The sequence below is a fragment of the Phycodurus eques genome, chromosome 2 (genome assembly GCF_024500275.1).
Source record: "Phycodurus eques isolate BA_2022a chromosome 2, UOR_Pequ_1.1, whole genome shotgun sequence".
NCBI classification, from domain to species: domain Eukaryota; kingdom Metazoa; phylum Chordata; class Actinopteri; order Syngnathiformes; family Syngnathidae; genus Phycodurus; species Phycodurus eques.
Window position 1 is genome coordinate 35,674,808 of NC_084526.1, and position 60,948 is coordinate 35,735,755.

Sequence of the window (60,948 nt, forward strand, 5' to 3'; positions counted from 1 at the left end):
AGTTCTGAGGACCTGGGTTCAATCCCCGGCCCCGTCTGTGTGGAGTTTGCATGTTCTCCCCGTGCCTGCGTGGGTTTTCTCCGGGCACTCCGGTTTCCTCCCGCATCCCAAAAACATGCATTAATTGGAAACTCTAAATTGCCCGTAGGCATGATTGTGAGTGCAAATGGTTGTTTGTTTCTATGTGCCCTGCGATTGGCTGCCAACCAGTTCAGGGTGTACCCCGCCTCCTGCCTGATGACAGCTGGGATAGGCTCCAGCACGCCCGCGAACCTATGTGAGGAGAAGCGGCTCAGAAAATGGATGGATGGATAACTATTGTTCTGCTGTGGTTCGCAGCCCTGTTCCCCTTGTCCACTCTGTCCCTCTGTCTGTGCCCTAAAACCCTTTTCTGCCTGGCTGCATTTTCAATGAACATCAGAGTAATTAAAAAAAAAAACAAATAAGCAGAGGGAGTATTTCAAACTTCCCTGTATTTCAAACTGTTCCAGCACAAAAGGCATACAGATCTACCATTCTGCATGGCCATGCAGCTGAACAGAACAGGTAAATAACAAAGTTTATAAAAAAAAAAAAAAAACACTACTTGCATTCTTGGGCAAACGTAATATTCCTATTATATCTCAAATGAGAAACCTTCCTCTTCACTTGTGCTCAGTTTCATGGAAACTGGTTGTAATTCTGAAGACGAAGTAACAAACCAATTCCAATGGCAGAGCATAAGGGAAAAAGAGAATGACATGATGTTTTAGGATGCATGGCGGAAGTCAGTATTCTTAGGCCCCCAAAGGGGTTACCAGGGACTCAAAGCAATAATTCAGTCCACTTTTAGCGAAGGCTGGCATAGCTTCAGTCTGGGACTGCTAACACAGAACACGAAAGAAAGAATGAGAGAGAGAGAGAGAGTTCTAATAGCTGTCAAACGCCTTAATTGCTGTCATGTTTTGACTGATAAAATCCTTTGAACACTTTCAAAGATGCCCCTGTCATCTTCATAGTTGTGTTGCTCGTGTTTAATTTTAAGGTTTTATTTCAGTGCAGGAGATGTCTGTTTCCTCAGTGTCAATGGTTACTGGAACATACAGTATCCCTCTCACATACTGTAAATCCTCTTTCATCCTGTATCGTAATGTTAATGGTTTGTCAGACTCATGGGATGACACACAGACAGAATCCCATGCAGTCTCACACTGCCGTCCTACCATGCCTCCTCCACAAATATGGCCCTTATGGAAAATTCATATATACAGTACACTGTGTGCAGAATTATGTCAAATGTTTTAGGATAATTTTTTTATTAATCACCAACGATAATCCAAAATGTTAATATACCTCATACAAGACTGTTTAAGAAAGTAAAAGTGAGGTGTAGGCTTTCTTAGGAGAATATCAATACGTGGACAACTGTAGAAAGGATGATGATTGGCTGAGTTAGAGTCAAATTTCATTCTCAGCCAATCAGATTTACTATTGGTGTGCAGAATTATTACGCAACTAAATAAATTCCCAAACCTTTATTGAACGTTGTTAAAAGAAAAGGAGATGCAACAGAGTGGTAAACATGACCCTGTCCCATCTTTTTTGGAAGGTGTTGCAGCCATAAAATTCTAAGTTAATGATTATTTGCTAAAAACAAGAAAGTTTATCAGTTTGAACATTAAGTATCTTGTCTTTGTAGTGTATTCAATTAAATATAGGTTGAACATGATTTGCAAATCATTGTATTCTGTTTTTATTGATTGGTTGTAATGTAACAAAATGGGTAAAAAGCCAACAAGGGTGAATACTTTTGCAAAGTACTGTAGGTGCCACAACACCTCTAATATTTACTGTGCAAATGATCACATCTCACCTGGACTGCTAAAAACAAGAGTAAAAGTTACACAAATGAATAAATCCCACCCTCAATAACAATATACATCCATCCATTTTCTTGTACCGCTTCTCCTCACGAGGGTCGCGGGCATTTTGGAGCATATCCCAGCTATCTTCTGGCGAGAGGCGGGCTACACCCTGAACTAGTCGCCAGCCAATCGCAGGGCACATAGAAACAGACAACCATTCAGAATCAGAATCGTCTTTATTTGCCAAGTATGTCCAAAAGGCACACAAGGACTTTCCATCCATCCATTTTCTGAGCCGCTTATCCTCACTAGCGTCGCGGGCGTGCTGGAGCCTATCCCAGCTGTCATCGGTCAGGAGGCGGGGTACACCCTGAACTGGTTGCCAGCCAATCGCAGGGCACATACAAACAGACAACCATTCGCACGCACAGACTAATATTACAATAGACCGGTGCAATGACCATTGTGCAAAGGGCGCCGAGACTTCAAGCGAGTAGTTCGATAGTCTGGGACAATGTTGATTGTGCAAATGTTGCAGATAATCCTCAATCAGTGTGCAAATGGAGCAGATGCTACTGGCATGAGTGGCCAGTATTGGTCAACAACAGATATGCAAATAGCCACACATGTTTTTGGGATGTGGGAGGTAAATGGAGAAAACCCACTCAGGCACGGAGAGAACATGTAAACTCCACACAGGCCGATTTGAACCCGGGTCCTCAGAACTGTGAGGCAGAAATGCTAACCAGTCGGCCACGGTGCCGCTCACAATTACTAAAATCAAATTTAACACAGAGGCTTTCACTAGAGGTGTTCAATAATATGGACACGCTCATAATGGCTCTTTTATTGGCTTTTGTTAAGCAGCACAAATGAGCTCCGCTCACTTTATTTTTTATTCTATTTTTCTCCTTGACTAACTCTGCAAGCAGCTTGGTGTTGAAGGGAGAGATTTTTTGGGGGAACTAGAGGCATTCAAAGCTGTTCCAGCAGTTTCTATTCTTTTTTTTAATTGACTGAGCACTCTGCAGTCACTTATCATAAACCAGGGAATTGTGGTTTGCACACAGTTACAGTATATCAGCCGTATTTTACAGTATAATGAATTGACTGTATCACAGCCAACAAGGCTAGCTTCTTGCTGCTCTCCCAGTGGATGTGTGTGTCATCATTACTGTGTCCTATCCAGCAAAATATTAAGGCCATCTATCCAGCCAGCCACCCATCCACAATTATGCATACTGCTTATTCCGTGCAGGTTTGCAGGTAGCTGTGGTGCTGTCCCAGCTGACACTTGTACTGCTGGCTTTTTAAAACATGCCTTGAGTGAATTAATAAAAAAATGACTTTTCCATCCGATCCAAAAGAAAATAAATCTTGTGTCCATGTCCACAATGCAAACAGTCGACCATCCATCCATCCGCTAGCGACAACCCTTTTCCTCATTAGGTCATGGGTAACTCTTCGGATCGCTATTGATTTATTTTAGATCCACACTGCTTATATGGCACAATTTGTCAAAATAAAACCATATTTTACTGTCATGTACTTTATTAACTTACAATAACTGAATTCCAGCTTGGCCAGTCAAGCAAACCGGTCTGTTTACTCATTGCTGTCAACACTAATTTTATAATAATATTCAATGCTTAAAGTTTGTGGTAATTGATTGTCTATTCAGGGTGAGCAGGAGGACATGATTTGAGGGTTATGTGTGTACCAGAGCAATCGAGCATCTCCAAGATACTCACATTGCAGTATGGTTGTGTGTAAGTGCTTCCAACGATCTACAGGAAGTTAAAATTAACCACTCACTCGACAAATTAGCAATCCTCTCGCGAGCCGAGTAGAGCAATGTGAAGCTGTTCATTCCCATTTGTATACAAGAGTCTGATATGGGCTGCAGGATATGACAGATTATTTTACATGCAAAACTATGCATGCATGGGTTCTCACCAGTCAAAAACATACGTTCAGTGAATACTGTAGTCCCTTCCACAAGACTGTATTTAGTTGCCTTTTCATAGCTTGCTGTTTGAACACCGAATGGGGGGATGTCGTCCTAGCAATATTCTGCCCAGCAGAGATAGGACAACTCCTGTGTAAATGGAGAATGGTGGGATGGGGTCTAAAGTTTCACACTCGACTCTCACTTGCCCGACCTTACTTTATTGACTGTAACGTCGCTGTTCCCACGTCATGCATCGAATTATCTGATTGTGGGTTCGCTGTACAATTACACACTGTCCACGTTTTATAGAGTCTATGTCCAAAGCAAAGGCAGTTGATATTTGTTTTAACTTTAAGTTGTTAATGTATTAACGTGTTAAGTTAAATAAAGAATATAATTAATTGAAATGAAACATGGATATCTGCTTAGAGCCTCTTTAAAGTTGCTACCGATGCCTTGTCACTGCCCCCTTTTCCATTTACCCAAGCGGGAAGGAAGTGCTTTTATTCGTTTTGCTAAATCTGGAAATAGATTGCATATACTGAGCTTGATCAGAGATCAGATGAGACCAATTGTTTTGGCAGAATTCGAGAATGCTTCCTTTGAGCTACAATCAGATCAATCCTGCCTCCGAACCACACGTGACAATTAGTGTTTTCATAATAATTTAAGGGTTGACTCATAATCCTCTGATTATCGTCTTCTCATTTCCAGTGTCCAATATGATGCATGATTATGGGTAAATATAGAAACATCCTCTTTTTCTTGGAAATGTTCTCGTCTGGTGACCTGAAAACTGTTTCCAGCAGGGATTATAACTTGTTTGTGATGTCATTACCTCATTCGTCCTCATTCTTCCAATGTGGCTTGTGATTTTCTTTAGGTCATACAATATTTTATTTAAATATTTTTATTAGATATTTGGCACTGGATGCATGCTATTCATTATGATGTTCCAGATCTATTTAGTGGTTCCCTGCTCCCTAGTCTCCTAATCTTTTATATTTGCGCATTTAATGTAAACTTTTTTTATACTACATATACCATAGTTTTATTTAGCTTCTTTATACTGATGTTTATCTCCCTTAGAGATATAGTGAAAAACTCGGTCATCCGGGAGGATCTCAGAGTAGAGCCGCTGCTCCTCCGCATTGAGAGGAGCCAGATGAGGTGGCTGGGGCATCTGATTCGGATGTCTCCCGGACACCTCCCTGGTGAGGTGTTCCGGGCACGTCCCACCGGGAGGAGACCCCGGGGACGACCCAGGACACGCTGGAGAGACTACGTCTCGCGGCTGGCCTGGGAACGCCTCGGGATCCCCCTGGAAGAGCTGGATGAAGTGGCTGGGGAGAGGGAAGTCTGGGCATCCCTGCTAAAGCTCCTGCCTCCGCGACCCGACCTCGGAAAAGCGGTAGAAAATGGAAATGGAAAATACTGATGTTTATTATTTATACCGTCTTTTGTCACACCGTGGGCCCTTGAGTACCATAATTTCAATCCTCTATGTGCTATGCATATTGTAGAATTCGGATAAGCGGTAGGAAATGGATGGATGGATGGACAAGGAAAGTACCTTGTTCCCTGCTCCATACTGTAATTGGCCAGTGTACAAGTCATTCATCTCTTCTAAGACTTAAGGCAGTGGGTGTCCATCATGATAAATTTGCAGCTATCTGCACTGACATTTTTTTATTTTTCATTATTGTTGTGCTTTGGGTGTTGTTAACATTGTTTTTGTGTCAGAGTTATGTTTGTAGCTGTCGTATGAGATTGGTTTTACATCCTATATCTAATAATAGAGCTCATTTATTCCATTGCCTAAAGTGTTAAAGTTGCTGAAATCAATAAATGTGTTGTCACTTGAAAAAAATTTATTGTGCCGAAAGATTGCCTCTCAGTGAACATGTACTTGTCCTGATTAGCAGGCAAGTTAAAAAAACAATTTTACTGTCAGTTTCAGTGCAGTTCAAGTGACAGAGGTTTTCTGACAGCATCATTTATGTCTGTAATCAGTGTGTCACATTGGCTGGATGCTCAAATGCCTTTTAATCAGTTCATTGCTGGGTCTTTTGTTAGACATACTGTATATACTTCAAAGAATTTACCAGGATCACCTACAGACACAAAATGGATGAGGATGTAGTCGCAAGAAAGCCACTTTCACTTTTTGTTAACAGTCCAGCCTTGGTGGAGTTCTGTGCTGTGTTTACTGGTGTTCCAATTAAATATGATCATTACAACATTGCTAAAACAACAACTCTAATAGTGGCCTTAGATTTCTGCACAGTAATGTATGCAGTCTTCATTCAAATTTGATTTAAGTTGTGATGTTTGATAATGAATCACAATGGATTTTGTGTTTTCTTTGTGAAATCTAAAAAGACACAGTAAGATAAAGTTTTTTTTTTTTTAGATTTTTGGCATTAAAAGGCTTCTAGGCTTCACACTTTTTCTGTCCCCTAGCTGCCAGACTGAAGAAAGACCATGCTATAAGTGAGAGTATTTGGTTGCGGGGTCTGTTCTTTTTCACAGTTTGCCTGGTACCTCTGGTTAGTTTGTATCAGCACTGACTCTTCTCACTTCCCCATTTCTTCTTCATACAGTGTCTCTGCCAATAGACTATCAAATCAAAATAAGACTGTTATGGAAAGAAAAGGTATGATGAGGTTCTTTGTGGTGGTACATTCCACCAAGGGGAACAATGTTCAGTAGTCGTAAACCTCTGGATTATAAGCAAAGTTTCTCTGAATTCTGAGCTTCTGGTGATTTTGGGTCTCTGTTGTATTGTAAACTTTAGGAATGTAGTGTATTTGATGTCTATATCCACTCCCTAAGAAGAAAGTCTCTTCTCTCTGCGGGAGTAGGTGAGCTTGTACCTAGTCCGTGGCATTCATTAAGATGAGACAAGTTGCTTCATCAGTTTTGGAGCTTTAGAGATGTCTTCGTTGGCATACCATCTTTTGTTTGGTTTTAAGCATGCTCATCAGGTCCAGGTCCATAATCAGCCCTTGTGGGCAGTAGAGATGAAATGGTATGAAATTTCATCACGACCAAAGTGATCATAATGATCAGTATTGTCACACTACTGTATGACTTGAAACAACAAATGATAAACAAACAAAAAGTAATAATCACAGAAAGAGACCGAGACCAGTCCCGTGTTTACAACCCTGTTACTTATGCCACAATAGTACTGTTACAAATTTTTAAAAAACATTTCTTTTTGTTTCTTTTAAAGAGGCTCGACCCAACTGAAGTTACTTTTATCATGGTATTTATAGCTTGCTACATGTTCCAAGTAGCTTGCTCAACACTGGGCTAACGAACGTACGTACTGTAGCACAGTAAAACTACCCAGCATCTGTCACATGCACACACACACACACACACACACACACACCTAAAAGCAATTTCTTCGTCTTTGTTAGCCGTTTGTGAAATTTTGTGCTCGATCCCCCGTCAATAAAACTTAGTGAGATCCCTGCAACGAACCCGCGCTTCCTGCACAAAAGTCAGGCGATTGTACCACGACACCATCATTGACCAGACTGGTGAAAATTTAGTGCAATCATAGGAATGTGATTTCAGGCTTCATTTTGAGCTGACCATATTCACAAGGTTGTACCTCATGAATTTAAATGAGCTATTTTCATGATTTGAAGGACATTTGTTAACTCAAGCACTTTCAGTCTCCAGTATCACACCTCCTCCATCAACCTTGTAATGAACGAGCTATGTCCACCTTGCATTATGAATTATTACCCATCTAATTGATAGTTGCAAAAATAGTATTGCTGAATTCCGAATCAGAATCCCCTTTATTTGCCAAGTATGTCAAAAACACACAAGGAATTTGTCTCCAGTAGTTGGAGCTGCTCTAGTACGACAATAGACAGCCATTTTGACAAAAAAAATACTTTTGAGACAAAAAAAAAACATACTACGGAGAGTCACTTAGCAATAAAAGGTTACCGGTAATGTGGTAATGCTGATACAATTACAGTTGTGCAAATGATGCAGAGTCCTCTAGCAATTGAATTGCAAGAAGGAAGGATTTTTCATGCTCTTGTCTTAGTTCTGGTCGTGTGTAAGTCACCAAGGGTGGGTATTCGTTATTCCACTTGTATGAACACTATCCACTGAAAAAGTAAATGCATTGCTTTAATATTGCAACATATTTGGAAGCATTCCATTTTACCTTGCTATACTTCGTTAACAACAATGGAACATAAACCATGTATAAATACTGGTTTGTCAGGGAACAGTCGGTCTATTAATACACCGGTTTCCTAATTGCAGTCTTAGTTGGATTTAATGATACGCTTGACACTTCCACTTTGTGCTTGAATTCAAAGATTGAGGCAAAGCTTTAGCACATTTTGTAGAGACGGGACTTTTTCTAATGTAATATTAATAATGGATAACTAAGTTCAAGCAAAAAATACATTTATAATGAGCCAATTTCATTGTTTTAATCACAATGATAGAATATAGTTTAATACTATCTCATCATGGCTAGCCATATACAGAAAATCACAAACATTTTTTCCAAGTGTGCTCTTATCAAATGATAACAGTGAAAGGATGCTAATGTGAAAATGATGTAAGAACTCTTCCCCATGTATGATAAGTAAACGCCATATTGAACAGTGTCATTGTCTGCCCCTTTGATTCTCACACATGAATGATCAGCAGTGATTCCTTATTGCTATCCTCCACCTACCTGTATTAAATTCCAAATGACAGGTACAGAATTGGACAAAGGCAAGAGAGGTGTTTCTGTGAAAGCCAGGGCAGAGTGACAGAGCAAGGCTGAGTGAATGCGAACCTTTTGGCTCAAGATAATGCCTCATGAAGGATGTCTTCCCCTGAGGCAGAAGAAGCAGGAAATGTGGCCCCATATTAATTAGAATATGAATTAGCTAGACCTCCTTATCTGATAGCTCCAAAAAGCAAGAGCTCGGCAGCACCAGCGAAGATGTCATAGCAAATAACTGTTACATTATATTTCCTTAAACCCTGGAAAAAGCCAGAGAATAAAGAACTAGTTTGAAACCCTTCTTATGCTTGTTCATTAGTTTTGAATTTAAATTTTTTAAATTATTATTATTATTTTTTTTTTTGTCCTGTTCGGCTGTTAGGTTAAGCAGAATGGAAAATCTGTATCCCTTTTATGCCGAAACAGTTTTACTGTGTCACAGTGGAGTTTTTAAGCTTCCGTTGTGGTATTATAATTGAGGGTTATTGAGAATCAGACTTGATCAGTCGAACAGAACAAAGTTTCTAGAAGAGAGAAAGAAACAAAGACAAAAGATAAAGCATTAATTGTAACCAGGATGAGAGAAGTAAATCATTACATTATCTACAACAATGAAATGTTTAATATTAGTGTTGCATGGGGATGTAGTGCTACACCCTGTGAGGGAAGGACAGGGCAAGGACAGGAGAAGAAGCATGCAGGACCAGGGTCGTGGACCCGGCTGTACAACTGAAGTGTGGTGGCATTAATTATATAAATTATAAAAGTGTGCAGGACGAGAGTATAAGTGAGGGGATACACAAGCGATTTGCATATTCATGAGTTATTTGTTGCAGTAAGGGGTGTGTGCCTGCGGATACATGCAAGTGAATTGATACTGTTTTATATGCACAAAGACTGACAGAAGTGTCCTGTAATTGCTGTGGACCCCACCCAATCAATCGAGGGGCGGGGTCAGCCCCAGGGGTCCACCCTAGAGCAGCCCGGCGGACGGGACACGTCCCGCACCGAGGCTGGGAAAAGAACCCCACAGCAGGCCCCACAGCCCCCAGGGGACCGCCCGGCTCCCCCACGGGAAGAGGAAGAGGCTATCGCAGCGGGACGCAAGGAACGAAGAGAAGAGGAGGAAGCAGACCCGAGGAGCGACAGTGGGGCATAAGTTTTGAATTTGAATGTTGATTTTAAATGCATTATATACAATTGTACCTACATACTGAAAAACTGCAGAAAAGAGGCTTGGCCCCACTCTGCAGCAAGAGGTTGCACTCTTTTTGTGTCTGTGGGACTCTTTGTCTGGTTGAAGATTAGAACAAAAACAGCATTCAGTGTGGCCATGAACTGGTATACAGTGGGTACGGAAAGTATTCAGACCCCTTGAAAATGTTCACTCTTTTTTTTTTATGTTGCAGCCATTTGCTAAAATCATTTAATTTCATTTTTTTTGCACATTAATGTACACACAGCACCCCGTATTGACAGAAAAAAAACTGAATTGTTGAAATTTTTGCAGATTTATTAAAAAAAGAAAAACTGAAATATCACACAGCTGGAAGTATTCAGACCCTTTGCTCAGTATTTAGTAGAAGCACCCTTTTGAGCTAATACAGCCATGAGTCTTTTGGGGGCCTGGTTTTCTCCACACATGCCACTTAGAATTAAGGCCAACAATTTGTATTTTGGTCTCATCAGACCAGAGCATCTTATTTCTCACCATCTTGGAGTCCTTCAGGTGTTTTTTTTTTAGCAAACTCCATGCAGGCTTTCATGTGTCTTGGACTGAGGGGAGGCTTCCGTCGGGCCACTCTGCCATAAAGCCCCGACTGGTGGAGGGCTCCACTGATGGTTGACTTTCTAGAGCTTTCTCCCATCTCCCGACTGCATCTCTGGAGCTCAGCCACAGCGATTTTTGTGTTCTTCTTTACATCTCTCAACTAGGCTCTTCTCCCCCAATTGCTCAGTTTGGACGGACGGCCAGCTCTAGGAAGGGTTCTGGTCATACCAAACGTCTTCCATTTAAGGATTCTGGAGGCCACTGTGCTCTTAGGAACCTTAAGCTCAACAGAATTTTTTTTTCTCGTAACTTTGGCCAGATCTGTGCCTTGCCACAATTCTGTCTCTGAGCTCTTCAGGCAGTTCCTCTGACCTCATGATTCTCATTTGCTCTGACATGAACTGTGAGCTGTAAGGTCTTACATAGACAGGTGTGTGGCTTTCCTAATCAAGTCCTATCAGTATAATCAAACAAAGCTGGACTCCAATGAAGGTTTAGAACCATTTTAAGAATGATCAGAAGAAATGGACAGCACCGTGTTAAATGAATGAGTGTCACAGCAAAGGGTCTGAATACTTATGGATGTGTGATATTTCAGTTTTTCTTTTTTAATAAATCAGCAAAAATGTCAACAATTAATTTTTTTTCTGTCAGTATTGGGTGCCGTGTGCACATTAATGAGGGGGGAAATGAACATAAATGATTTTAACAAATGGCTGAAATATAACAAAGAGTGAAACATTTAACAGGGGCTTTCATTACCCACTGTATGTGGACTGGACAGAGTAACACTGGCTGGAAATTACAAGGACCAGGAGGTTTAAGTATTCTTTCATAGTAGAATGTTATGAATACTATAAATCAGGTGTTACCAAGCTTTTTGCAATTGAAAACCACTTGGGTACAGAGTAATGCAAAAAGCTATCAGTTTTTTCCAGGGGGACAAAGTGAACTTTTGGTCTTGTTTGTATCGATTGGCCTCATCAGTGGTGAGAACTCGAGAGCTACCTTTGTCTCAGAAGGGAGAAGGAGTGGAAGCTGAGTGCCACTGGCACAGAAATGATCGATGGGAAAGCATGCAAAGACAATTTGGTGTGAAAAGGTACAAGCAATGGCTCTATCACTGAACAGCACTTAAACTTGACTTAGAGGGGTCAGATAAATAAGACTCATCAAATGCTGGGATTCCAGTCAGATGAGAAGGACGGAATCATTTAGTGGCCACGTTTAGTCTATGCACACATTTTGAATCCAGTCACCATAGGCTTGTGGAGTCTTATATCCAACAGCTCTAATTCACTCGGTTTCTCTGAATGGAATTAAAGTAACAGTTAAACATCATTTGCTAAGGAAATGATGTGAAATGCAATCATATTTACATTAATATCATCGTTAAATCACAGAGGCGGATTTGTTTTTCATGTTCAAGTTTTTCAAAGCTCTGCCACTTTGCTGTGGTGTGAAGTCAGCGAGGACGAGGGTCCTTTGAACAGCCTGTGTCGTTACAGCATCCTCCCTCCGACAATCTCCTTGTTTGACCTCTTTAGAGGTCAGCGGCCGATTAAAATGTTGAGAAGTCGAGGTTAATCAACTGCTGACCCTCAGGGTGATACTTTCTTTCACGGTCTGTTCTGATCGATACACATGAGGCACAGAGGTGAACACAACAAGCTCCCTTACGCACTAAGTACTTCATTTCTGGTAGGGTTCTATTTTGCTTTTATTTTAAGATTTCATCAAATTAAAAATATTGGTACTCATTTAAGCAGGCCACATTGATCATTTCCCAAAATAAAGGGTGGACTGTGTCTTGAACCACAGGAACTAATCCACCATACTGTGTGGAGATGCACTTCTGACAAGCTGTCAACATAACTACACATCAAAGCATATCCTCTCAATCCAAAATGTTTCCTATTTCCCTCTCTCTTTCTGTCATTCAACAGCAAAAACAACAACAAATCAAACCAAATTTGGTGTTTCTATCTCAATTGAACAAACAATTAAATGTAACTATAGCTAAATCAGAAACCTCATCAGCACTGATCCAATTCTGTTATCTTGTTGATAGCATCACATTGTATGTCATGACCAACACGAGAAGGTATCTGAAGCCAGCATCCTCATTATTATTATTACCGTAGGTGTTAATGTGAGTGCGACTGGTTGTTTGTTTGTATGTGCCCTGCGATTGGCTGGCGACCAGTTCAGGACGTACCCCGCAAAAACAGCTGAACAAAAATCTCAGGATTTCAATTGTCCTGAGCTCCTGAGGATTAGAGAGTCTGTGGAGGTTGTTATGTCTTGGTCGGGGAGCGGTCCCTTGGGTTAGCCCACTGGGAGTATGAATCAACATCGACTCTTGTTTATTTGAGCCTTCGGGTCACTTGACTCCGATCACCAGTATTCCTGGTGATCATGTCTGAACACACACAGTCACGCTCCCAGATGCATAAATATACACCAGGGTTCTTGGCAGGGGGAGGGAATAAGGCAGAAGGTTACCAGTGATCAGTAGAAGGATGACAACCACCTGTTGCAGCCCTGGATTTGTGTTTGTCAAGGCAGACATTGAGCCACCAGAAGCGACACATTGTTTTCTTTACTGATCGTTTCTTAACCTTCAGGTTGTCTATTTGTCCAGTGTTCACATTTATTTTTGTTATTTTTAAGCTTTTTAGAGTATGTACTTAATTTGTGTTCAAATATCATGAGCTGTCCTTTGAGTATCTAGGTAACAGATGTTTTGTAGCTGAGGAAAAAAAAACATACACACATAGAGCGAGAGAGAGAGTATATATATATATATTTAAAGAACATTAATGTGATGTGTCTTGTCGCAGTGCTGCTGCAGACTAAATGCTGATTGATTTGTTGAAACGTATGAGGACACTGACGTGCTCTTGCTCTTGTTTGAAAATGTAAAATCAGAATTTGGCACACCTTGCCTGAGTTAAACCTCTATTTAACTTGAAAAATATAACATATGAGAGTCTGGAAATGTAAGTCTCGCATGTTCCAGTCTGTATGCATCTTTTGTAAACACTAATTAGATTCTTTGTTAGGGTGTCTCATGTAGCTAAATTAATCAAAATATTAAAAACGCCTGTGTGATGCATTGCAGTTCTATACCACTGCAAACTACCACATTAATAAACTCATTGATAAATCTCTCACAGTGTCAATAACAATGGGCATTATTATTTCTTAAAGTGTGGAAAATGTATTGCATGGTCAATAAATGTTCACAGGAAATGTACGCTCTTCACATTCATTTAGTTTCATAGATATTCGTTGGAAGTGAATGGAAGCCTTTTACTTTTTTATTTCAGATTATGCATTGAGATTCACATTTTATCGCTGGCTTTTTCTTTTTCTAAACAAACAGCAGTGATGCATGAGCTCACGTCGCAGACAAATGGGCTTTCAGCAAGGAAAACAAAGACATGTTATTGCAGTAATACAATTGTCTATTTTTGTTGCAGACCTGAGAGAGTCTATTTGTTGACTTGAGCCATAAATGTTTGTTTAGCATTAGTCTGGCTTTCTGAAATGACGTTGTTCGTTTAAATTCCACTCCGCCGCACATAATAACTCATTCAAGTTTGTGCACCATAATTGCGTATTTAAATACATCTAGATCCAAAACATCTTTTTCATCTTGTAAACTAGATAGATCTACTGCCAGATAAAGGATTGGAACAGGCAAAGCTAAATTAGCTTATCCTGTGACAGATATGGAGAATCATAATGACACACCTGAACCTTGGGTCTTCCGCTGTAATGTATGAGTGGGTGACATGTAGATTAATGGTGATTGTATTGTGGTGTGTTGTCCTCTGCCGTGAGTGTTAAATGGTGTGAAGATGACATGCAGTGTAAATCTACCATGCGCTCCTCTTGAAGGTTTTCCTATTTGGCATGCAGCACGCAGCTCAGCAGAAATTAATGACAAGTGGCTAAATGGTGTGATGTGATCTTACATTGTAATGAGAAGGCATTGGTGTGCAGCCACGCTTGACAATCAGCTCAGCACAGAAAGTCCAGAGGATATGTAGACAGCCCTCAGGTCATGCTGGCCAGGAGAAGACCGGTCATTTGCACAGCTTAATGATTTTTTTTGTGGATTGTTTTTACCCATTGTTGTATACAAAGGTTGTAATGATGACTTATTAATTAACTGTCCAAACATGCAGTATTGTAACAAGCTCAGCCAATGTGCCAAAGATTCCAGGTTTTTAAGATTTTTTTTTTTTTTTTATAAAGCTCTGCTTTATAAGCTCTGCTTTATAAGCACTGCTTAGCTTGGCCTCATAGATGGTAACAAGCTCTGTACTTACTGAAAGGAAACTTATAGGTGGGATAAGTCAAGACTGAAGATAAGACTTTATTTCAGTGCAGGAAAAGTAGACAATGGAATTTATATGTGATCAAAAACTGAAAATCATACAATAAACATGATAGAATATTCTGTTAGCGGGTTTTACAACCTTATGTCTCGAGGGAGCCGTGACTCTAAATAATGTTTGAGAAACCTGCATGGTTTTGTGATTGGAAATTATAAATAGTCCTTGTAAGATGTGACAAATATTTTTTTGCCTCAAGTTAAGTATTTAATTTTGGTTTGGAAGGCGCAAGGCTGAGTCAGCATGGCGTATAGTGTTGAATATCTGAAAAGGTGAATAGGTGATCCAGTTTACAAATGAACTTCAAACTACTAAACTGACATTGGTGTAAATGCATCCAGTCATGTTCTATATTAGGGGTGTCAAACTCATTTTTGTCGCGGGCCACATTGTAGTTACGGTTTCCCTCAGAGGGCCGTTCTGACTGTGAAATGCTTTGCAATATCTCAATGTTATTTACGAAATATGACAATTTGAAATCTTGGTACAGATTTGAACAAAAATCATGGAAGTTGGCACATATGATTTGCCTTCGCGGGCCACATAAAATCATGTGGCGGGCCGGATCTGGCCCCCGGGCCTTGAGTTTGAGTGTTCTATGTAGTCCATCCCCATTAGGGCCAACTGTAACTGAAGTCTAGCCGAGCTGACTTTGGGAAGCGGTTGGAGTACACCCTGCACTAGTCAGGTGAAAATGAATGTTAAATATAATTAATGACGTATCAAGTTATAAACGTGGAATTTTAAGTGAGTTTCACTCAATGTTGAAATAAATGAAAATGAAATGTATTTAAAAGATTTTATTCCACTGGCACAACTGCTCCTGCAGGCTTTTTGACCCATGCTTCTTATATCAGCCATCTGGGGAGAATCAATATGTTTTATGACTTTTATTCCTCATAGTATCCATCTCTTGATACAGTTTATGTACAAAGTATGTGTGTGTAGACATACTTCTATGTTATGTCCCCACAAATGTCTGAATTGAAATATGCAACAATATAAAAAATAGATGGGTGTGGGTGGAGCTTTTCCCCTAGATGCCCACAGTGCCCTTTTGTTATTTTTTTTTGTTAGTTTTTTTGCATGTGTGTGAGTGTGTGTCAGCCTCTCTGGGGCCTTTCATCAATAACATTTAATGTGCTGGGGGAAAAAACGGTTGTGGCAAGGGTTTCTCCCCGTGCCAGCATGAGCTGTTCAACGAGTGATACTCACTTTTATCAGACATAAAAGTTATAAAAGTTTGATCAGAATCAGAGGCCCCGAACCAGGGCAGGAGAACCCCACCCCTCAGTCAGACACACAAACACAATTAAAAGCCATTACAACTATTCAATTCCTTTTTAACATAACAATTACACCATTTTTTTTTAGATACTGTTGAATGCATCATAAGTCATGGCACACACACAATCAATCAGACTGACAGCGAAACTGATCAAATGTTGAACAAACAAGCCATGTAAGTTGAGTCACAATTTGACATGTTAATTTAAACAATGCAAGTCAAATTAATAGGTCATGTTAAAGTTAAGGGATAGCGTGGAGTGAGTCAGTGATTGTGAAAAGTTGACCGACAAAGAGAAGTCTATGACGCAGTGGTCCAGCCCTTCCAAATCAAGTGAGCGTTTTGATACACTTTTTGTCGTAAAGTCATTTCAGAGCCCTTTTACCTACAGAATATTCGCCATTTTAATGCAGTAAACAAAGCCATTTACGGCTTTACACATATTTATGGAACATTTTCATGAATATTTTTGATCCTAGCCTTACATGTTGATCGTAGTTTTGATTTAAGGTTTTGGTCGGCTTCAGGATTTCAAATTGGGCTCCGGACTGGCACTCTTTGGAAATTATTGGGTTAGTGTTTGATTCAAAACGTCAGAAAATTGGCAACATTTTTTAACAGTTTTTCTTGTTTGCCTTGATGGAGGACTAAGGAAATCAGAAAGTAGACCTATTTTACTGAAAATCTGAGGATTTGGACTTTTAGATAAGATTTTAAAATGGTTTAATTCCTTTTCATCTTGTGTCATCATTGGACATTTAATTATCTGGCCAGTTGTGATTTAACGTCATTGTAGTCTAACTCAGTGGATGTGCAATTTTCATTAATGCATTTTCCTTTTATGGTAATAGTTTGGTTAATTACTGTAAGGTGAGATCAGGAGTGTTATGAATGTATTGTATGTATTATATACTGTCCTGCAGAAGGTGCTTACGGTACTTTACCCTGTAAAAGAAAAAAGAAAAAAAAAAAGCTTCAAAGTAATTGAGGGCAGAGAAGCAATGCTATGCCGTGGATGGAGAATGTTAGATGGACCACCTTCTAACATCAGTTTCTCAATTGTGTGTTTCATTGAAAATAAAAATAGTCCTTGTGAATAAATCCACCAAAATCTACAAAGCGCCAGACAGGAATTTTTTTGTGGCCACAATAAAGTTGTGGCATGCACACAAAATGCTAATTTGTGACCACAAAATAGGTGTAATTTGCACACAAAGTACACATTTGTAGGGTTATTATTATTCCCATTAACAACTAAGCAAATGGGTGCCTGGTGTCCTTAAGGGAAGAGTATTTTCTTTTTCTGTTTTTATCAATAAAAATTGTATCAAATAAAAATAAATATATAAGTTTTTTTAGTATGTCTTTGTTTTTGTTAGTATCTATTTATTTTTATCCCCAGGAAAAAGGAAATTCAATCTTACTCCTGTTTTTGTGTCTGATCTCTTTTGATCTCTTTCTTCTAGGGAAGGCGCTCTCAATTTGCTTTCCCAAAGGAGCCACAACTATTTTGTGGCTACAAAGTTGTGTTTTGTGCTCACGTGTTACCTAGTCCAATGTCACAAATTAGTATTTTGTGACTACAAATGAGCATTTTGTGCACATTACATCAAAGTTACGGCCACAAATCATTAAAAAAAAATACAAATTAAAAACAATTACAGATTTCATGTCTGGGCCTTCATAAGCATCATCTCCTATACTGTGTAAGAAGCCAGAGCACACAGAACAGGAAAACATTAGTCACACACACACATACATCATTTCAGATACATACAAAGTACAGTGTGCAAGTAAATGTTGTATCGTAAAGTATGTTACTGTAAGGTTTTTCAAACTCTTCCATGTGACCCCCTTTTAACTTTGAGCATATGCTCCTCCAAAGGTCTCTGGATGCCCCTGTTTAGCACATCTGTCTCAGAGCCAAGAGGTTTGAATCTTGGCTCCGACCTCCCTGTGTGGTGTTGGAATTTTCTCTCTGTCCAAGGGTGGCTTTTCTCTGGGCACTGCGGCATCCTCCAACATTCACAAAACATGCATATTAGGTTTCTTGAAGACTATATCAGGGGTACTAAAATACAAATCCTTAAGGCCGCAAATACATTTTTCAATAAGTCAACGGTCCATTTATCGAGGTCAGTCAGGTCACATGCGATGTTACTGTAATATTCAAAACAAAATGTCATTATCATTTAAAACATAACGAACTGAAATAAAATGTCATTTTGACAAAAGATAAAATATAGTTGAATGACCCCTGTCATTAATCCAAAACAAATATATCAGCAGAGGGTTAAAAACATTTTTAAAATTTAAATATAAACACAAAAAAACAATAAAGAAGGAAATATTTATTGGGGCTTCACACTTCAAGTGTGAGGAAGAATCACCAAATACAGATGAGTAAGTGAACCCAAACATGGGAAAAATAATAATGACCAAATAAGCACACAAATGATATCAAGAAGGCTGTCAAGATAACAATTGCAATGTTAACATACTGCTTCCTGTGTTACGCTCTTATTTTGAAAAACAAAGTGTACTACTTCCGGTAATGCAAGCTACACGTATCAAGCTACTTCCGAACGGACCCTGCGATGTGTCTATTGCGCACACATACAACGCGATGACGATGTTCAAGCAATATATCATGCAGCCCGACCTGTCATTGCAAGATCTTTGATCAACTGGTCAGGGAGACTGCTTCATACAACTAAGAGCATTTGTGTTTTTGTCTTTGTTTTATAGGTCTTTTTTTGTTAGTTTTTTGTTTTTTTTTGTAACAGTGGCCTCTTGGAAAAGTAATTTCACCCCGATATATGTTTCACATATATTGAAGACTGAATAAATGCAACCATACCAGGTTTTTCAATGAAGGCACGCCTGGCATGCAGTTGCGTGCCTCATATGCGCAAGCCACTTGTACAATAGGGATGTCCTACTCCAACATTTTCACTTCCGATCCGATAGCGATATTGCAGCCTTGAGTTTTGGCCGATACCAGCAATAATCCTATATACTTTACAAATTGTGTAGTATGTAATGTTAGAAAAGGCTTAATCATGTGATATTACTCAGAGAACAATAATCAGCAAATGTAGGTATGAGAAAAACTGACCCATTTATTATTAAACAACGGCTTACATGAGGTAACTTTAAAAATATTGTTCTGCAATTGAATAAAATAAATGAAAATTACAGTCCCCTCCAAAAGTATTGGAATGGCAAAGTCAGTTTCTTTGTTTTTGTTGTATACTGAAGACATTTGGGTTTCGGAACTAAAGAGGCATATTAGACAAAGGTTCAGAATTCCAGCTTTTATTTTATGGTATTTACATCTAGATGTGTTAAACAACTTAGGACAGAGCACCTTTTGTTTGAGCCCACCCACTTTTCAAGTGAGCAAAAATATTGGAACATGTGACTGATGGGTGTTTCTAGTTGCTCAGGTGTTGCCTTTTAGATTGATTGCTTCGGATTTCACCTGTGAAAACTGCATTTACTGTTAAGCAAACTTGAAGAACAGAGAGCTGAGAAAAGCAAACCATTTTGAAGTTGAGAGAAGAGGGTAAATCGATCAGAGCTATTGCACAAACTTTACAATACAACAAACAGGTCGGCCCAGGGTATCGATCACAGAAACACTGTGAGAGCTGTGAAGAAACACCCAAAGACAACAGCCAGTGAAATCACTGCCAACATCCACAGGGCAGGGGTGAAAGTGTCACAATCCAATGTTCGAAGAAGACTTTGAGAGAAGAAATATACACACCATACCACAAGATGCAAACCACTCATCAGCAAAAATAATCAGAAGGACAGATTGGATTTTGCAAAGAAGTACAGAGATGAGCCACAAAAGTTTTGGAACAAAGTTTTATGGACTGATGAGACCAAGACTAACCTCTACCAAAGTGATGGAAAGGCCAAATTCTGGAGAAAGAAAGGATCCGCTTATGATCCAAAATACACAAGCGCATCTGTGAAGCATGGTGGAGGTAATGTCATGGCTTGGGCTTACATGGGTGCTTCTGGAACCCACTAGTCTTTATTGATGATGATGTAACTCATGATGATAGCAGAAGAATGAATTCTGAAGCCTACAAAACCATTTTGTCTGGCAATTTACAGAAGAATGCATCCAAACTAAAGGCTTCTTTATACTCGTGCGGGCGGCGACGTCACTATGGCTATCCCGTGCGCAGTTTGTCTTTATACTCGAACTCAAACCACGCACGCTGTTTTGAAAATGTGCTGCAGTTCTCCTCCAAGTCGGGGGTGTCGCTACGGCTGGTATTGGCTAGGACACCACAGGGTTTCCTCTGCATTTTATGGCCAATTCCGGTAGTCGTTTTTATTTGCCGTAACAAGGATCAAAACACCAACAATGGCGACTGTGGAAAAGTGCCTGCTAGAACAAATGGACCTAGATGACCAGATGATGCATTTAATCCATCCATCCATCCATACATACATTTTCTACTGCTTATCCGAGGTCGGGTCGCGCGGGAAGTAGCTTTAGCAGGGACGCCAGGACTTCCCTCTCCCCAGCCACTTCATCCACCACGGTAAGATGACGACTTCCAGGAGGGGCATGCATTTAATGATATTGCAAAATCGATCAAGAAGACGGCGGCGTAGGTCATATGTGCGGCTGAGTAGCTGAGTATGTCATCACAACATGTCACTAAAACGGACCAATCACAAGAGATGATCTCCACGGCATTCTGTGTGCAGGGACAATTCGTGCCATGTGCGCATAGGGTCAATGTGGCTCAATGTGTCGGTCATGTGATGCGATGCGGGCACGGGAGTATAAAGACAGCTTTAATCGGGAGAAGCTTCATCATGCAACAAGTAGACTTTACACAGATCTGATCGGCTTGATCGGTGTCGGCCGATAATTAGCATTTTATGCTAATCGGCTTTAATGTCATATTTCGCGCCGCAAAAGACATTTACTCCGCGTCGGCATCGTGTACAGTATATTTGAATCGAAAAGCTTGTTTTTTTTTTTACTTTTCACGTGTCTTTTGCCGTAGTCAAGGAGCCACATGCAGACCCTGCGTGTGCGCCAATGTGTATGATCTGGCTCTTTGCAAGAACACAGTAAAGATTGTGGCTCATAGCATCTGACTGGTTGGCCACTCCTTCACCATCAGTGACCACCTCAATAAATAATAGATACAATTTATACTTTAAAAGTGCAAAATAACAAAGTTCAAGTCAGTTGTTTTTTATAGTCAGTTAATGGTTGGAACAGCATTTGCTTTCTCCAATACATTTCCGAACTTCTTGATGCAACTGGGCTTTAGTTTTACTGACAATGTCGTGGTGGATAGGAATCATGTGGTTAGGCTCTGAGGTGCTTAGCTGTCTTTCTGTGTGCCTTGTTGGGATTGCTGTTCCTGCTGTGCAGATCTTGACCTCTGAGGGGATGTGTGATACACACTCGTAGTAACAAAGAAAGTAGAAGAAGTCACAATCGAATATTGTTAATATAAGTTGTTTTTCACAGAGTTTGAAGAGTATATGCCAGAGAGTATGGTTATATTGCTTGTTTGTATGTGTTTATACATAATTTGTGTACCAATGTTAATTATTTTGAGAGATATGTGGCACCAGTTCAATGCTAATTTCCTTAGCATGTCAATGGGGCTTTTCATTCATTGTGTTAGCTTTGAGCTAGTAATTTTTGCGAATCAAAAACAAAGACAGAAACAAAGTCTGTGATGTATTTGAACATTCAATCAGTGTAACTCTTGTTTTGTGAGTTTAGTTTAACAGTGAACTTCATCTGGCATTTCAATAAATTACTTTAAGCAAGCAACATTCACTCTTACTCCTTGCTCGTGTGTTAGCACCTTTGCAACCTGTTGTTGTGGTCGCTTGGGCGTCCGGGCACTGCTGGATAGAAGTGCTGGAGCGGCGCATGGAGTGGACTGCTTGTAGAAGAGTGATAAAATCTGAGATTTTAGATCGAGTCCGATCCAATGCTCAGTTTTTTTGCTGACATTGGACCGATTTCAAAGATCGGATCGGGACACCCTTAATATACAGGACACCATGAATGGGTTGGTGATCTGCGCAGTGAGCCGTGTGAATAGAAGTGTACCTTATGGCCATACTGCAATGTGAGCACCTGCTTTCATCTAATCCTTCACAGTACGGGGGGCACAAATCGGCGGCTGGCAGGCCAGATATGGCCCAAGGCCCGCCTATGGAGTACCCCTGCTAACTTTTAGTTGTCTCCACTTCAGCATGTGTTTGCCATTTCAAGTATTGGAGAGGTTCCTTTCTTCCATCCATCCCTTTTCTGTACCACTTATCCTCACAGATGAGATGGAGCCAACCCACCTGACTGAGTTTCGTAGGCTACACATCGACAAACAACCATCTACACTCACATTCACACCTATGGGCAATTTAGAGTCTTCAATTAACCAAAGAAACATTTTTACCGAACGTGGGAAGCAGTGACGTGCGGTCAGGGTAGACAAGCGAGGCAGAGCCTCACTGCTCCATGGTGGTCTTTCCTTTCCACTGCATGTGAATCGTAAATAAAACCTAATAATTACATTAAATTGTTCCATTTTAGGCGGCACGGTGGACGACTGGTTAGAGGATCAGCCTCACAGTTCTGAGGACCCGGGTTCAATCCCCGGCCCCGCCTGTGTGGAGTTTGCATGTTCTCCCCGTGCCTGCGTGGGTTTTCTCCGGGCCCTCCGGTTTTCTCCCACATCCCAAAAACACGCATGAATTGGAGACTCTAAATTGCCCGTAGGCATGACTGTGAGTGCGAATGGTTGTTTGTTTCTATGTGCCCTGCGATTGGCTGGCAACCACTTCAGGGTGTACCACGCCTCCTGCCCGATGACAGCTGGGATAGGCTCCAGCACGCCCGCGACCCTTGTGAGGAGAAGCGGCTCAGAAAATGGATGGATGGATGGATGTTCCATTTTAGTTCTATGGTTCGTGCTTTATATCGATTTTCTTTTACAATCCAATCATTTAAATTATTTCATCATTAAAATAGCAGAACTTTCATATTTCCTGTTCAAATGCATAGGAAGCCCAGCTATGAGTCACGTTGAGTCACCGCTCACATGAATCAGAATCATCTTTATTTTACCAAGTATGTCCAAAAAACACACATGGAATTTGTCTCCGGTAGTTGGAGCCTCTCTAGTACGACAGCAGACAGTCAATTGACAGAGAACACTTTTGAGACATAAAGACATTGAGAAAAACCATCTGCTTGTTGCTGCTTCAATGCGTCAAGAGACCACACACACATCCATTCAGGCAGGCTGTGATTGGTCCCTGTTTCACAGAGACATTGGTGTTTCCTCATTACATCGCCAATAATATACATTTGATCACACATGTACTGCACTTACTGACGTTTAACAGACTGTGTCATATATTTAATGAAAGTGTGTGACATTTAGTCTTTCTTATCGACCAGAAAAGCCACTAAAAGTGCACAGTGGAGTCTGGTATGTACGGTGCCACAACCAGCATGTGGCAGTGTTGAGTTGAGCTTCACAGAGCTCCAGACGTCACGTGACTTCACCAATCATGAACCTCACCGCACGTCACTGGTGGGAAGAAGTTGGAGTACCCTGAGAAAGCCCACTCAAGCACGAGGAAAATATGCAAACTCCACACAGTCCAGAGTCTGGATTCGAACCCCCAACCTCAGAACTGTGAGATTGATGTGCTAACCACATGTCTACTGCCTGTCCGTTTCTTCATCTGCGCTCCCTTTTTTCCCTGAAACAAATGAGTGTTCGTCACGTTCACTAAACATCCTGTCTTTCAATTATGTCATTGTGAAAAAAGACTTCTCTTGTATCCCTCATTTGTCCACTTCATGGTTAATCGACTTCCTTTCCTCCTCTGCCTGCGTGCTCTCGCTCCTCTTCTCCTTCTGTGCTTGTGTGACTCAGTAACCTTTATAACCACTGACTCTCCCTTCTAGTTTTGAGTTTGTCACATTCTGATTCCGCCTGTTTCTTTGATTATGTAAACTTAACTTCACTTAAATTGATCAGCTATGTGAGCAGGTAAAACAGGCTGCTGCAGTCTTACCGGTTCTTTCACAGTAGCAGAAAGCAAGTCATCTTCCTATACGCTCCTACCCAGAGGTGGGTAGTAATGCGCTACATTAACTCCATTACATTTACTCAAGTAAAATTTTACATAAACTGTACTTATCAGAGTACTTGAAATGCACCGTACTTTTTACAATTACTTGAGTATTTATGTGAAGAAGGATCGATACTTTTACTCCATTACAATGATCCACATGCCGTTCAATACTTGTATTTATTCATTCTTGCGCGTGCGCGTCTATTTTTAGACTCTGTCTTCGACTTCCGCATAGGGTGCCCGTTGCGCCAATCAAGCGGGATCACTAATGTCATTTGACTCCAATTCACCAATAAGACGACACAAGACAGTCACATGACCGCATACATAGCCTACGCGAGCCAATCAAAATGAGTCATGAGTCACAGCCGTCCGACTGTGTTTATTTTACAGAGTCCAAAAAACAACAGCTTTGTCATGCAGCTCTTAAATTGTGACTCCCCAAACTTGGATATTTCAGCCCACTTTTCTAACTTGAGAAAATACCTTGCGGTAAGTTGCAGATGTTTCTATTGTTTTGACAGTGGATATGGCAACGTTAGCACGAGCCCTACGGTGTCGCACACACAATCACTAAGTATTTTCAGCAAACAGCTTCTTCGTGAAGTCATTTCAGCGAATAAAGCAAATAATGTTTCTGTAGGGCCCAATGTATGTGTTGTTGTTTTTTTTTTTTTGTTTGTTTTTTTTATTTATTTATTTTTTTTTTTATATTTTCTTATTTTATTTGATGTTCATCCTCTGATTTTGACAAATAATAATAATAATAATATCCATCCATCCATTTTCTGAGCTGCTTCTCCTCACTCGGGTCGCGGGCGTGCTGGAGCCTATCCCAGCTATCATCGGGCAGGAGGCCCGAGGAGGTACACCCTGAACTGGTTGCCAACCAATCGCAGGGCACATACTTACAAACAACCATTCGCACTCACAGTCACACCTACGGGCAATTTAGTCTCCAATTAATGCATGTTTTTGGGATGTGGGAGGAAACAGGAGTGCCCGGAGAAAACCCACGCAGGCACGGGGAGAACATGCAAACTCCACACAGGCGGGGCCGGGTATTGAACCCTGGTCCTCAGAACTGTGAGGCTGACGCTCTAACCAGTCGGGCCACCGTGCCACCATAATAATAATAATAAATTATAAAAAATCTGAAATTACAAATTACTCTTTACTTGAGTAGTTTTTTCATGGAGTACTTTCTTACTCTTACTCAAGAAAATATTTGGATGACTGCTTTTTCCTTGAGTCATTATTCTAATGCAACAGTACTCTTGAGTACAATATTTAGCTACTCTACCCACCTCTGCTCCTACCCGAGTTGACCTTTAATTTTAATTACCTGAATTACAGCTGTATTTCTATCAATAGAATTTGTATCCACAGGGCTGTCAGCATGGAAATAATAATTTTAAAAAAAGCCTTTTGCCCTTTGGGAAGAGAGGCCAACTGAAGCGATCGTAATGAAAGTCAACAAGACTGCACCAGACAGCTCGACAGTCAGCTCTATCAGTGTGTGTTAAGAAATACTATCTGTGTGCACGTGTGTGTGTGTGTGTGTGTGTGTGTGTGTGCATGCACGCTTGATACAGGCTGATGCTTCTCTTCAATGACAAATACAAAAAATAAGTTTGGGTCACAAATCTACATTTGTCAAAACACTGTTTACTAAGCAATTGGTGGGGGGGGGGGGATGGAGAAATTATTTATCTGAGTCAAAGAGTGCTTAATGGAGAACTGTAACCGAATGAACAACAATATATTAATAATAATCTACATGCAACTCTCAGGGGCTTTGAACAGGGTTGGTTCGGGAATATACTGCAAATGTTCAGGCTTCAAAATTGTACATTTTCTTCTTTAATCAAGTTTGAATCTGTTGAGCAATGGCGCTTCTATTGGATTCACATGAGTACAATTAAAAATATTATTGATTTCATTAAACATCAGTGCAAATTTCCTCTGTGGTGATCAGTTTAAAGTGTGGAAGGATTCAATGCCAGGTGCAGGAGATAGTCTCAGTGTCTCGTCTGACCAATAGCAGATGACATGATCTTTCCTTTCTCTGTTTTTCCCTCTTTCCTCCTTCTGTCTGTTGCAGATCACATTCTTCATGTTGTTGTCAGCAGTTTGTGTGATGCTCAACCTGGCAGGCTCTATCCTCTCCTGCCAGAATGCTCAGCTAGTCAACTCACTGGAAGAATGTCAGCTGGTAAGACCATATGAGCCACTCCAGAGCTAGCTCTTCAACTTCCATCCATCCATCCATCTTCTAGATGACTTATTCTGTTCAGTGTCACTCGGAAACTGGAGCCCTTCCAAACTGACTTAGGGTGAGAGGTGGTGTACTCTCGACTGCTTACCACTCAATCAGACATCTTGACAAAACAGACACACAGACATAGAACAGATGAAGAAAAAAGACATATGGAGACAACCAACCATTCCAAGTAAAATTCACATCTCCCGAAAATGATGACTCTTCAACCTTACATTTTGGAGTACCAGGAGAGATTCTAATGAAACACAACACACAGTTGAAAAACTCTACACAGAAGTGTCTTGAGTACCAAGAAATTATATAAATGTGATGTATTATTGTTATCAAAAGGACCATGATCCGAGATCTGAATCTTGCAATAAGGCATGTCATTTAATGTGACAATTATTGGCCCCTCCTCTATCGTATCACAGTAGCAAAGATTACACCAGTGCTATCGAGAGAGCTACTTTTCTTGTTGTAGTATTTTAACAGGATGAATGGTTTCCATTAGTAAGTTGTGAAATTCATGTGGGAACCCATTTTGGTCCTACCTGTTGTCAGTCTTCTGTACCAGACACATAATGTGTGTACTTTTACCTTTGCTTCTTGACAAGATAGACTGGATGATAATTTCACTCAAAACAAGGTACATTTTAAAATACAAATGTAATAGAGTGTTGTTCATAATTGAAGATGCTAGTTAGTGAGTCAACCAGCACCCAAACCACCAAATCCACATTTCCAACAAACAGTATGCCTCAGTTCACCACACAAATGATACAGGTAGGGAAAAATGATCTAACTTTTCCATTGTGCAGTGTGTAGGAAAGATGGTGTTCTATGTCTCACATAAAGTATGTTAATAGTGTGACATTGCTAATGTGACATACTGTTGAAACAGTCAATAAAGGAGACCATCTAGCATTTTTTATTTTATTTTTTGGCATGTAGCTGTTACTGTTATCAGAACACTAACTTATGTTTTCTTTCCATTCACAACTTATGTTTTCTTTCCATTCACACTGTTAAACTTTCATAATAATTCAGCCTTGTCGTCGATGCACCTTACAGCATGGTATCAAAAAGTGGTACAGTACCCTTCAGTACTTTTGTGAATGGAAATTGAAGATTTGCATATCGCACCAAACCACAAAGCTTAACTTCCACAGTAGAGGGCTGCTTTTCTACCTAATTATGTGGACTTCTGTTTACTTCTTTATGTGGATCCCCCGAGATCCTCCCCACATCCCGACTGAAATATTAATGGATCCCATCTCCTTTCCCCAAATTAAATAACCCATACTTGTTAGATTCACGTTCTGTTTTCTCTCAATCTGGGACACGTTGCAGAGGTGTGCTAAACTGCAATCCCTCCCTGGGTAGCTCCTCATATTTCGCAGTGTCTCATTTGTTACACACTTGTATTCTTTTGTAATTGCCCTTCCCATGTACAACAGTAGCATTTTCTTTTTTACTACATTTGCTTGTAAGATTTAACACCCCCAATATGGGTAGCCCGCCAACACTTCTGATGCGTGTATATCAGTGAATTTTCATTTTCTCCTCCTCTGCCCCAGCTCAAGTTTGACAGCGATGGAGTGTGTGTTTGCTGTGAGTTACAACAAGAGAGTTCAAGTTGCAACAACCTTGGAGAGACGCTGAAACTTAACCCACTGAGAGACTGCAATACCATACGCTTACGTCTCAAGGTGTGTTCAGAGGTCCAGTGATGCATTGTTAACCTTCATGTAGAAGCTGTTTACCAAAAGAAATGATGAATCCTCTTGCTTTCAAAATTCTAATGTATTTTTCCACTGCAAACCTCCTGAAAGTTTATTGGTACAGCCATGTTTATCCTGCAGTGATTGCTCACTGGCAGAACATGGATTCTTTTTTGCGTTGTTGGGACACGGTTGTCACAATAGTACGTTTGGTAGATGCTCATTCCTTTAAATACTGGTATGGCCTCTAATCTTGCAAAATAATTGTCTTAGAAAAGGTATCAAATCAGTTAATGTCTGAACTGTTGTTGCGCAACACATTTCACGTGGGAACGTGTAATTTTTCTAGTTTCACCAGTCACACATTAATTAGGGAAGAAGTGAAGAATGGCAACAACATTTTTCTTTCCCCAAGTGACAAACCTCTTAGTATGTAGGACATAACTCGTCTGGCTTGGCTGCAAGTGCATGATCTTGGAAGATTATCTTGACTGTAGAGTCTGCAAGAATGATATACAACATGGGCCACTGTGCCTTTATTGGATAACGGTATTCATATCCCTTCATTTCATGTCCCTGATTGATTATAAAACATTGATAACCAAATAAAAGACTTCTCAGGATGAAGCAAGCTTATGGAAAGATGAAAGATCAAACACATTTGTCAGAGTGATCATTCCTCATTAAAGAGATATGAGAATTAGGGCAATAAACCTTTATTAAGAGCGAAAGTAGTCAGAGGTATTGACTTATGTCGAATCTGAAGCTGTCATGTCCTGCTCCCCTGAGTCTTCGGCCATTACTCCTGACTGCTATTCTGCTCCTGCTACTAATGATCTCTTGGTAGCTGACATATTCTTCCGCTGGTGCTTATCCCCTTATGTAGAGTTCGGTCAAATTGGTGGAGAGAACACTGACCACTGACGACTTTATTGAATAATTTCAGCTGGGAGTGGGGATGTAATTCATCAGTGGGATGGAGCATTGCAACAATTTGTGTGTTCCCGTTCAAGGGCAGATTTGAATACCTTACTGTGAAAATCTCTACCTGGATTGGCTTGGGACAGGGCTTCGTCGGGAGGTTAAGCACAGTATCTGCTTAACACTTTCTGTATTTCTTGTCTAAGCAAAATATACAGCGGCTGAAATAAGTATTTAACACGTCACCATTTTTCTCACTAAATATATTTCCAAAAGTGCTATTGACATGAAAATTTCACCAGATGTTGGGAACAACCTAAGAAATCCATACATACAAAGATAGTAGAATAAATAAGATCAGAAATTAAGTTGTGTGTAATAATGTGAAATGACACAGGGAAAAAGTATTGAACACGCCAACTGGTATTTATCTAATACTTTGTACAAAAGCATTTGTTAGCAATGGCATGTTCAAGACGCCTCCTGTATGGAGAAAGTAGTCGCACGCATTGCTCTGGTGTGACTTTGGCCCATTCCTCCACACAAATCTTGAAGGTTCCGTGGGCTTCTTTTATGGACCTTGAGTTGCAGTTCTTTCCATAGATGTTTGATTGGATTCAATTCAGGTGATTGGCTGGGCCATTCTAGCAGTTTTATTTTTTTTCTTTGAAACCAATTGAGAGTTTACTGAGCAGTATGTTTTGGATCATTATCCTGCTGAAATGTCCACCCTTGTTTCATTTTCGTCAACCCCGTAGATGGCAGCAGATTTTTGTCAAGAATGTCTCGTTACATTTGCCCATTCATCCTTCCTTCAATAATTTGAGTTTGAAGTTAAATATTTTTTCCCTGTGTCATTTCACATTATTACACACAGCTTAATTTCTGATCTTATGTATTATACTTTCTTTGTATGTATGAATTACTTGGGTTGTTCCAAACATCTGGTGAGAATTTTATGTCAATAATACCTTTGGAAATGTCTTTAGTGAGAAAAATGGTGACATGTTAAATAATTATTTCAGCCGCTGTATGTCATTATTTTACTTTGCCATATCAACACTGTAAATGAGCAGTAACATACTGTAAATTAGAGCTGATGTAGCTGTCACATAAATGCTATCATACTGAATGTGTGTACTTTGTGTTACCAATCAACATTTTGCTTGCCCACTTACTTAAAATATATTAAAATATTTCAATGACAAATAAATCCATAAATGAAAAAGCAAAACAAATATAAATAAAATTTAAAATCAATCACAGGGCTCTACACAAACTTTCCCGTTGGTAGCACTGGAACATGCATGATGTAGTATTGGCATACTTTAGCTTTCTATGAAATAAACATTGATAGCGACTCAAGTTATATCTGCAAAATATTTTACTGTGTCTATGAAGTTTGTCAACAACAAGCAATGGCTGGCTAAACAAGTCATTTCTTTTATATAATTCTAAAAGACAATGAAACTTAAGGCATGCACGTGTTGTCATGTATTCTGTTTTTTTCTTCTTTTCATAAATGTACTTAAATTAATGTCAAAGCAGCATAACTAACTTCAGCATACATGGAGGTTGAAGAAAAAAAACGTGTGATTTGAATGTAAAATTCGTTAACAAACGAGCAGAAGTTGATTTTAGTAAGAATGTAGCTGCTTTCAAAACATGCAATACATAAAATTACAATTAATACTTTAGTTGGACCATTACACAACTTTAAAACTGTATAATTGTGGACAAAGGAGATAATGGGTCATCCCCGGGGTCTCCTCCCGGTGGGACATGCCCAGAACACCTCACCAGGGAGTCGTCCAGACGGCATCCTAATCAGATGCCCGAGCCACCTCATCTGGCTTCTCTCAATGCGGAGGAGCAGTGGCTCTACTCTGAGCCCGGACACCCAGCGGAGCAAACTCATTTCGGCTGCTTGTATCCGGGATCTTATTCTTTCGGTCATGACTCACAGCTCGTGACCATAGGTGAGGCTAGGAATGTAGATTGGCCAGTAAATTGAGAGCTTCACCTTTCAGCTTAGCTCCTTCTTCACCACAACGGACCCATACAAAGTCCGCATCACTGCCCACGCTGCACCGCTGCCTTTCGATCTCCCGTTCCATTCTTCTCTCACTCGTGAACAAGACACCAAGATACTTTCACTCCTCCACTTGGCAGGATCTCATCCCCTACCTGGAGAGGGCACTCCACCCTCTTCCAACTGAGGACCATGGTCTCAGATTTGGAGGTGCTGATTTTCACTCCTTCACACTTGGCTGCGAACCACTCCAGTGAGAGTTGGAGATCACAGCTTGATGAAGCCAACAGAACCACATCATCTGCAAAAAGCAGAGATACAATAGTTAGGCCACCAAACCGGAACCCCTCTACACCTAGGCTGCGGCTAAAGATTCTGTCCATAAAAGTCATGAACAGAATCGGTGACAAAGGACAACCTTGACAGAGTCCAACCCTCACCAGAAACAAATCCGACTTACTCCCAGCAATGCGGACCAAACTGACACTGGTCGTACAGGGACAGAACAGCCCATATTGGGGGGTTCAGTACCCCACACTCCCAAAGCACCCACCACAGGACTCCCCGAGGGACACGGTCGAATGCCTTCTCCACAAGTCCACAAAACACATGTAGATTGGTTGGGCAAACTCCCATGCCCCCTCGAGGACCCTGCCAAGAGTGTAGAGCTGGTCCACTGTTTCACGGCCAGGAAGAAACACACTGCTCCTCTTGAATCCGACATTCGACTTCCCAACAGACCCTCCTCTCCAGGACTCCTGAATAGACCTTATCAGGGAGGCTGAGGAGTGTGATACCCGTGTAGTTGGATCACACCCGCCAGGTCCCCCTTCTTAAAAAGGGGGATCACTACCCCAGTCTGCCAATCCAGAGGCACTGGCTCCAATGTCTACGCGATGTTGCAGAGGCGTGTCAACCAGGACAGCCCCACAACATCCAGAGCCTTTAGGAACTCCAGGCAAATCAGAATCAGAATCAGAATCATCTTTATTTGCCAAGTATGTCCAAAACACACAAGGAATTTGTCTCCGGTAGTTGGAGCCGCTCTAGTACAACAGACAGTCAATTTACAGAACACTTTGGGGAAATAAAGACATTGACAAAAAACAATTGTGCAAAAAGATGCAGAGTCCTCTAGCACTTAGAGCAGTTCGAACGACTAATATTGCAATAGTCCGGTGCAATGACCATTGTGCAAAGGGCGCTGAGACTTCAAGGAGTGTATCCGGTTTAAAGTGACGAGTAGTGCGATCATCTGGGACAATGTTGGTTGTGCAAATGTTACAGATACTCCTCAATCAGTGTGCAAATGGAGCAGATGCTACTCTGGCATGAGTGGCCAGTATATGCAAATAGTGCAGCATGGCGAGACAACTACAGTGAGTGCACGAGTAATACGTAATTGGCCCCACAGAAATGTGGCAACGAACTCAAGTCAAAAAATTTCCAGCTTGTTGTAATGGAATTATAGGTTAGGTGTTTAAGAAGTTGATCGCAAGAGGGAAGAAGCTGTTGGAATGTCTACTAGTTCTAGTTTGCGTTGATCGGTAGCGCCTACCTGAGGGAAGGAGCTGGAAGAGCTGGTGACCGGGGTGCAGACGGTCCGAGAGGATTTTGCACGCCCTTGTCTTAGTACAAGCTTCCACCCTCCCACTCGGTAGGGAAAAGACAGGGAGAACTGAAAGGAACACTGTCAGGCTTGTGTGTATATGTATATTTAATATGTGTCATGGATTATAGATCGGTATAGTACATTTATTCCAATCATACGCAGTAGTATTTTTTTTTCACTCAATTTGAGGTGCTGTTCAACTTCCGCTGTAATCAGACCTCTCAAATACAAATTCTGTTCCTAGAGCCAATTTCCATGCAGGTGGTGTTTCTGTGCTGCCCACCAGGAAATTAATTCATATAATATAGTTATTAAAGGTTTATAAAGAGGTTAGCTTAGAAGAAGTGGGACACTGAGAGGACAGAGGAGAGGAGAAAGGAATACATCGAGATGCGACATAGGGCGAAGGTAGAGGTGGCAAAGGCCAAACAAGAGGCATATGATGACGTGTATACCAGGTTGGACACTAAAGAAGGAGAAAAGGATCTATACAGGTTGGCCAGACAGAGAGATAGCGATGGGAAGGATGTGCAGCAGGTTAGGTTGATTAAGGATAGAGATGTAAATGTGTTGACTGGTGCCAGTAATGTGCTGGACAGATGGAAAGACTACTTTGAGGAGTTGATGAATGAGGAAAATGAGAGAGAAAGAAGAGAAGAAGAGGCAAGTGTGGTGGACCAGGAAGTGGCAATGATTAGTAAGGGGGAAGTAAGAAAGGCACAAAAGAGGATGAAAATGGAAAGGCAGTTGGTCGTGATGACATACCTGTGGAGGTATGGAAGCATCTCGGAGAGGTGTCTGTGGAGCTTTTGACCAGCTTTATCAGCAGAATTCTAGTGGGTGAGAAAATGCCTGAGGAATGGAGGAAATGTGTGCTGGTGCCCATTTTTAAGAAGAAGGTTGATGAGCTGTGGGAACTATAGAGGAATAAAGTTGATGAGCCACACGGTGAAGTTATGGGAAAGAGTAGTGGAGGGTAGAGTCAGGACAGAAGTGAGTATTTGCGAGCAACACTATGGTTTCATGCCTAGAAAGAGTACCACAGATCCATTATTTGCCTTGAGGGTGTTGATGGAGAAGGACATAGAATGTCAGAAGGAGCTACATTGTCCCTTTGTAGATCTAGCGAAAGCCTATGACAGATTACCCAGAGAGGGACTGTGGTACTGCATGCAGAAGTCTGGAGTGGCAGAGAAGAATGTTAGAATAGTACAGGACATGTACGAGGGCAGCAGAACAGTGGTGATGTGTGACAGAGGAATTTAAGATGGAGGTAGGACTGCGTCAGGGATCATCCCTGAGCCCCTTCCTGTTTGCAAGTGGTGATGGATAGGCTGACAGAGGAGGTTAGACTGGAATCCCTGTGGACCATGATGTTTGCAGATGAAATTGTGATCTGCAGTGAAAGCAGGGAGCTGGTAGAGGAACAGTTAGAAAGGCGGAGACATGCACTGGAAAGGAGAGGAATGAAGATATGTGTATAAATGAGAGGGGTGGAGGGGGAAGGGTGAGGCTACAGGGAGAAGAGATGGCGAGGGTGGAGGACTTTAAATACAGTCAACAGTCCAGAGCAATGGTGAGTGTGGTACGGAAGTGAAGAAACAGGTCCAACCATGTTGGAACGGGTGGAGGAAAGTGTCAGGTGTGTTATGTGACAGAAGAGTCTCTACTAGGATGAAGGGCAAAGTTTATAAAACAGTGGTGAGGCCAGCCATGATGTTTGGATTAGAGACAGTGGCACTGAAGAGACAACAGGAAGCAGAGCTGGAGGTGGCGGAAATGAAGATGTTGAGGTTCTCTCGAGGAGTGAGCAGGTTGGATAGGATTAGAAATGAGCTCATCAGAGGAACGGAGGAACAGAGGAGAGAGAGTGAGTATATTGGTAGAAGGATGATGAGGCTGGAGCTGCCAGTCAAGGGAGCTAGAGGAAGACCAAAGAGAAGGTTGATGGATGTAGTTAGGGAAGAGATGAGGGCAGTTGGTCTTGGAAAGGAGGATGCAGGTTATAGGCTTACATGGAAAAGGATGACACGCTGTGGCGACCCCTAACGGGACAAGCCGAAAGGAGAAGAAGAAGAGAGTATTCCTTCGTCTCCTTGCAGTTGGGCGCATTGTCTGACTCACAGTTTGATGGTGTCTGTTCATGAGTTGAATTCTCCCATATAATAGACCTATTACATTTGACCCTGCACTGTTATTGTAGTCAGGGTTTGACTTAAAGTTTATGAAGGTCTTTTTAAAAGCTCTATAACACAAAGTTTCAGGTGATCTTCAGCCAATAAATAGTTCTCTATGTTAAAAGGAAGAACTGACTCTACAGGAAATCTGGCATAGCTTTACATTGCTAACTCTCAACTACTTTGCAATAACTGTACACTATTATGTATTGTGTTGCATTGACATGAGTGTCCTTATTGATCTTTAACCACCTTCGCAGATACAGTATCCTGTTCCATTTCCTTACTAGTTATACCTTCTTCCTTTTTGATTCTCTCATCATCTCCTCCTCTGCCCCCTCTTATAGGAGCTGCTGTTCAGCGTATGTGCCCTTAACGTCATCTCCACCATTGTTTGTGCCCTAGCGACAGCCATGTGCTGCATGCAGATTGTTTCTACTGATGTCCTGCAGATGGTGAGTGTGGACAATTATATTGGGAGGCCTTTTTTGCTGTCAGTGGGAATACAATCACTATCGCCTTTGAATTGAATTATACTGTGTGATTCCCATTCTCTGTCCCAAGCCTGTAAAGAAATCACTGAGTTTTTGCAAAGGTCAGCCAAGGACAGTTGCTGCAGGACCTGTTCTGTCCTCGTGCAGCAGAATGAAAATGTGTATAGAGCGCTTATCTCTCTTCATTTGTTCCAGAGAGGTGCAGTATTCTCAGAATTAAACTTTCCTCTCTTTTTATGTGGCACAATAAAACTAGTAACAAATGCTTAATACCTCTTGCCATGAGGGAAATTTACATGACCAAGCTCAATTTGTTTTTCACACCAAAAATAGTTATTTGACTGCACATGTATAATACGCACCCCCAAAGTTACCCTCAAAATTATGGAAAACCCTTCAACCCATGAATAAAAACAGAATACAATGATTTGCAAATCATGTTCAACCTATATTTAATTGAATACACTCCAAAGACAAGATATTTAATGTTCAAACTGATAAACTTGATTATTTTTAGCAAATAATCATTAACTTAGAATTTTATGGCTGCAACACGTTCCAAAAAAGCTGGGACAGGGTCTTGTTTACCACTGTTACATCACCTTTTCTTTTAACAACATTCAGTTAACGTTTGGGAACTGAGGACACAAATTGTTGAAGCTTTGTTGGTGGAATTCTTTCCCATTCTTGATTGATGTACAGCTTCAACTGTTCAACAGTCCAGGGTCTCCGTCTCCAACAGTCCAGGGTCTCCGTTGTCGTATTCTACGCTTCATACATTTTCAATGGGAGAAAGGTCTAGACTGCAGGCAGGCCAGTCTAGTACCCGCACTCTTTTACTACGAAGCCATGCTGTTGTAACACGTGCAGAATGTGGTTTGGCATTGTCTTGCTGAAATAAGCAGGGGCGTCCATTAAAAAGACGTTGCTTGGATGGCAGCATATGTTTCTCCAAAACCTGTATGTACCTTTCAGCATTAATGGTGCCTTCACAGATGTGTAAGCCCCATACCATCACAGATGCCCCATACCATCACAGCCCCATACCATCACAGATGCTGGCTTTTGAACTTTGCGTCCATAACAGTCTGGATGATTCTTTTCCTCTTTGGCCCCTCTACAATTTCCAAAAACAATTGCACGTAGGTGTGAATGTGAGTGTGAATTGTTCTTTGTTTGTATGTGCCCTGCGATTGGCTGGCAAGCAGTTCAGGGTGTACCCCACCTCCTGCCCGATGATAGCTAGGATAGGCTCCAGCACGCCCGCGACCCTAGTGAGGAGAAGTGGCTCAGAAAAATGAAAATTTTAAATGTGGACTCGTTGGACCACAGAACACTTTTCCACTTTGCATCAGTCCATCTCTTTCTGAAGTGTTCCTGAGCCCATGTGGTGATATCCTTTCCACATTGATGTCGGTTTTTGATGCAGAGCCGCCTGAGAGATCGAAGGTCACGGGGATTCAATGTTGGTTTTCGGCCTTGCCGCTTACATGCAGTGATTTCCAGATTCTCCGAAGCTTTTGATGATATTATGGACCGTAGATGATGAAATCCCTAAATTCCTTGCAATTGTACGTTGAGGAACATTGTCCTTAAACTGTGTGACTATTTTCTCACGCACTTGTTCACAAAGAGGTGTACCTCGCCCCATCTTTGCTTGTGAATGACTGAGCAATTAAGGGAGCTCCTTTTATACCCCATCATGGCACCCACCTGTTCCCAATTAGCCTGTTCACCTGTGGCATGTTCCAAGCAGGTGTTTGATGAGCATTCCTCAACTTTCTCAGTCGTTTTTGCCACCTGTCCCAGCTTTTTTGGAACGTGTTGCAGCCATAAAATTCTAAGTTAATGATTTAAGTTTATCAGTTTGAACATTAAATATCTTGTCTTTGTAGTGTATTCAATTAAATATAGGTTGAACATGATTTGCAAATTAATCAGTATTCTGTTTTCATTTGTTTAACACAACATCCCAACTTCATTGGAATTGGGGTTGTATAATGCATTTTTAGAATGCATGATTTTGCTTCTACCCATATGATCAAAATGTAGTATTATCTGTATTTTGTTTGTTTTTTTAAAGAATAATTCTTAAGTTAAGCACTTTATTTGAAGACGTTATATATTTTTTTAATTTACATGCTCTTATTTAGAAATTCACAGCCCTACTTTTATTTTTCGTAAATTAGAAAAGACAGTTGTTCTCATATGTTTGATTAGCCAGGCAGAATAAGATGGGTACAATTATTTCAAGAAAACATGAAAGACCAGGCCAACCACATTTCATTTACATTAATGGGATTCACATTAAACGGTCAAGCATTTCAGAAAAGCATTATCATTAAACAAAACATAACCATTAAAAAAATATTGATGCTTGTTGTTCAGTCATCAGTCATATTTAAAAAAATAAAATAAATAAATAATAAATAAATACATAATATTTCACAAATTCTGCCAGGTTATGTAAATTTATGAACACAACTGTACAGTCATATGTACCCTTGTCATATTGGAATGAAAGTGTAGGCTACACCTTTTGTATAACCACTAGGTGGCGGTGGCATATTAGAATGAAAAGTGTACACCTTTCTCATAACCACTAGGTGGCGATGGCATTTTGGAATGAACATCTACCGCTTTTTCTTAACCACTAGATGGCGGCATACATTTATAAAATGTAAAAGTTTTTGCCATTTGCCCCTCTACCTATGTATAATGCGCACGATTGACATTTGGCATTTTTGGGGGGAGGGGGGGGAATTGCGCATTATTCACGAGAACTTACGGTATATTAATATTGCAGGCATGCTTAAATAACCGACATTAAAATATTGTACATACATACATTCCAATCCCTTCATGTGAGAGTTAACATTATGAATGTAAAATTTTGTTTTTTTCAGTACGAAAATGTTTTCTGTTTAAAAAATAAAAATAATTTTTTTTTACTGCAAACTACTGAATAAATGTGGCTAATAAAGGCAGGCATGTGAAAAGCGACTGGTTGTGGAAAAATTTCCCTCTTGGAAAAGTCAATTGCGGGAATGAGAATTTGCAATTCTGTATCCACCGGTAAAATACTGTAGTAGCACCTCAAAGGAGCAGCGGAATAAACTTTAATAACTGAGGGAGATGCTGTGGGGACTGTATGGTTTGAAATAACAAACAGGGACTTGTAAAACGACAGTGTGTCTGTTATGATATGTTTCAGTTTATGCCGCACCGAACAAGAGAGCTAAATGCTGATTGTATGACTCCCCATGGAACTATCCTCCACCAAACACTGGACTTTGATGAGTTTATTCCTCCCATTCCCCCACCGCCCTACTATCCTCCTGAGTATACCTGCACACCATCAATGGATGGCCAAAGGTAAAAAGCAAAAGACCTCTTATCAGTATCACATTTGTTTCACATTGCTTGTAATGTGCTTCCCAAAATGTAGCCTACAAGTGGCTTCTATTTTAAATTCTCTACATTTAACAGAGGGGCAGATTTCCATTTGAAAACAATGATAAAGCTATCGTCAACATTTTCGTTGAAAATGTAAGTCAGCCAGTTAACTGCAGTTAAATACATAACACTCTCCAAATCGAGCTGAAAACTTTAACCATCTATCATCAAAAAACATCTTGCATCACCTAATTGACTGAGTGAATTCCAACCTAGGAATAGAGATACAGTATTTTAAGAAACAGAAGCACAATCTAGAGGAACCTTAATTCCAGGGAGTGAAGCAAAGTTAGGCAGCACGTTGAGCTAGTGGATAACACATTTACCTCACAGTCGAGAGATTCTGGGTTCGAATATAGGCTCGGGGCTTCCAGTGTGGGGTTTGTATGTTCTCCGTGTGCTTGTCATGGGTTACTCCAGTCCTCTGTCTTCCTCCCACATTCCAAAAACAATAATGTTAGTTTCATTGAAGATTCTGATTGCCCACAGATAATGTGAGTGTGTCGGTTTGCTTGTTTGTTCTTATGTGGCTTGTGATTGGCTGTTGACCAGTCTAGGGTATGCCCCTCCTCTTTTCCAAAGTTACTGTAGCTGAAATAGTCTCCAGCTCATCCAGTATGGATAAACTAGGATGGATGAATGGATGGTTTATGCAGTTAATCACAAATTGCCTTAACTTCTAAATCATAGTAATCTATGAGTTTAAATTGAATGTCACCGCTCATTTAGATGGCCTACCTATCATCACTGAGCATTGTAATGTAGTCATGAAACCTGAAGTGACAAATAACAATTACAGATTACAACTATTTGGTTAACTGGCGAGCAATCTAGAGCAGTGATTCTCAATGTGTGGTACAAGTATCACTAGTGGGTTCCCTCTAGTGCAGTGATTCTTAACCCTGTTGGAGAGACAGAACCCCGCAAGTTTCATACGGAGTGCACGGAACCCTTCCTAATTAGAAAAATAAAGCGTGGTTTATTTCAAATTCAAAACGGTATATATTTTATTGTCTGTGTAGATTCTCAGTCATTCAGTGAACCACACATCAGTTGCACACAAAATCACTGTGTTAAAAGAACAAAACCAACAAAACATGAGTTTCACACAATAAAACAAACAAAAAATTCAATTCAATGAAAATTTACTGTAAGTGAATCTGAATTTTGCTGTTGCCATTCCCCTTGGTAAGTGCCACTCTCATATCAGAGGAACAGACTTCGTTGTTAAAATTCACAACAAAGTCTGTTCCATTTCTTTATGTTATTTCTACAATCCTCGAAAATGGTTCATTGGTAAGAGTAAATTTTTTGGGGCTTTTTTTTTTTATGATTGGATGCGCTGTCTGACGGCACAGCAATGCTACTCAAGTCAACTGTATCGTTGAAATGTTGTTAAATAAATAAATAAATAAATAATAATAATAAATAATCTAGTTTAAAAAAGAACAAAGCATTTCAACTCAAGGCGCAGCGCCGCAATGTTAAATGCCAATTTTGACCCTCCTTGCGTTTCGAATGGCATGAACAATGCATTTAAAAGGCAGTGTAAAAAGGCTTTTACGGATCACGCACACACGCAGTGTGTCGAGTCCTCCGTTGAACCCCAGCGACTGCCTCATCGAACCCCTGCGATTCGATCGAACCCAGGTTAAGAACCACTGCTCGAGTGCTATGCAAAGAATGAGTGCCTAAGTACAGTTCAGTTGTATTTAACGTTTAAGTTAAAAACATTTGCATTCAATATTCAAGAACTCTTTTTCTAGACATTTATGTTAATGTTTTATTTAAACCTTTTGTGTATTACATTTTAATTTAATCATAATAAAAGTATATTTTAATTGTACTATATTTAAGTGCAGTGCTAATGTTCAAATTGCTTAACCTTATAGTGGCTTACTATAATATTAACTGTACTTTTTAGGGATTAGCACTGACCACTTAGACTTACTTCGCTACTGTCATTTAATGTTGGTCATGATGGTGGTACTTGGGGAGCAATTTCTGAGGTGTTACTTGGTGTAGAAGGTTTGAGAATGAAAGCTACAGTGTACCTTACCTCTTGCACAAAGTTAGCTGCAATAGAATTAAACTCACACACGACTCTGAAAAGAAAGTGGTCAAAAACAGATGGATGCATGGATAGATAGATAGATAGATAGATAGATAGATAGATAGATAGATAGATAGATAGATAGATAGATAGATAGATAGATAGATAGATAGATAGATAGATAGATAGATAGATAGATAGATAGATAGATAGATAGATGCAATGCAATGCTTGTCTGTGAAGTGAGTTGGCAAAATTACTTATATTCACATTTTTAGGTGTAATTATAATGTATTTTTGCCGGCACGGTGGAGGACTGGTTAGCATATCTGCCTCACAGTTCTGGGGACCGGGGTTCAAATCCCAGCCCTGCCTGTGTGGAGTTTGCATGTTCTGGGTGGGTTTCCTCCCACATCCCAAAAACGTGCATTAATTGGAGACTCTAAATTGCCCGTAGGTGTGAATGTGAGTGCGGTTGTTTGTTTCTGTGTGCCCTGCGATTGGCTGGCAACCGGTTCAGGGTATACCCCGCCCCCCCAAAGATAGCTGGGATAGGCTCCAGCACGCCCGCGATCCTAGTCAGGAGAAGAGATAAAGGAAATGGATGGATAATGTATTCTTTTATTGTTCCATATCCATAACTTTTCTGAGATCTCTATCCTTGCTAAAAGCAGCAAGCCATTGTTTGTCTTATCCAAGGACGTTCCCAAGCGGGCTACCACAGCTGGCTGCGTAGCTGGTGAGAATGTCCTGATTATGGAAATATATTGAATCTGACTGAAGGACCTGCCTTATAATCTGTCCTTTTTTCAAGTTGCGGGTTCAGCGAGAGAGTGTTCTGCGCAAGAGGACAGCCGACCATCTCCCCCTCGCTCTCCTCTGCTTCTTCTTTCTCCCTCTGTCTCTGTCTTTTTGTTTATATCATGTAAATAGCTCTTTGTCTGGGAGAAAAACCCATAAAGACAATATTGCTTCCTTAATTATTCTACAAAAGAGGAATTTCCAACACATAAGACAGTGGAGTAAATCATTTTGTTTTAAGGAATAGACGAGTAAACCAAGAGAGGGTACTGCTGATATAGTCAGTTTCCAAGAAAGCATGCATGTGTTGCCCAATTATGCCATGAATATAAAGCACATGGGAGGCATTAATAGGGTCGCTGTGCAGAAAAAAAACAGGAATGTATCATGACATCATCACGCTGTAGCTAGTGGAAAACATCAGGTTGTATTTCATTTTCATATATATTACTTAAATTTAAGAGCTATAGCGATGTGGATAGTATGCAGAAGGAATATTCTCACATGTATACAGTGGTATGAAAAAGTGTTGGCCTCCTTCCTGATTGGATTTTATTTTGTTTTTGTATTTTTAGTTTTTGTTGCATATTTGTCACAATATTTAATCATCAAACATATTTCAATATTAGTCAAAGACAACACAAATCAACCCAAAATGCAGTTATTAAATTTGTTTTTATTATTAATTATTAAGGGCGAAAAGAAATCCAAACCTACATGCCCCTGTGTGAAAAAGCGATTGCCCCCTCAACCTGATAACTGGTTGGGCCACCCTTAGCAGCAACAACTGCAATCAAGCAGTTTGAATAACTTTCAATGAGTCTCTAACAGCACTGTGGATGAATTTTGGTCCACTCATCTTTGCAGAATTGTTGTAATTCAGCCACATTGGAGAGTTTTCGAGCATGAACCTCCTTTTTCATGTCATGCTACAGCATCGCAATAGGATTCAGGTCAGGACTTTGACGAGGCCACTCCAAAGTCTTTATTTTGTTTTTCTTCAGCCATTCAGAGTGTCATGAACCGATGGCCAGACATTCTCCTTCAGGATTGTTTGGTAGACGGCATTTTTTATTCCATTTTTCTTCTAGTCATCCAGGTCCTGAAGAAGCAAAACAGCCCTAGACCATCACACTACCACCACCATATTTTACTGTGGGCATGATGTTCTTTTCCTGAAATGTGGTGTTACTTTTACAGCAGATGTAATGGGACACACACCGTCCAAAAAGTTAAACTTTTGTCCCGTCAGACCCCAGAGTATTTTCCCAAAGTCTTCGGGATCGTCAAGATGTCCATCCATCAATCCATTTTCTTCCACTTATGAAAGGTCGGGTCGTGGGGGCAGCAGCCTCAGCAGGGAACCCCAAACTTCCCTCTCCCCAGCCACTTCACCCAGCCGATCCGATCCGAGAGGATCCCGAGGCATTCCTAGGTCAGCCGGGAGATGTAGTCACTCCAGCGTGTCCTGGGTCATCCCCGGGGTCTCCCCCCGGTGGGACAAGCCCGGAACACCTCACCAGGGAGTCATCCAGGAGGCATCCTCATCAGATGCCCGCGCCACCTCAGTGTGGAGAAGCAGCACCTCTACTCTGAGCCCCTCCCTGGATGACCGGGATGATCACAGGGCCTTGTAGGTTTGAATTTCTTTTCTTCCTTAATAATAAAAACCTTCATTTAAAAACTGCATTTTCTGTTCACGTGTGTTGTCTTCGACTAATATTTAAATTTGTTCGATGATGCGAAACATTTAAGTGTGACAAACATGCAAAAAAAACAAGAAATCAGGAAGAGGACAAACACATTTTCACACCACTGTACATGTGCACTGCTTTAAAAAATCATTAGAGAGCCTGTCATAAAAACACGAAAAATAAATATTTTAGAAACATTTCAAATATGTGTTTTAAACTACGATTTTTGAACTCTCAACGTTTTAACATTTGATAACCAAACAGGACTGAGAAAGTTCAAACTGAATTCACCTCTTTATACCAACATGTGAGCCATCAGACTTGAACTTTTAAATCAAGCATGACATCGATTCAACCACGAAAAAATTTTATCTGTTAAGGAATAAAAGTGAATAACTTTAATTAGATATTTTTTTATCGTAATGAAGGAGTAATAATGTGTATAATAATTGTAAAAATATTTTTAAATTCATGGATAACAATAATATATTACTATACTGTATATATTATGTAGTGCATAAGTGTTAGACCACCACAATTTTTTATTTTTTTTGCTTTTTTCACAGGAAGGCAAAGCAAGGCAATTGTATTTATATAGCACATTTCATACACAAGGTAACTTATGCTTTGCATGATTAAAAGCATTTAAAAACAAAGAGCAGAAGACTTTTAAAAACAAAGTACAGAAAATTAAAACATCTTACTAAAATAACCTACAGTGCAAGAAATATATACAGTCCTTTCCAAAAGTATTGGAAGGACAAGGTCATTTCCTTTTCTTTTTTTTTTTGTTGAAGACATTTGGGTTTCAGATCAAAAGATGAATATCAGACAAAAGTTCATAATTCCAGCTTTTATTTCATCGTATTTACATCTCGATGTGTAATACAACTCAGGACAGAGCACCTTTTGTTTGAAGCCACCCACTTTTCAAATGAGCAAAAGTATTGGAACAGACATGATTACCTTAACTTAAAGTGATTAATATTTGATGGCATAACCCTTACTTGCAATAACTGCATCAAGACAGCCAAGCTAAGCCACTTCACCAGACTATTACATTCTTCATTTGAAATGCTTTTCCAGGCATTTTCTGCAGCTTTTTTTGTTGTTTTGTTGGTTTCTGGGGGTTTCTCCCTTCAGTCTCCTCTTCGGGAGGTAAAATGCATGCTCTATTTGGTTAAGGTCCGGTAATTGTCCGGTCCATGTGAAACAGTCAACATGCAGCCACCTGCCACCTCCGCTGCTGTCTGACCACAGCTCTCTCGACCGGAGAGGTTCTCTGGAAATTCTGGGAACATTAAGCCGTTCATCACGCAGTGCGAACTCCACTTTGAGCTGCAGGCAGCTGCCTTCCCCACCGAGCGGGCAAAGATCGCTTTCGTCATTTCCCACCTGACTGGTCGCGCGGAGGCGTGGGCTACTGCTGAATGGAGCCGCGTGTCATTCATGGGCTTTTTTCGTAAAGACTATGGAGCAAATTTTTCAATTTTCCACTCCTGATCGTGAGGCAGCTCGCTCCCTTGTCACCTTACAACAAAGCAAGCGCAGGGTGTCAGATTACGCGATTGAGTTTCGCATTCTAGCAGCTGAGAGTCATTGGAATAATCGGGCGTTACTCGATGCCTTTTTTCAAGGACTATCCCCCGCTGTCAAGGATCATTTAGTCCCGCGAGACCTGCCGACCGACTTGGACCCTCTCATCGCTCTCGCTGTAAAAATCGACAAGAGGCTTTTGGATCGCGAGCTGGATGGAGATCGGCGGAAGGCTGCGTCACCGCGCACTTGGAGGACGAGCCTCGGTGACCCAACCAAACCAAGGCAGATCCCCTGGTTCCGGTCTCAACCCTCTGGCTAGCGTCCCCACGGATGAACCCATGCAACTGGGCAGGTTCCGTCTCTCCCCTGAGGAACGTCAACGCCGGCTGAGGGAAGGGCGGTGCTTCTACTGCGGTCAGTTGGGTCATTCCGTGAGCAACTGTCACATCAAAGTTGCCGGTGCCGGTAGCAAGGGCATGGGGGAGGTGAGTCTGAATTTCATTAAGAAAGACCCTACACGGGTTCTTCCTGAAGTGACACTAAGCTCTCCTGATCAGGAAATTCATACACCTGTATTTATTGACTCTGAACCTGACTTGTCTCAAGTGCCCACCTGTTACCATGACATTAAAGATGTTTTTTCCAAGACCAAGGCCAAGTCCCTTCCACCCCACAGACCTTATGACTGTGCTGTCGACTTGCTGCCTGGAACCACACCCCCACGTGGGAGGTTGTTCTCTCTTTCAGGGCCGGAACACAAGGCCATGAAGGAGTATGTGGAAGAATCACTGGCAGCCGGGATCATTCGCCCATCTTCATCCCCTGCGGGAGCAGGATTTTTCTTTGTGGACAAGAAAGACAAAACCCTGCGACCCTGTATCGATAACCGGGGTCTCAACGAGATCACGGTAAAAAACAGGTACCCTCTTCCTCTCATCTCCACCGCCTTTGAGTTCCTGGAGGGAGCCAAGGTTTTCACCAAACTGGACTTAAAAAATGCATATCATCTAGTCAGGATAAGGGAGGGGGGTGAATGGAAAACAGCATTCAACACACCAACAGGACATTATGAATATTTGGGAATGCCTTTTGGGCTTACTAACGCTCCAGCTGTTTTCCAGAACCTTGTCAATGATGTCCTGCGTGACATGCTGAATGTTTATGTTTTTGTTTATTTGGATGACATTTTGATTTTCTCCCCGGATGAGGAGACTCACATTATTCATGTCCGCTCTGTTTTGCAGCAGTTACTGCAGAGTCAACTATATGTTAAGGCTGAGAAATGTGAGTTCCACAAGGCGTCAGTTTCTTTTCTGGGTTTTGTCCTGGCTCAAGATGAAGTCAAAATGGACCCTTGCAAAGTCGATGCAGTAATTAATTGGCCTACTCCCACGTCACGCAAAGATGTACAAAGGTTCTTAGAGTTTGCAAACTTCTACAGAAAATTCATCAGAAATTTCAGTTCTATAGCCTCTCCTTTGCATGATCTTACCTCGCCACACAAACCTTTTCCATGGAACCCGCTTTGTCAGGCAGCGTTTCAAAAACTTAAGTCGAGCTTTACCTCCGCTCCCATCCTTACTTTCCCAGATCTCTAAAAGCAGTTTGTGGTAGAAGTCGATGCGTCTGATGCCGGAATAGGAGCAGTGCTCTCCCAGAAATCTGTCAAGGATGATAAATTACATCCTTGTGCTTTTCTCTCCAAAAAACTGACCCCAGCTGAGAAAAATTATGACATTGGTGACTGTGAACTGCTGGAAGTCAAGGTGGCTTTGATGGAGTGGAGGCACTGGCTAGAGGGGGCACAGACTCCGTTTTTAGTGTGGACAGATCACAAGAACCTTGAGTATATTAAGACTGCTAAAAGATTAAATGCGAGGCAGGCTAGATGGGCTCTGTTCTTTACGAGATTTAATTTCACACTATCCTACCGACCTGGTTCTAAAAATGGTAAACCAGATGCTTTGTCACGCATTTTCTCCGAAGAGAATTCTTTGTCCGACCCTAAGACTATTTTGCCCAAGTCAGGTTTTATTTCCGCTTTTGTTTGGGACATTGAAACGGCGGTTAAAGGGGCTCTGGAAAACACTCCTAGCCCTGAAGATTGCCCTGAAAACAGGCTTTATGTGGTTCCGACCTTAAGGGGAAGAGTCTTCCACTGGGCTCACACGAACCGCACTGTATGTCACCCACGCATTGCCAAGACTCAATCAGTGGTCGAACAGCGCTTTTGGTGGCCTAATGTTAGGAGGGATGTTATCGATTATGTCAATGCTTGCCAGGTATGTGCTGCCAACAAGCCCTCTCATCAACGTCCTTCTGGGGAGTTGCGACCCCTGCCAATACCACAACGTCCTTGGTCAGACATTTCCGTAGACTTTGTGACAGGATTACCGGCCTCTAAAGGCAATACCACCATTCTTACAGTTGTTGACAGGTTCTCTAAGATGGCACACTTCATTGCACTTCCAAAACTCCCCTCAGCTAAAGACACTGCCGAGCTGATGATTAATCAGGTTTTCAAGTTCTATGGTTTCCCCAAGAATGTGGTGTCTGATAGGGGTCCCCAATTTATTTCGCAATTTTGGAAGGAGTTTTACATTCTCATAGGTGCTACCGTCAGTCTGTCATCTGGGTTTCATCCTGAAACCAACGGCCAAACCGAGAGGCTGAACCAGGACTTGGAGACTGGGCTCCGATGTCTCGCTTCACAGGATCCGCGATCCTGGTCTCAGAAATTGGTTTGGGTCAAATTCTCCCACAATTCCCTCCCCACTGCATCCACTGGTCTATCGCCTTTTCACGTTGTGCATGGTTACCAATCATCTCTGTTTCCTGCCATAGCCCATGAGTCCACAGTTCCAGCGGCATTAACCTTGGTGAGACGTTGCAGGAGGACCTGGGAGCGAGCCCGACAGATGCTGCTGCGCCAAGGACGGTCCTACAAAGCCGCTGCTGACCGTCGGAGGACACCGGCCCCGAACTACAAAGTGGGTCAGTGACTTTGGCTCTCGACCAAACATATTCAACTCCGGGTGGAGTCCAAGAAGCTCGCTCCCAGGTTCGTTGGGCCCTTCCCCATCACAAAGATCATCAACCCTGTCACCGTAAAGCTGAGGCTCCCAAGGTCGATGCAGGTCCACCCTGCTTTTCATGTCAGCCTACTCAAACCAGCCCGGGAGTCCCCTCTGGTCCCGCCTTCCAGGCCCCCCCCTCCCCCCCGGTTTGTGGATGGGGGCCCTGTCTTCGCTGTTAAGCAGCTGTTGTCGTCTCGTCGGAGGGGGAGGGGCTTTCAATATCTGGTGGACTGGGAGGGCTATGGGCCTGAGGAACGTTCATGGGTACCGTCTGCGTTTATCATGGATGATTCGCTCATTCGGGACTTCCACATTGTGCATCCTGGGGCCCCAGGGCCGTCTGGGGCCGGCCGTTAAGGGGGGGGGGGGGGGTACTGTCGTGTGTGTGTGTTCCGGGTTTTGTCTTCCCCTCCCTGTTTCACACACACTTGCTCCTGTGAGCATCTTCACCACCTGTGCCTCGTTCACCCTAATTACCTATTGTATTTAACCTCTTGTCTCATTCCCTCTCGTTGCCAGTTCGTTGTACCTTGTTGTCACGTTCCAGCATTCCTTGTCACAGACTCACAGTAAGACTTGACCCTGTTCCGATAATCGACCTTGCCTCTTTGCCTCATGTTTTTGGATACTGTTGCCTTTCTTGGATTGCCTGCCTGTGTACCGACCTATGCCCGTCTATTAAACCTCTCTTTTTGGAAACTGTCCATTTGTTTTGGAGTCGTGCATTTTTGGGTCCTATCCTCTGTTCCGTTCATGACATTGTGTGTTTTGGATCAGAAGCAAATCCTTTCTTTCTTCATACTTTGGCCTTTCCATCATTTTAGTAGAGGTTAATCTTGGTCTCATCAGTCCATGAAACTTTGTTCCTAAACTTTTGTGGCTCATCTCTGTACCTCTTTGCAAAATTCAATTTGGCCTTCCGATTGTTTTTGCTGTTGAGTTGTTTGCATCTTGTGGGGTGGCCTGTATATTTCTTGTCTCGAAGTCTTCTTCGAACAGTGGATTGTCCATCCATTTTCAACACCGCTTATCCTGGTTAGGGTTACGGGACGCTGGAGCCTATCCCAGCTGACTTAGGGCGAAAGGCGGACTACACCCTGAACTGGTCGCCAGTCAGTCACAGGGCACATATAGACTCGGACAACCATTCGCACTCACATTCACACCGTCACTGAGTGGGAACTGAACCCACGCTGCCTGCACCAAAGTCAGGCGAGTGTACCACTACACCATCAGTGACTCGTACAGTGGATTGTGATACCTTCATTCCTGCCCTGTGGAGGTTGGCAGTGATGTCACTGACTGTTGTCTTTGTGTGTTTCTTCACAGCTCTCACAATGTTGCTGTCATCCACTGCTCTTGATACCCTTGGCCGACCTGTTCGATGTGTGTTGCACAGTACACCAGTTTCTTTCTTTTTCAGGACATACCAAATTGTTGTATTGGCTATGCCCAATGTATTGTGCAGTAGCTATGATCGATTTTCCCTCTTCTCTCAGTTTCAAAATGGTTTGCTTTTCTCCCATAGACAGCTCTCTGGTATTCATATTTGCTTAACAGCAAATGTTTAGCACTAATGTTTAAGCAGTCAATCTAAAAGCTAACACCTGACCAACGAGAAACACCCAACAGGCACATGTTCCAGTAGTTTTGCTCACTTGAAAAGTAGGTGGGTTCAAACAAAAGGTCCTCTGTTCTAAGTTGTTTAATACATCTAGATGTAAATATAATGAAATAAAAGCTGGAATTCTGAATTTTTGACTCATATTCAACTTTTGATCAGAAACCCAAGCGTCTTCAGTGTAAAACAAAAACAAAGGAATTGACATTGCCGTTCCAAAACCTTTGGAGAAGACTGTTATGCGTGTGTGGGTGTGTGTGTGAGTGTGTATATTCATTCATCATTCATTCATCTTCCATACCGCTTATCCTCAATAGGGTCGTGGGCATGCTGGAGCCTATCCAGCTATCTTCGGGCGAGAGGCGGGATACACGCTGAACTGGTCGCTAGCCAATCGCAGTGTGTATATATATATACACACACACACACAGCGGCTGAAATATTTAACACGTCACCATTTGTTCTCACGAAATACATTTCCAAAGGTGCTATTGACATGAAATTTTCACCAGATGTTGGGAACAACCCAAGTAACATACATACATACATACATACAAAGAAAGTCGAACAAATAAGATCAGAAATTAAGTTGTGTGTAATAACGTGAAATGACACAGGGAAAAAGTATTGAACACATGAAGAAAGTGAGGTGCAGAAAGGGCATGGAAAGCCAAGACAGCACCTAAAATCTATCAATAATCAAACAGCAATCCAGCCTCTTGTCAGTGCAAATGAGTATCAGCTGGTTCAGTCCTAATGGATGGCCTACAAAAAGGTCTCATTGGCAAGATGTGAGTCAAGACACATCTCATGATGGGTAAGAGCAGAGAGCTGTTTGAAGACCATTGCAAAGTAATTGTTGCAAAACATAACGATGACATTAGTTTCAGGCGCATATCCAAGCTTCTGAACATTCCAGTGAGCGCGGTTGGGGCCATAATACGTAAGTGGAAAGCCAATCATACCACCATAAAGTTGCCTCGATCAGGTGCTCCTCGCAGGATTTCTGACAGAGGAGTGCAACGAAAAATCAGAAGAGTTGTCCAAGAGCTAAGCACCACCTGTGGATTTCTTCAAAAAGACCTGGAATTAGCAGGTACTGTTGTCACAAGGAAAAAAGTGAGTAATGCACTCCGCCACCATGGCCTGTATGCACGCTCACCACGCAAGACCCCATTGCTGGAAAAAAAGCATGTCAAAACTCGTTTAAAGTTTGCTAAACAACATTTGGACAAGCCAGTTAAATACTGGGAGAATATAGTCCGGTCTGATGAGAGCAAAATTGAACTCTTTGGATGCCATAATGCACGCTACGTTTGGAGGAGAAATGGCACTGCACATCACCCTAAAAACACCATACCAACAGTGAAGTTCAGAGGTGGGAACATGATGGTGTGGGGCTGCTTTTCAGAAAATTGTACTGCTAAACTTCGCATTATTGAAGGAAGGATGAATGCGCAAATGTACTGAGACATTCTTGACAAAAATCTGCTGCCATCTACGAGGATGATGAAAATGAAACGAGGGTGGACATTTCAACAGGATAATGATCCAAAACATACTGCCAAGGAAACTCTCAATTGGTATCAAAGGGGGAAAAAAAAGCGGCTAGAATGGCCCAGCCAATCACCTGACCTGAATCCAATCAAAAATTTATGAAAAGAACTGAAACTCAAGGTCCATAAAAGAAGCCCACGAAACCTTCAAGATTTGAAGACTGCTTGTGTGGCGGAATGCGCAATGAGCAATGCATGCGACTAGTTTCTCCATACAGGAGGCTGAAGCTGTCATTGCAAACAAAGGCTTTTGTACAAAGTGTTAAATAAATAGCAGCTGGCCTGTTCAATACAATACTTAATTTCACATTATTACACATAACTTAATTTCTGAGTTTATTGTTCTACTTTCTTTGTGTGTGTGGATTACTTGGGCTGTTCCCAACATCTGGTGAAATTTTCATGTCCATAGCACCTTTGGAAATATATTTCGTGAGAATGGTGACATGTTAAATACGTGTGTGTGTGTGTGATACAGTAAACAGGATTGTAGTTTAGTGCTGACGAAAACATGGTTGAATATGGTCTTTCTTACCATTTCTCTCAGTTAAATACCAGCTGTATGGCCTTTAATCACTGGAGCTTTTCCACTGGCCCATTACGTTCTGTCATTTCCTCTTTATGATGATTTATTAATTGCCTTGTCAGAAATATTATTATGTCCTTTCCAGAGGCCTGCACCTAGACTTCCCTCATTCACCCTTCAGTGCCATTTATGGAGTGCCCATCAACAGCCCTGGCACTCTGTACCCGACTGACCTGCCCCCACCGTATGAATCTGTGGTGGGGCAGACCCCTGCAAGCCAGGTGAGGACAATCACTACCTCCCAATTGGTGCTCCGCATGGTCAGTTGAGTGTTGTGGCAATCGGGTATTTGGTTCCTGCCCATTTTCAAGTAATGCAGTTAAATTGCATCTTCAATAATCATTTGTGTTGTACTACCAAAATGTATTCTTTTTGACTGGATTAAGAGTTGTAGGCTAAGGCAGTTTGTTTCTAAGTCTGAAAATGTATGTAAATTTGGTCAATCTCAGACATGAAGTAGGCTTTCTCTGCTATTCCACAATCTTGACTCTTTAGTCAAGGCCAAATGCAAGTCAATCCCATCTTTATGTACTGCTGATTTGGAGCATTTTCAGGAAACGTTTTTCTCTGGTCTGTGTGAAGACGCTTTCCCCTGAAATTCATTTTTCTCAGCTAAAAATAAAAGCTTGAAGACTGCCACATTGTGTATTATATTCTCGTTATGGCTCATTCCAATTTCTTAATTTTGGATGTGATCAACATTGAAATGTTATGTTTATTTACTGTTCCGTGAAGGCGTTTTCTTGGTTTGTTGTTTTCCAATCAACTCAAAACCAACATTTAATGGCGAATTTAAAAAATAATAGCAGATTCAAATTCAGATACTGATCAATAAAAAAATAAAAAAATGGAAACTCAATAATAATATGAGAGAACAATAAACAATTCTGGAGCAATCTTGCATGATCATTAGAAGATCATTAGAAGCATGTTCCATACTGTAAATTAAATTTTCAAACCATCCTAAAAATCATCATGATATGATGTGGTATTATAGTGCCCCCTGCAGTTTTTGTTTGCCATTTAAGCCAACATACTTCACAACTGTTACTTTAAAGCGCATCCAAAATAGCATGTTGGAAATTAAACCCAAACTAAAACCGTGATATTCATCTCCAAGTAATAATTTACTCCTGACAGGTCACCACCAGCATTGAACAACAGGAATCCAGTCTGTGTGACAGAAACACAACAGCAGGATTTAGCACTCAAGGTAACACTTTGATAGCAAGACAATTGTTGCATGTCTTTGTCTCACAGTGCGAATGTTTTTATTTCACATTTCCAGCCTCTGTCGACAGTGCATCCCTAATGGTGTCAGAAGTTGCTGATCAAGACCACACTTGCTCTTCAGAGGACTTGTATTCCCTAGAGGTCCAAGGTTCAGATTCCTCTCCCTATAGCACACCCCACACTGCGCTGACTGATGGAAGCTGCACCAGCCTTGAGCTTTGTACTCGGACACGCTGCCCTCATGGCTTCTCTAACACCGACGCCCGCCCGAGTAACACTGGATTCAGTGAGTCCTCACATACTCAGGAGTCCCTTGAACGCTCTCCAGACTGGTCCTCTGAAAACTATAGCAATTTGGACCAAGAGGATTCTGCAGACAACTCGCGTGTATGTGAGGAATTTAGGTCTGCCATACACCTTTGCGATGAGCTTGCATCAGCCAAACATTTGCCAGAAGAGCCAAAAGTGTCACCACACTCTCTCATTAAAACGCGAATGATGAACCGGAAGCTCCCACTTGCTGTCGCTCTCCCCCCACCTCCTCAGCCTTGCTCCCCCACTTCAGTGGCCTCCTCTGGTGGAACCTTAGCTATCAGTCCATTAGCTCCCTCTCCCTCTCCATCTCCTCCCAGCCGGCTACGAGGTCCCCGGTTGTGCTTTAGCGTATGGGCACCCTCCTCTACTCCACAGCCCCCACCTACCTCATCTCAAATTGGACGTTCACCCGCAGAGAGGCCTCGTGTGCTCCGTGCTGCCAGGAGGTACCGCAAGCTGGCACATATTGTCCGGTCTACCAGTGACCCCATCTCCTGCTCTTCTACTACTGGTAGTAAGAGAGATTTGTTTTTCACCTGGTTACTCCATTTCAACAAAGTCATGCACTTGTCACTATCAATAAACATGGTGTGTCTCCAACTAATTACAGTGGACGCACTCAGTGTCAGGTTTTAAGATCCCCTTTGTCTTCTGTAGGAGAATCTTGTGCCTCCACATCTGCAGTTAATGCTTCAGCTGGAGATTCAGCTCATACATCACCAGAGCAAGGTAATGTTTTAAGTAGTTTTAAGCAATAGTGGCATTAAAGGCTGTAGAAGCAATGCCCCAGGTGCTTGTTTCCCTTTCTTTCTTTCTTTCTTTCTTTCTTTCTTTCTTTATCTGTGTTGCAGTGAGTCCATTTCCACATTGATCTATATAAAACAAAATCACGAAGTTTAAGGCTTATTCTCCTAATCTTTAATGACAGTTTTATTAAAATGTCATTAGTTTCCACTGTTAGGTAGGTAGGAAGGTAGGTCGGTAGGTAGGTAGGTAAGTAGGTAGGCAGTAGGGCTTAACTGAAATGTAATGTTTAAAAAGGCCATTTTCTGATTTTTCAATGGCGGCATCCGCTCGAGCCAGCTCTATTTCCAGTACAAACTGAGAGCAAGCGGACCATCAGAACTTCTCAGAAAACCAGAATAATAATAGTGAATCACTGACATATAGTTTTCTATCGTGTACAAATCCTACGAAAGTCTTTGTCAGAAGCACATAAAATCTCAACCAAATTGAAAATTTCAAAAACGAGGTGGTAAAGCAATTTCCCAACAACGTAATCTGTAAAGAAAAAAGTATTACCTTGTGCAAAACAATGAGAAAATGTGATTGTGGTGGACCTCCGCTAAATTCACGTGCCAAAAAAACAAAAAGAGGACAAAAGTGTGGTGTCGTCACCGGTGCTCGGGAGTGGGCTGTCCATTCAAGAAGGTATTTTCACGTACTTTTAATACAGCTCGCAAGCTCGTGTGTATTTACGTAAACATGCCAGCGTTCTGTACAATCATGCTTTAAAGCTCTGGTAAACATTGGTTCGTACGCGTGAATACATTTTGACAACGGTGCCAAAGTATGTTGGCAACGGCGAGCAAGGAGGCGAAGCATCAGTCGCAATTACGCAATCCTATTGGTCAACGTCAAGCAACAGTCAGAGAGTTTTCGTTGATATGTCACACTACAGGGAAGATATAAAAAAATTTAACAATCTGGACTTTTCATCTGGGAAGTCGCTTGTGATAGCAAATCATGCCAATATTGGGGCTAAAATCCTCTCGTCCAATCTAGGAATAACATCCAGTCCAGCTTGGTGTTTGATGCTGTATATGCAGTATGTTGTACGTGATCAAATTTCTAATGCCTGGCTCAGACTACAAGACAAATGTGGTCTTTTACGATTGCACTGTGTCAGATTACTGCCAAAAAATCTTGCTGGCTCTCGGTCAGATCATGGCAGCACTACACAATGCGTATTCCGATACCACTGGATCCCGTCTTTTAGGATCACTGGGCTTTATTTTGTCATATAAAACAGTCAGGAAGGCTAGAATAGAAATTGTGTCACCTTCTAGCGGATTCAACCGTTACCATGGCGACAACAAGTTGTTGTCAAACAATGGATCTCCACTGGAATGTTGGGAAAAATGAGGGGGAAAAAAACATGCTTGAGAGAGGACGTTTTGGGATGTTCATTCAAGGATTGCTTGAGGTATGTTCACATATTTTTAATGTGATACGTCTTGCAAGCAGGCGACAAAATATAGCCTAGCAAGCTAGCGCTAGCACTAACAGTGGTACGTAAACATGCCGACGTTCTGTCGAATCATCCTCGAAAGCTTGGGTAAACATTGGTTTGTGCGCATGAATTAATGTTGACAATGGCAAGCACGGGAAGCGATGCGGCAGTCAAAATACGCAATCCTATTGGGCGACGTCAAGGTGCGCTTCAGAGAGTTGGTATGTCACACTAGATGGAAGATAGCCAAAAAAAATCAAACATGATAGACTTTTAATTTTCACTTCGTAAGGCTATGGTAGGGCTAAATCGTTGGTCGTGGATTATGTCACACTCCAAGACATTTTGCCGTTCCCGACAAAATATGTCAGGCCTGATCAGGGAAATTGCCCGCGATAGCTAATCGGGCCAATATTGAGGCTAAAATCATGTAGTCTGATCAAGGCATAAGACCATAAAAAGCTTGATTAATAGTTAAAGAAAAAGCGGGTTGCTAAAGAGAGATGGCTGCGAGAATTAAAAGCGAAAGCCTGGATATTTTAAAGGCATCTCACTGACTCCATTAATTTGAACGTACCCAACAAAGACATACCGTTCGTGTACATTTTGGTCACAAGCTTCTGTTTTTCATCCACAAACACAATATTTGATGCTTTATATACTATTTAGATGGCTTGAGGTGAACCCGCAAACCCGGAAATGTATTTTCAGTGTGAGTTGAAAGCTTGTGTGCATTTTGATTGGGTATAAACTGTGACAGTGTGCGTCCTAAACAAGTCGTCGACTCATCAGTCAATCATGGAAACAGTTGTCAAACGCCATGCACTGCGCAACAGTTGAATCAGGTTTGACCAAGTCGCTTGGTGTGCGGTACCATAGCCTTCGTGTTGATTACTTGCATTCGCCCAACCAATACGGACAGCGTCTTCAAAATCTGAAGTTGTATGGCATCACATTAGCATCATAGCGCTTTCATAAGTAAGATCTAATCCCATCTGATACCTTTCCGAAGACTTATTAGCCATCATTTGTTACTGATGAGGCGTAATTGTGGTTCCAATGCAAAGACTCCTGCCATCCAGTATGGTGCCGGTGGTGACCAGTACCCGGATGTAGTCACGTGAAAGTAAACATCTTTAGGGGACAGACTGGTGGGAACGGGGTGGCAATTTCTTTTTCTTGTGGTTGTTTTGTGGCAGCCTTTTGTATAACGTGTATTTTAAAGGGGTGGAGTATTTAATAGAGAAAGAATAACATAGGGGGGAAACGAAATAACCGACAGAGCTGTTTTACAGCGGTTACAAGCCCTAAATGTTGGTTTTGATGAATTTTCGATTAATTGTCCAACCCTAGTAGATAGGTAGAGAGAGAGAGACAGAGAGAGAGGGAGGGAGGTAGAGAGAGAGAGAGAGACTGTAATCATAATCTGTGTCAAACTATACTATGATAAACCGAGTCTTTGTTTCATGTTGATCCATACTCCTCAAGTGCAACATTCGAAATGGAGCTGCACCAAAGCTGAATATTGTGACAAATAAATCTTCTTTTTCTGGCTCAATGTACATCCTTTGTTTGTCTAATCTTCAGAGCAAACGGGCATTTCTGCTGAAGGCACTGGAGGCAAACCGAGTCATAAATGCACCAAGAAGCAGCAAAGGGAGAGCAGAAAAATAGACCTCCACCTTAAAACCAGAACTCTGCAAGGACACTCCCCCCGTGAGCGACCACAGTCCCTGGCTGACCTCAAAATGTATAAAGACACTAAACTATTGGTGGCCAAGTTCCTGGAGCATTCAAGCTGCAATTTACCTCCTGAAGTCCAGCAAGTTGTCAACAATATCAAGTGTGTCATCAAGTCTGATGAGAAACACATGGAGGAGGCCATATTCAGTGCAAATGTCATAGATCAGGTAACTTTACCTTATAGTTTCTATCTAGCTGTCGACCTATCTGTCTGGGTCTGTAGGTCTGTCTGTTACAATGGCATGTACATAATTTCGAACCGCAAAGAAGAGCACAAACACAAATTGGAACAAACAAACAGAGTTTATTAAACCAATGGAGCACGACAAACGAAAGTAAAGTTAATAAACACAAACAAAAAGCTACCTCAGCAGAAGGCTGACACCAAAACACAATAACTGTTGATACGAAATAAACCGTGGTGGATAGGTAAAGCACGATGGGAGCTTGATGCCGAAAAGGACTACAACAGGAAAAATACTAAACAAAAAATAAATAGAACAAAAGTGTAGCAATAACAGTAACAAAAGAAATTAGCCGTAAAAGATGTACACAAGATACTAAATAGCGCAAGAGAAGAAATCCAAACTACAAAAGTAAGAAACGAAGACAAGCATTACGGAGACGGATTATAAACCACATCAATTTAGAACACAGACCATAGGAATGAACAACGAAACAGATTTTAAACTACACTGGTCTGTGCTGGTAGAGGACCCGTATTTGAAGGAGATACCGCCTGAGAGGGTGGGAAAATTATTATATATACAGAAGCATATCTGCCACACAGTTCTGAGGACCCGGGTTCAAATCCAGCATCACCAGTGTGGAGTTGCATGTTCTCTCCGAGCCTGCATGGGTTTTCTCCAGGTACTCCGGTTTCCTCCCACATTCCAAAAACATGCATGGTAGGTTAATTGAAAACTCTTAATTGCCTGTAGGTGTGCATGTGAGTGCGAATGGTTGTTTGTTTGTATGTGCCTTGCGATTGGCTGGCAACCAGTTCAGGGTGTACCCCGCCTCCAGCCCAATGATAGCAACCCTTGTGAGGATAAGCTGCACAGAAAATGGATGGATACAGTATACAGTATACAAGCACAACCCAAATTCCAATGAAGTTGTGACGTTGTGTTAAACAAATAAAAACAGAAAGAGTTGCAAATCATGTTCAACCTATATTTAATCGAATACACTACAAAGACAAGATATTTAATTTTCAAACTGATAAACTGTATTGTTTTCAGAAAATAATCATTAACGTAGAATTTTATGGCTGCAACACGTTCCAAACAAGCTGGGACAGGTGGCAAAAAAGACTGAGAAAGTTGAGGAATGTTCATCAAACAAGTGTTTGGAACTTCCCACAGGTGAACAGGCTAATTGGGAACAGGTGGGTGCCATGATTTGGTATAAAAGGAGCTTCCCTGAATTGCTCAGGCATTCACAAGCAAAGATGGGGCGAGGTTCACCTCTTTGTGAACAAGTGCGTGAGAAAATAGTCGAACAGTTTAAGGACAATGTTCCTCAACATACAATTGCAAGGAATTTAGGGATTTCATCAGCTACGGTCCATAATATCATCAAAAGGTTCAGAGAATCTGGAGCAATCACTGCATGCAAGCGGAAAGGCCGAAAACAAACATTGAATGCCCGTGACCTTCGATCCCTCAGGCGGCACTGCATCAAAAAGCGACATCAATGTGTAAAAGATATCACCACATGGGCTCAGAAACACTTCAGAAAACCAATGTCAGTAAATACAGTTCGGCGCTACTTGAAACTCTACTATGCAAAGCAAAAGCCATTTAACAACAGCACCCAGAAAGGCCACCGGCTTCTCTGGGCCCGAGCTCATCTAAGATGGACTGACACGAAGTTCAAAAGCCAGCATCTGTGATGGTATGGGGCTGTGTTAGTGCCAATGGCATGAGTAACATACACATCTGTGAATGCACCATTAATGCTGAAAGGTACACACAGGTTTTGGAGAAACATATGCTGCCATCCAAGCAACTTTCTCAGTCTTTTTGGCCACCTGTCCCAGCTTTTTTGGACCGTGTTCCAGACATAAAATTCTAAGTTAATGATTATTTTCTAAAAAAAACAATAAAGTTTCTCAGTTTGAACATTAAATATATTTTCTTTGTAGTGTATTCAATTAAATGTAGGTTGAACATGAATTACAAATCATTGTATTCTGTTTTTATTTATGTTTAACACAACATCCCACCTTCATTGGAAATGGGGTTGTATATAGACAGTGTGCGTGTATATATATATATATTTGCGGCCAGTGTCAATGCATTGTAAGTCACTGATCATCGCGTCTTACCATGCTTCTCGCAAGTGTTACAGTGTCACAAAGGGAGGATGAAGACTGGATAGATAATTCAGGAAAAGCACCAGCAAAAGCAAAAGTATTGGAACGAACATCCACCCATCCATCCATCCATTTCCTGAGCCATTTATCCTCACAAGGGTCGCGGGAGTGCCGGAGACTATCTCATTTAATATTTGGTGGCAAACCCTTACTTGCAATAACTGCATCAAGCCTGCAGTCCATTGACTTCACCAGATTGTTGCATTCTTCATTTGAAATGCTTCTCCAGGCCTTTACTGCAGCCTCTTTCAGTTCTTGTTTGTTTATTGGGGTTTCTCCCTTCAGTCTCCTCTTCGGGAGGTAAAATGCATGCTCAATTGGCTTAAGGTTCAGTGATTGACTTGGCCAGTTCAAGACCTTCCACTTTTTACCCCTGATGAAGTCCTTGTACTTGCTTGTTTCCATTGTATTTACAATATCTCTGTTAAGTGACATCAACTATGCTCGTGTTTCAATGTTGGCATACAGGTGATGACCCAGTGCATCAGTGTCAGTCCCAGGAAACGTGGCCAAGTGGATCTTCACCTCCAAAGCTGCGGTGCTTTGAGTTCTTCCCCTTCCATGCGCCGTCCCAAAAATCTCCCTGAAACCACGAGTGCCAATCCCCTGGACTCACCTTCCTTGGAACAAAGACTTGAGTGTAGGGAAACTATTCTCTGACCACCATCTTTATAAAGACCTGAGTTTAAGCTATGAGGGCATTCCAAAGTGCTCATTTTGCAACCACTGTGTGCTGTGCAGTAATTCGTAAGTGGTCCAGAATTGCGAGGTCACGTTTGCACAGTATGACTGTGGCACAAGCAAAGGGGAAGAGGCTCAGATTTTATCAACTAGAGCCCGAAATAAGTGTGCACAGTCATCAGCAGAAATAGTAGCAAACTCTGACTGGGCCTGCCTGTCTGTAGTGGCTTTTTTTTTCTCATCAGAAAACGTTTCTCCCTCAGGGGATTTGTATTTTATTTTTTTTGAATGCACTGAGTTTCATCAAAATGAAACACATTGCCGCTAAATTGGGATCTGTCATTCGCAGACAAATATTGTGTTACAGTATTGGTATTTTTCTTGTCCTTATGTTAAACAGGAAGAAATATAAATATAAAATATTCAACTGTGAACTAGAGAGAATGGGCTTTACTAGCCAATGTTTGAAGAGTTTGTGGAACTATTACTGATAGGGTGGTGAATATTTTGTGGTGCCACTGGTTCAAGAACATTACAAACATTTACCTCGTGTTATATTTCTCATCAGTGTTCCAATAAAAGAT

General features: G+C 41.4%; 1 protein-coding gene across 1 annotated transcript; it reads left to right on the forward strand.

The window, feature by feature from the left end:
• The first annotated feature begins 26,277 nt into the window (after nt 1–26,277).
• Nucleotides 26,278–60,547, forward strand: fam189a1 (family with sequence similarity 189 member A1). Its single transcript, XM_061703069.1, has 10 exons — nt 26,278–26,388; nt 28,017–28,148; nt 35,250–35,357; nt 38,611–38,771; nt 51,865–52,000; nt 52,920–52,992; nt 53,068–53,841; nt 53,985–54,056; nt 57,148–57,470; nt 60,152–60,547. Exons 1-10 carry the CDS (start codon nt 26,290–26,292, stop codon nt 60,341–60,343), a joined length of 2,070 nt encoding a protein of 689 aa, XP_061559053.1. The 5' UTR covers nt 26,278–26,289; the 3' UTR covers nt 60,344–60,547.
• The last annotated feature ends 401 nt before the right edge of the window (nt 60,548–60,948 follow it).

Coding starts and splice junctions, on each gene's coding strand:
- fam189a1 (XM_061703069.1), top strand. CDS start 26,290: ATGTTGTTGTCAGCAGTTTGTGTGATGCTCAACCTGGCAGGCTCTATC. Junction 26,389..28,016: donor CACTGGAAGAATGTCAGCTG/GTAAGACCATAT, acceptor CCTCTGCCCCAG/CTCAAGTTTGACAGCGATGG. Junction 57,471..60,151: donor GTGCAAATGTCATAGATCAG/GTAACTTTACCT, acceptor GTTGGCATACAG/GTGATGACCCAGTGCATCAG.